This window comes from Benincasa hispida, chromosome 6 (assembly GCF_009727055.1).
Source record: "Benincasa hispida cultivar B227 chromosome 6, ASM972705v1, whole genome shotgun sequence".
Lineage (NCBI taxonomy): Eukaryota > Viridiplantae > Streptophyta > Magnoliopsida > Cucurbitales > Cucurbitaceae > Benincasa > Benincasa hispida.
Genome location: NC_052354.1, coordinates 47,938,945 through 48,011,033, shown reverse-complemented (window position 1 = coordinate 48,011,033; position 72,089 = coordinate 47,938,945). Strand labels below are relative to the sequence as shown.

Genomic DNA, 72,089 nt, shown 5'->3' with positions numbered 1-72,089 from the left:
CACGATCACTCCTTCATCAGGCCCAGAGGTTTGAGTCTCCCAGTTATTTTGATGTGAATCGATCCTTTCTGATTTTCTCAGACATAATCGTGTGCATGCTAAATATCGGGGCTGATTCCTCTAATGTCTGCCAGCGTCTAAGAAATTGCTTTTATGTACTTTCTCGGTATACTCGAAGCAGCAACATTTTCGTTTGATCTTCTCGATAGTCGTAGAGAATATACTGGGTGCGTTTCATTCCTGCCCCAGAAACGTATGACTTCAAGTGAGTTTAGAAGGAGTTTTGAGGCTTCTATTCTGAGTGTGTTCCATATGTGAATGGGTTTTGGGGGTGGGTTGTTTTCCTCTATTCTATCTTTCTTCTTTGCGTTGTTGTTTTCTGTATACTGTTATGTAGTGCTACTATGGATGTTGTTGCTGTATCGCATCGTATAGGGTATGGATAGGTCGTCATTGTTACCAATCTCATTTTAATCTTCAGACTTTTCTTCTTTATTCAAACTGGGTTCTTCATCGGACTCATTATGTTCGTTTATTTTGATATTTCTAATTCTTGCTGTATTAATATCACAATCTGATCTTCTGTCCATTCTATTTCAAGGCTGTGATCTCTGCCCTTCATACCACATTCATCTGTAGCCCTACTTCGGAAAGCCAGTGGATAACAATGGTCATCCTAGCATGATGGATGCACATCCTTTCCCTTTATAATCAAGGATGATGACAGTCTTCCTCAGTATGTCGCATGATCATATAAATTTTGTGTCGATTTTCGAGTGTGTTTGGTTTGACTCTATAGCATCATGTCTATCTACTTCCTGTCTAGTATATCATTAGATAGAGTACTCTATTCAGAACTGAGTGACCTCCCCTCACTATCTGGGTGTTGTTGGTGTTGTCTGTGCAGGTGCTTGCTCGTGCAATTCAGCGGCCGCTTTAAAAATGATATAAGGGCCGGGCATGTAAGTTGTTGCTGGCCCCTTTTATGTGATATTGTGCATAAGCTCACACTCTCTTGATCCAATTATTACATATCCTGCATCGAGTACGCAGGCAAATGTTGGGTGTGTGTATTATGAACTTTCTCTTGGGTAGTTCGTCACGCAACTCGATTTTTCTATGAATATTATGGATTTTGAACTATTTGCATCAATGGCAACTATTGAAACTTACTACGTGCTCTTTTTCTTCGTCACATTATGTCTTTCAGGAAACTTTGCTTGCTTCTCGAGGCATACTGATTCATATCTGTTCTTACGTTAAGGCAGGCTCGAGTCTGATAATCAGCACTATGTGTTGTCGTCAGCATGCTCCATGAAGCTGGTTGGACTTACTCATCATGTTCTTCTTTTATAAATCTCTGTGTAGTTGTTATTATATGGTATGCAGTGTGAGCGCGATATATCTGCTTCCATCTTGTTCTTCCATCTTTATTTCTCTTATAATTCATTGTCTCTTTTCCCATCTGCAATTGGTAGTAGTCCTACTTGGCTCCTTCTCTTCTCCTTAACACATGTGTCTTTCCGCTTCCTCCGCAAACTTCACGAGCTGACATTAACTCCTTCACCTTTGTACTCCTAGGTTTTTATGCGGCGCTCCAAGCACCTATAGAGACTTGGCAAGTGGCCCCCATTTCAATATATGAATGCGGTCGTATCTTTCTTACTTCTCAACATTGACGACAAATGGACGTTGTCTGATTCTAGAGTCATTGTTTCATTCTTCTCAATATACGGTGGTTCACGTAAAGCTCTCCATCAGCCAAATGAAGATTGTGGCGCAGCTGCCAGGACTTATTCAAGCTTGATCTTTGCACTTTGATCCGTATGTTCGTGGGAAAAATATCTGTGGCCCGTCTTTTTACACCATTAATATCGCAAATCATTTTGATTGATGATTTTTCAGACTGCAAAGTTTAGGGTAGATTTCTGCCACCCAGCGGTTGTAAGTAATGTGGAAAAAGGGATTAATTCTTCACGAAATAGACAGACGGTGGGTTCTTAATCGATTGGCGGTTGACTTGCCCCAACTATGCGTTGTGGGCTGTTGATTGAGATTCTCTGTATTAAATTCATCATCGCATCATTTGTTTTAGTAGGAGCAATGGCCCATATTTGCCGTCACTGTCTTTAATTCGTCAGTCTATTGAGATCTACGCTTTCCTTCTCCAGTCTTCATATAGGTTCTTTGACACATGCGATCAATTTAATTCTTGGCCTCGTCGTATAGTCTTGTCAAGACAGACCTCCAGTTGCTGCCCGCGTTGCAGCCGTTCTGTAATGCAGGTCAAACTTGTGGCTAGAAGAGTTCATTGTAGACTATCGGGGATAGCCATTATGCGGGCAATCTCTTACTAGCGCTTTACTAATACCTCACCCAGGCGTCACTGAGTGATTCGTACGTATATCCTGTTTCAAAATGGTAATTAGCTCTCTTCGGCTTCCGGGGAATCTTCCTGACTTTCCACGCGGCATTATAATCCTGCCCGTGATGAACCACTACCTGGTCTCCAATGACCGAACCCATATTCTGTGCCTTCACACAATGAACCATAGGACAACGTTACATCTGATAGCGGCACATACCCTCGTCGCCACATCCACAGATGACGTTTGTGAACTCGTCACGAATGTTTGGCCACAATGTAGAGGTTTCAATAAAACTCCGGAGGACTGGCCGGAGTGGACTCGCGCACGCCCTACGCAAAACTGGTCCTGGAGGCTGAATTCATGCTGCAGCATCACCGTTTCATCTTGAATCCTCGATCTGTTCAAACGGCTGGTCCTCCATGATCCTGTGTGAGAAATCATAAGGTGTAGGCGACACATAGTCCCGGAGTGGGCCTATTACGGCGTAGTTTGCCAATTAGGACTGGTCGCCAAGTGATATCATGATTCTTGCATTTGGTGCTCTAGTTTCCTGATTGTCTCCACCATGTTTGGATCTTTCTCTGTTTGGTCTTGGCAAGCTGTTCTTCTTACTTCTTAGAAAGTCCTCTCAAAATCTACTGGTCATATATTGGCTCAAGATTTTGTCCTATCGCTCGATATGATGCCGTCTTCTTCCCTACTAAGAGAAGCTAGTGCACTAGAGACGGAAAGTCTGCAAAGAAAGATCAAAAGTTACTGCTAGACAACGTATGTGTCGTAACATCCCCGCAACGGCGCCAAGAAACTTGATGCATTGTACATGATGAAATATATGGTTATATTGCGTATGGTGGTGTATGCTTGTACCATGCAAGTTTTTTTAGCAAAATCCCAAGTATAGAATTCTCTAGTGCCTGGTAAGGACCCCGAGGTCAATCATGGAGAGGACTATGGAGACAATACGACGGTGATTTTCTGAAAACTTGCAGATGACAATAAAAAATGAGTCGGTTCGGTATAGTTTTGAAGGTATAGAGATTCATCGTGGCGGCAGAATATGAGAAAAAGTTATAACACGAGAAACATGACAGGATGATATGTCGGGGGAACCGGGTTGAAGAAGGGCTTTAGCTAACACTTCCGAAGAGTTGCGGGTCACGTTATTCCGATGCATGCCGTACACAGTATACAACAGCAAGTCGATCTCTCATCGGCAAATGCTATAATTGCTCATTTTATGACACAGTAGCAGATGTATATACTATAATGTCTATACTCTGTTCAAGCCTCTACTTCTTGTCCATGGCGATGATGCGATGAACAGCATCAAACACAGGCGGAACCGACAAACTACCATAACCTATTCTAGGGTGCCATGTGATGCCATGTACAAACAAAGCTTATGTCTAAGGTCTCAGTATCTCGTTTAATATGATAGAGTCTAATCTTGCTTCTACTAGTCTAGATTCTATACGCTAGCTTCATCCAAGTCTAGTTTCTTTCCTGAGATCCCTCCTCGATCAGGCTCTAAAGGGTGATGGATGCATGCATAAGACAGATGATTGGCATACAATGAGATCTTTAGGTCATGTTAAGCTAAGTTGCGTTCTCAACCCATTCAGACCATTTAGTTACGTCCTATGCGTAATTATCAAAGAGGAACGTGAACACAGGCAGACCAAATATAAGATGCAAGGTTCCATTTAAAAAATCGAACTCAACGATACACAGATGACGAAGAATAGAAAAGTGAAAAGAGATACCAGAAGCGAAGCCCGGGAGCAGAGCACTAACGGAAGCGGCGTGTGGAGGCGAAGTAGGCAAGTTGTCTTCGGCTTCCGCAAGTTTCTAGCACATGTTTTTCTCTGACGTGCGTGACCCAAAGGAATATAACTCGTACTTTCGCGCAATAGAGTCGACCCCTCTTCCACTCTCAACGCATGGTGCGCCGATCGCACTCGTCGAGTCCGATTCCAGGACGCAAGAATGATCTTAGGCGCGGTTGCTTACCGCTATTCTACGTCGCCTCCGCCTGTGCTAAGGTGTGAAGAGAGAAAACAATAGATGAACAATGTGGGGCGTGAAAGCTATGCTTGCTGCGGTATTGGTGGAATGTCTTTGTCGATGGGTGCAGGCGCTAGAAGAAAGGGAAGCCGAACTGCTTTAGACGAAGGGGGTGCGCGGTCGAGACGGGGGTATTTATAGAGCGTTGCAGGCGGTGAAGAGTTCCTCTCAGAGATGAGAAGTCTAATTGTTGAATCACTACCCAAATCATTAAATTTAAGTGCATGAGAAGGGTTTATAATAGAATATAAACGTTATAGTTATGATGTATCATATACCTTAATACTTATTTCGCACTAGTTGTGAATTTAGAACAATTTCAAGTAATTGCGGTAGGGTCGAAGGAGGATATTTCCCAATTTTCCTTTTACGAAGCTAAGGAATGGGATCCTTCATGAAACCCTAAAAGATGCAGGAAGAGAGCTCCGAATGGGGTGGATGAGATTGAGATGTGTGAGAGATCTGTATACAAGCAGTGAGCGTCGTTAGTGACGAGACGAAAGCAGTGCGGCCTGAGCAGCACCACCCGCGGTCGTACTTACTACACCACCACGAACAGTGCGTACACAACACGACAAACAAAAAACTGAGGACCGACACCAGCCACAACATGTCCTAAAAAGCTCCTGACAGCCTTCACATTTGTTGGAGTTGAGAGCTTTTCAATCACCTCAATCTTCGCCCTGTCCACCTCCAGCCCATCCTTAGAAACTTTGTGCCCAAGCACAATACCTTCTTTCACTATGAAGTGGCATTTCTCTCAGTTTAGCACAAGGTTCATCTCCTCACATCTCTTTCGTATCTTCTCTAGATTGTTGAGACAGACTCCGTATGTTTGCCCATACACCGAGAAGTCGTCTATGAAAATTTTTACAGAATCTTCAAGATACTCATAAAAGATGGCCATCATACACCTTTGGAAAGTGCTCGGCACATTACATAGGTCGAACGACATACATCAAAATGCAAACGTTCCATAGGGGCAGGTGGATGTGGTTTTCTCTTGATCTTCAGGAGCAATCATGATTTGGTTATAGCCAGCATATCCATCCAAGAAGCGGTAGTAATCATTTCCAGCTAGGCGGTCTAGCATCTGGTCGACAAAAGGCAAAGGGAAATGATCCTTCTTTGTCACCGCATTCAGTTTGCGGTAATCCATGCAGATCCGCTAGCTAGTGACGATCCTCATCGGTATTAGTTCATTATTTGTATTTAGGACTACCGTTATCCCTCCTTTCTTTGGTACACATTGCATGGGGCTGACCCACGTGCTGTCGGCGGTTGGATAGATAATCCTTGCATCCAACCATTTGATTATTTCCTTCTCACGACCTCCTTCATCGCAGGGTTGAGTCTGCATTGATTTTTGATCGATCCTTTCTGATTGTCCTCGAGACATATCCTGTGCATGCAATATGCGGGGCTGATTCCTCTAATGTCTGCCAGCGTCTAAGAAATTGCTTTTATGTACTTTCTCAGGATACTCAGCAGCACATTTTCTTGATCTTCTCGAAGTGTAGAGGAAATTATTACTGGTAGCGTTTCATTCTGCCCCAGAAAAGTATACTTCAAGTGGTTTGGAAGGATTTTCAGCTCTACTGTCGGTGGTTGTTCCAAGGATGGTTTTGGTGTTTTTCTTTCTTCATTCGTTGTTAGCTTTTCTTCTTTGGTTGTTGTTTCTGTGATCGTATTGTAGGCTACTATGGATGTGGTCGCATCTTCATCTTCATTTTAATCTTCGGACTTTTCTTCTTTATTCAAACTGGGTTCATCATCGGACTCAGTGAGGTTTTTTTCTTCTGGATATTTCATGGCTCTGATAATATCAAATCTGATCTTCTGTCCATTCATGTTCAGTGTGATCTCTCCCTTATACACATCAATCTGAGCGCGACCAGTGGATAAAAATGGTCATCCTAGGATGATGGGTACATCCTTGTCCGCTTTATAATCAAGGATGATGAAGTCTGCCGGTAAGATAAATTTGTCAATCGTGACCAAGACATTCTTCACCTTTCCTTCTAGATACACAAGGGACCTGTCAGCTAACTAAAGAGTCACTATCGTGGGCGTCAGCTGCCTCACATTCAGCTGCTTAAAAATTGAAAGGGGCATTAAGTTGATGCTGGCCCCGAGATCGCAAAGCACTTGACCAATATACAACCCTCCGATCGAGCAAGGTATTATGAAACTTTCGGGGTCACGCATTTTCTATGGAATTATGGATTTTGAACTTTGCATCAATGGCACTATTGCAAACTTACTAGTGCTCTTTTTCTTCGTCACTATGTCCTTCAGAAACTTTGCTTGCTTCGGCATCTGTTCAATCGTTTTAGTGAAAGGGAAGTTGATATGCAATTGTTTCAGCATGTCCATGAAGCGTTGATACTGCACTTCATCATTTTTCTTCTTTTTAAATCTCTAGGGGAATGGTAGCAGTTGTACGCAATCTCTGGTTCCATCGTCTCCTATTCTTCTATTTCTTTTTTAGTCAACAGGGTCTGCGGTTCCATCGCAATTGGAGTAGTCCTACTTGGCTCCTTCTTCTCCTCTAACACTGTCTTTCCGCTTCCCAACTTCACAGCTTGACATTACTCCTTTCCTGTACTTCCTAGGTTGCGGGCGAGCGCTATTGAGCTTGGCAGTGCCCCTTGCGGTCTATTTTTTAGATTTCAAGATTGCGGATGGACGTTGCTTGATTCTAGAGCATTGTTTCATTCTTCTCAATATACTGTTTCAGTAAGCTCTCCAGCAATGAAGATTGTGGCGCCTGCGAACTATTAGCTTGATTTTGCATTTGACCGTTTGTTCGTGGGAAAAATCCTGGTGGCCCTTCTTTTTACACCATTGGTTGAAAATTTTGTTGTTGATTTTTCCACGCAAAGTTAGGGTGATTTCTCCACCCAGGGTTGTAAGTATTGGAAAAAGGATTATTCTTCACGAAATAGACAGACTGTGGGTTCTTAATCGATTGCGTTGACTTGCCCCCTATGCGTTCGTGGGCTGTTGATTGCGATTCCTTGTATTAAATTCATCATCGCAGTCATTTGGTTTTGTAGGGATGCAATGGCCCCATTATTTGCGTCACTGTCTTTAATTCTCAGTCTTTGATCGCTTTCTCTCCAGTCTTCATNAGGGATGCAATGGCCCCATTATTTGCGTCACTGTCTTTAATTCTCAGTCTTTGATCGCTTTCTCTCCAGTCTTCATGGTTCTTTGAAATGCGATCAAGTTTATTCTTGGCCTCGTCGTAAGTCTTGTCAAGAAGACCTCCAGTTGCTGCCGCGTTGGCAGCCGTCTGTAATGCAAGGTTCAAACTGTGGTAGAAGATTTTCATTTGTAGACAATCTGGTAAGCCATTATGCGGGCAATCTCTTACTAGCCTTTTAAACCTCACCCAGGCGTCACTGAGTGATTCGTCGATATCCTGTTCAAAATTGGTAATTAGCTTCCTCCTTCTGGCATTTTCCGTTGGGGGGAAGTACTTTTTCATGAACTTTTCCACTACCTATTCCCATGATGTAATCTCCCCTGGTTCGAGAGAGTAAGCCCATTTCTGTGCCTGGTCACACAATGAAAATGGGAACAACGTTAATTGAACCTCCTCAGCGGAGATGTTTGGGAACACAAATGTATTGCAGGTTTCAATAAAACTCCGGAGGTGGGCGTGTGGATCCTCGCCACGCCTACCGCCAAACTGTCTGGCAGCTTGAATCATCTGCAGCATCACCGGTTTCATCTTGAATCTCGATCTGTCTAAGGCTGGCCTCATGATTCCTGGTGAGAAATCATAAAGGTTAGGCGACACATAGTCCCGGATGGGCCTATTACGGCTGTTTGCCAATAGGATGGGGTTCGCCATGATATGATTTGCATTTGGTGCTCTGTCTTCTGGTTGTTCCACCATGTTTGGATCTTTCTCTTGTTGTCGTTGGCAGCTGTTTCTTCTTCTTCTTAGGAAAGTTCTCTCAATCTCTGGGTCATAATTGGGCTCAAGATTTTGTCCTTCGCTCATATGATGCCCGCTTCTTCCCTTACCTAAGGAGAAGCAGTGCACAGAGACGGAAAGTCTGCAAAGAAAATCAAAAAGTTACCGCTAGCACAACTTGTATTGTCGTAATCCCCGGCAACGGCGCCAAAAACTTGATGCATTGTTAATATGATGAAATAATGGTGTATATTGCGATGGTGGTGTATGCGTTGTACATGCAAGTTTTTCTAGCAAAATCCAAGTATAAATTCTACTAGGTTGCCTGGTAAGCCCAGGGTCAAACATAGGGACTATGGAGACAATATGCGACGGTGATTTCTGATAACTTTGCGATGACAAATAAAACAATGTGTCGGTTGGTATGTTGTTTAAGGTATAGATTCTATGCGGCAGAATTGAGAAAAAAGTTAATAACACGAAAGATACAATGAGTATGCGGGGGAACGGGTTGAGAAGGGCTTTAGCTAACACTTCCTAAGATTGCGTTCACGTTATGCGATCATGCTACACATATACAACAGCAAGTCATCTCTCAATGCAAATGCTATAATTGCTATTTTAGGACGCATGCAATGTATACGATAATGTCTATAGGACTTATGTCTAAGCCTCTACTCTTGTCTATGCGATGATGAATGACACACACATACACAAGGCGACCGCATACTACCATAACCTATTTCTAGGGTGCATGTGATGCATGTTAGCAAACAAAGCTTATGTCTAAGTCTCTATCTCTTACTTATGTAGATCTAATCTTGCTTTCTCAAGTCTAGATTCTAACCTAGCTCTCTCAAGTCTAGGTTCTTTCCTTAGACCCTCTCTCGAGTATCTCTAAAGGGGTGATGGATGCATGCATAAGACAAGATGATTGCATACAATGAAGATCTTAGGTCATGTTAGCTAAGTGCTTCTCAACCCATTCAGACATTTAGTTACTCATGCGTAATATAAAGAGAGTGAACAGATATAGAGATGCAAGTTCCATTTTATAAATGAAATCAAGATACAAGATGACAATAGAAAGTAAAGATAAGGAGCCTAGTAGCAATTTCTTGCTTCCCAAGGTTTTACACTGTTTTTCTCTACTCTGCCCCAAAGAATATTCTTACTTTCGCAAGAGTCGGCCCTCTCTCCATTCTCAACGCTTCCCGACACTCTCTCGATCTGACCAAGAATGATCTTCTGGCGTCTTCCCTATTCTCTCGCCTCCGCCTTCTAAGTGTAAGAAAACTATGAACATTGGCTAACTATCTTCTGTATGGTGAATTCTTTGTATGGCTCAGCTAGAAGAAAACCGAACTCCTTTAACGAAGGTGGCCTTCGGTATTTATAGAGCTTCAGGGTGAAGAGTTTTTCCTCTCAAATGATTAATTTTGAATCATACCCAAAATTAAATTTATATCATAAAGTTTAATTAAAATATAAACTTTATATTATAATGTATCATTATACATTATATTATTTCACTAAGTGAATTTAAACATTTAAAATTCTATTCAAGATATAATTATCCCAATTTCCTTTACAAGCTAGGAATGGGACCTTATGAACCTAAAGATCAAAAACTCCAATGGTATGAGATTAATTGTGAAGGAACTCTTATACAAGAGTGACTCTTATACAACAAACAGTCGCCTAGCAGCACCGCGGTCGTCTACACGAACAGTAGCGTACAAACAACCAACAACTGGGGACGACACCACCACTCGAAGCCCTCAGTATTCTCGGAGTGAGAATCCAAAGGGTGGACTTTGATGGAATTGGTAGAGGGGAGGAGGAAAAACGATCGTATAGTACAATAAGCAAGTGGGAGAAGGGAGAAGACTATCGTATAGTCGGGTGCTTGTCGTTTAGGTAAGGGTACACGATCGTGTAGTAAATACTAAATGTTCGTCTATCAAAAGGTAAGTGATCGTTTAGTTACGCTCGGCGTGCTAAGCGATCGTCTAGCAAAGGTAAGTGATCGTTTAGATAATTGCGAGTGAACGTTTAGCAACGCGGATGTGCGATCGTTTAGAAAGAAGGACGCTATCGTATAGGCTCTCAACGCTAAGCAATCGAAGGCTTTCACACCGTGAGCGAATTTTTGGATATTTTTCATGTGATGCAAAAATGAAAACAATTTTCATTTTATTCTTCAGTTACAAGAACTGAATCGAACTTTCCACATTCGCACATACTCGAAGAAAAACTCGGTCAATTATCTCATAACCGCCTAATTAATTAATTAGTTAATATAATCATATTATATTCTTAACCTGTAGTTTAATATCATATATCAACTATAGTGTTTTCTCCTCTACTTGATATAAATCATATCTATATCCAATTTCCTCCAAAATAATGTATCTCATACATTTAGTCAATCATATCATATATAATTAACCAGTTCAATTATATCATATATAATCGAACTCCCTCTTGTCAATTTGAACATTTCAAACTGACCCAAAAACTGATTCTCAACTTTTATCCAAGCTACCAAGGGGACCTTATGGACCTATGGCTCGAAGCTCCAACGGTACGTGAATAACTGACTAAACTCTTTAGCCACAAGATTTATCATTTGCAACTGTCAGGCATTCCAAAGACCAACAGCTGAACTCTTCTTACCATAGATATATTTCTGTGTCCATCGGACATAACCAATCATGAGTACGATAACTCTTCACAGATCCTCGTAAGTACAGTTGGGCCAATTTATTGTTTTACCCCTATAGGTACATACCACTCATTAAGTACCATTGATCCCTCTAATGAACAATACAACATAGTCCAACTATGTGTGAATACCTTTTGGCCCAAGAAAAGGTGTGTGGCGCCACATCGTTCAAGCCTTGGAATCAATCCTTAAGGGAGCTATCTATCTACTTACCCCTACTTCGGGGAAGGAGTGAATTTCATCTTGTGTAGCTGAGTTCTCAGTTCTCAAATCAGAAAAATCTCCAAAGTGGTAGGTTTGAGTCAGCGGCCTGGCCACTCGCACCCATGCAAATCAAAGGACTGCCCTCAATGGCACGAGTTCCCAACTCACTCAGGATTGAAGTTATGTTACCTATGGTCATCCTAGTGAAGTGAAGTCTCTGTCATGAACGGTGTTATATAACGAGACGTTAACACTTCGTGGTCAGGTCTTATACAAACTTTTTGTATAGGACGCCCCCGCTCACATGTCCCCTACACGAATGATCATGATCAGACCATCTGTGACAAATCACAACACTTGTAACTATTCCACAAAGCGGGTCGTATCCATAGTGTTACCAGGATAAGGTTTCCCTCATTTATCCATATACTACAGACCATTATGGTTATAACTTAAGATATGATCCATTTGTATATCACCACATACATGCTTAAATTACATAAAGACAACCAGGGATTTTAGGATTATTGGTTTGTGGTAAAGCAAATAAAACAACCAAATGAGCAAAATCAAGAAGTGAAGTAAATATCAAATATTAAACATCACAAGCGTTCGTACAAACTATTTACAAACTACAAGACATGAGACTTTAGGGCATTAACTCCAACAAATTGGTTAAACTCATTAACCAAATTAATCAATATTCATTAACTGTAGGTACACTCTACTAAAGACCCACAACTACACTCTTCTCACTGCAGATATATTTTAGTGTCCACGGATATAGACCAGTGACAGCAAGTTACTCCTTCACGAGTGTTCGTAACACCAGCTGGGTCAAATTACCGTTTTACCCATAGGTTACCTCTGTATCTTTAAGTACTAGTGCTCCTCTAATGAACAACCTGTTTATGGTTCAACCATCAAACATAAACCCCTCTCGAGCCAATGAGAAGGTAGGGCTCTTTGTTCAAGCCTCGGAGACACCACTTAAGGGAACACTCATCTATTTACCCTAAAGTCGGGAAGGAATGAAATCCATCTTGTATTATTATGTTCCTAGTTCCTCATTCTGTCTTGTCCCCAAAATGGTAGGCTTATTGAGTCGGCGAATTAACCACTCTCACCCATACAAATAAAAGGATAATCACTCATGAATAGGAGTTCATAATACACTCAGAATTAAGATAAGTTGCCTAGATCATCCTATTGAAATTGAAACCTAACTAGTCAATAGTGTTACATACAATGGTTATGATTTCGCGGTCTAGTCTTATGCAAACTCATTTCATAGGATACCCTTATCGCATGTCACCTACACAAACACGTTGGATTATTGTGTTTGTATCAAACACAAAGTGGGTCGTATCCATAGTGTCACAAAGATAAAATACCCAGCCTTATCCCTATACTATAGATCTTTTAGGTTGTATCTTGAACATTGATCCATGTATGTCTCCACATACAGTTCAAGACTCATAAGATAGCCTAGGATGTTTGTTTATTAGATTTAGGGTTATTAAGACAAAATGAATACAACACAATCAATAACACTTATTGAAATAATATTGATAACTCTTTATTGATGACAGACAATTATTTACATTTACTATCTACGAGTTTTTGGGCATAAAACCTGACAATACAACCCGCTTTGTAGTTATAATGGTTGAAGTACTACAAATGATTTTATCCTGATCAATCATGTGGAGACATATGAGCTGGGGTGTTTTATACAAAGAGTTTGTATAAGACCAGACCATGAAATGAATAGTCTCTCTATATAACACCGTTGATAGAAGAGACTTACATTTCACCATGATGACCATAGGTGACTTGACCTAAATTCTAAGTGAGTTGTGAGCTCCTACCTATGAAGGCAGTCCTTGATCTACATGGGTGAGAATGGCCAGTTTTTCCGACTCAATATACCTACCATTTTGTGGATTCATTTAATTGAGGAGTTGGGAACACAACTACATAAGAAGGGATCCACTCCTTCTCTATAGTTAGAGTAAGTAGAGAGATTGCTCTCTTAAGGGTTGGTTTCGAGGCTTGAACAATGTGGCACCACACCCTTTCCTAGCTCTAGAGGGGTTCGGTTATAGTTATAGAAGAATCAGTGGTACTTGAGAAGTTAGATATAACTATAAGGGCAAAACAGTAATTTTGGCTCAACTGTACTTATGAGCAATTTGTGAATGGCCAATGCACCATTGATTAGTTATATTCAATGGACACAGAAATATATCTATAGTGCGAAGAGTGCAGTTATCAGTCTTTAGTGAAGTGACCGATAGTTAATGGAAGTTGGTTAATTTAATTAAAGAATTTAATTAATTAATCAAGTCCATAAGGTCCCCTCGATAGCTCACTTAGGATAAATGAGAATCGAATTAATTTTGGATTAATTTGAATAGTTCAAATTAATTGAGGGAATTAACTATATATGAAATAATTAATATAATGTATATGATACGTTATAATTAAAGTTTTATTTGAGAGGAAATAAATATTTGAATTTGATTCAAATATTAGTTATATGAATGTGATTTATATAAAAACTGTAGGTTAAATTTAATATGAATTTGATTCATATTAAATACTATAGGTTAAATGAGAGAATAATAATCTATAGGTCATATTATATATGATATAATATAAACTATAGGTTATGTGTTATATTTGATATAACATAAGGTTTGTTATATATATATATATCTATATGTATATTAAAGTTGTTAATATATATGTTTATATTTATATTAAATTAAATTCATTGTTTGAATTTAAATCAATCTAAATTTGGGGAGGGAGTTATTGTAACTCTCTCAACCCATTCTCTCATAACCAACGTGAAAGTTGGTTTCACGTAAAAGAATCGAGCTCAGAGAGTTTTATGATCTACTACACAAAAGGTTCTTTTAATTTCTCTTAGTAATCTCCTCTCAAGAAAACACAATTCTCCCTCCCTTCCAAAATTAAAGCAAAGCCCACCACTCTCATCGATTCTCACCCTACCAAGAATACTGAGGTTACCGGAGAGGAAATGCGAAAATTAAGTTTTCAAGGGTAAGTGTTACTCTCCCTTAGTTCCTCTTATATTCTGTAAAAAGCATGTTAGATATATGAATGTTTATTGTTAAAGTTTTCGTCTTCTCTAATTTACTACTGTAAAATTAAATTAAGAGACACCGATGCCTTTCACGCTTTCGCTTCGGTTTTCCAAACCTTCAACTTATATGTTTGTGCTTGTGCTCGTGCTCCTATATGCTATATTATATACATATAATTCATAGGGTGTAGGGTTCTTTATATACCTTGATATATACACTTATATAGTGGATAATGCTCATATGTATGGACTTGTGCTATTGTATGTTTAATTTGATTATATACATATATTCATAAGGTGGGAGGTTCAGTGTGTCTATCTTTATAAGGTATTAGGTTTGATTATATATACATATTCATAAGGTGTGAATCTCTTTGTGTTCATTGGTTTATACAAGATATGTAGTGGATATGCTCATATGTTTGCACTTGTGCTGCTGTATATTTGGTTATATATATACATACATATTCATAGGGGCCATTTGTATAACTTTGCATGATGTTTTGAATAATCCCATGAAATTAGAAACTAGGATTGGGGTTAATAAATGTTTGGAAGTGAAAACTAACTAATGGAGGATAAAAATAGTAATAGCTAGCAATATAATCATAATATGATGTTTATCTGATATAGTGATCGTATTATCGAACTTCTATCGACTTCGAGGTCAAAAGTTCGATACCCAACCCACACTTTAATTACAATATATTTGTAAAAAAAAAAAAGAAAACAAAAAACAAAACAAAAACAAAAAATTTATCATTTGAAAATGTATCTCTCCTCCCTTATATGAATCTAGGAGGGATATATATTGTGGGTTGAAAAATCATTGGCTCTAAATATAGAGGTTATCCACCCCTACAAACGTGGTAGCTATAAATCTTAAATAGCTAAACATTTTAGTCATCGTTTGGTAACCATTTTATTTTTTGTTTTTGTTTTTTAAAATTAAGTCTATATCATCTACATTTCTTTACAGGATTTACATTTTTCTTATGTATTATAATTGAATTCTTAGCTAAATTAAAAAACAAAAACAATTTTTTGAAAGCTATTTTTTTTAGTTCTCAAAATTTAGCTTGATTTTTTAAACTATCGGTAGAAAGTAGATAACAAAAAAAGAAATTTGGAGGTGAAAGTAGTACCTATAGGCTTAATTTTCAAAAACAGAAGAAGAAAACAAAATGGTTACCAAGCCACATCTTAGCTATCTTCATTTTCACTTTTTTTTCTTTAGTTAATCTTCACAATTTCTCAATCGAGGACCAAGTCGAAGTAGAAAGTTAGCCCAAGCTGGAAAGAAAGCTGATTTGCTATTTGCTATCTGATTTATCAGCCCAACTAAAGAACGAGAAGCTCAGGCCCAGGCCTGATCCAAAGCCCAAGCTACAGTGAAAGTTCAGGCCCGACCCAAAACTGAAGCCCAAGCCCAAACTCGGCCTAAATTCAAGCTCAAGCCTAAACCCGAATCAGAATTCTTGTGTGACCCGTACCCGGTTTATGTTTTGACGGGGATCCGGTGGGCGGAATGCAGTGGAATTTTGAGAGTCCAGATTCTGGTCAGTATTTCCCCGGCGAATTCATTTTGGCATTCAGTCCGCCGGACAGTCGACAATCTCTCTGCTTATTCTCTACATCGGATCGGAAATCTTCCGGTAAGCCCTCAGTTTCGCTCTTACGCAGCTAAATCATCTGCATCAAAGACTAGCATGAATCAGTGACCTGGATGGTCCGAGAATTTTTGCTGAATTTCCGGTTCCTGGAGCATTTCTCTTGTTCTTACCAATCAGATTTTTTCATTTTTTAAATTTCAATTTTGGATTCATAGTGCTTCTTGTTTCGTTTCAGTATGATGCTTTTGCATTTATTGTGAATCTGATTTAGCAGTGAGCTACATAAAATGGTGATCGTTGTAGCTGCATTGGTTCTCAGTGTTTTGTTGGGAGCTCTAATTTTAATCCCACGCAACCGTAAGTTTGAAGAAGTATATTTGTTTCATTTCTTCAGTTCTCCAATGCATAGACTCATATCGATTTGAATAGATATTTTCTGGATGCAGGGAATGTACAAAAGGTCCAACTAAATGCTATCAACAAGGTACTTTGGACACAGAGGTTTTCTTTTTACGACTTCTACTGGAAAGTTGTTTGTTGGGTTTAATTTTATAAATGAATCGAGCAATTCTTTGCCTGCTGAGACGCTGGGACATGAATGCCTTTTTAGTTTCATTAGCATGGGTAAATCATCGTGGCTTGTGCAATGTTCTATGTCCAGACTCCAGCTATGGAGAATGTATTGCTTAATAATTGGAGCCTATTAAAAATAGGTTTGGAGTTTTCAACAGTATGTACCCAATATATTCAACCTTCTCTCAAAGACAAACGAGTAGGGAAAATGTTTTGGAAGGATTAGTTGATTTGTTTGTCCAGGTGTTTTAGATGATTGTGCTCTTACTTACCAATTGCTTGTAACTCAGGGTGATAATGCTTTGTGGCTTTGGCTATGGATATTGATTAGGATTATAAAAAATGGACTTGCACAATGCACTGGATGTTTTCATCACAGCTTCCATTAGTTGAGAAACAGAAACGAATCAGTAATTTAAAAGAGATTTATGTGAAACAATTTGTATCTTTATTCAACATAGAAATAGAGTTATACGTCCAGATTTAATTCTCAGATGTTTGAAGTGCCTTTTAAGTTATTAACTCTGTGGAACGCCTTTCCATTATTGATCGGATTGCTGAGCTTTAGTATAGTGATTTTGAATATCTTGGTTAAGCTTATCTGTTGGTGATGCGTACTTCTTGGATAGGCCTTAGTTTTTGTTAAATTTAAGGATCTGCGTTGATCTTGTTTTTCATTACATTCTAAATCTTGTTTCTTGCTTCTAGCCATCTAAAGTCTACAGTAAGGATGAAGTCTCGGTTCATAACAAGAGAACTGATTGTTGGGTCATTATCAAGAACAAGGTATAACCATCTCTCACTCGTTTTATATCCAAGCTCATAGCAAAAGTTGGAGTTTGCTTGTATATTCTCGTACTTATAATCCATTTTCGATTATCCTTGAGCATAGGTGTACAATGTTACCTCCTATGTTGAAGAACATCCTGGAGGGGATGCCATCCTAACACATGCTGGGGATGATTCTACAGAAGGGTTTTATGGGTAAAACATGCCTGACATCACCTCAGCTGTATTATATCATATTAATTCGATATGTCTAAACAATCTTGATTGGATACTCTAGAATTGTTTTAGCGTCAGTAGACAATAATTAAGATCAGCGTGCCCGCTTCACTAAGAAAACGACCATAGAGCAAAAGAATAATGCCTATTAAGTTTCACTCACAACTAGACAACATTCGCTAAGAAAGATAGAAATCCTTTTTTTTCAACATTTCCCTTGTTTTGAGCTACAAACTACAGGATCATGGTGTAAATGGATCACAGTTGGAATATGTTGGTTTTCTCTCAACATTTTACCTCTCCTCTGCCATACAAGCTATAATATTAGATTCCACATTGCATCAATCTTCTAAATATGTTAATTTCAACCTTAAACTTTTTGTGCAGGCCACAACACGCAAGTCGAGTCTTCGACATGATTGAAGACTTCTACATTGGAGATCTGAGGCTGTAATTTCCAAGTAACATTTGGCTTTGTGCTATTACTTGGAGGATGTATTTCACATTTCAGATCTGGATTTGCCATTACAGGGAAGATATCTAAAGGTCTGACTTATCTAGTTAGCATTCTTGGGAAATTGTAACTTCTTAGATGCCGTACACTTTATTTAAATCTTCTCCTTTTTAGATTTATCTCTTTACATTTTATATTAGTTCTTTTGGATGTACTGATTGCTAGAGGGGAGAGACTTTTCATAGTAGTCTTGTTTAATGCTATGTTTGAACTAAAATCTTGAAGTTTCTAATTTGCATTGTTATGGAGAGTGCTTATATGTACTATTTTATTGGTGAAGGGGAATCTCAAAGCCAGACATCAAATATTCTTCCCAAATTGATCAGGTTTGATTGAATGTTGTCTAGATTTTGAGACTCTTAGATGATACAATATTAAATTTATCTTTATCTACTAACTCAAGTTTTTTGGTCAATTTGTGATTTAAGAAAGCCCTATTTTGCTATAGATTTGTTTTTGTTTGTAGTTATTTGAATTTAAGATTTTTTTATTCATAAATTAATGTCTCTAAGTTTGTAAGTAATATCTGTGCTTTACTCAAGAAGGTATCCAATATACCAGTGTGTTTCCTGAAACAACAAAATTTTGGTTAAAATACCCCCATTTTGGTCCTTTTATTTATATATATATTTATTTTAAGCTTTGTCTAATCTAGTTCACTTTTAAATGTTTAAATTTAATCATTCTACTTTCCATAAATTTTAAATTAGTTCGTAGTTTGAAGGTAATTTTACTCCCATATTGTTTAGTATACGTATTCAATTTTTTTTTTAGCTAAACGTAAGTATAAAGTAATTGCGAGACCAATCTTAATTTTGTTGAATTGCAAATTTGGGTTCTACAATTTAGTCCTTTGATTCGAAAATCTTTCATAAAAGTTTTATCAAACCACGTAAATAATTTATGAGACATTTATAAAATCATTAAGACCAAAGTCACTAAATTCTAAGAAAAAAAAAAAGTCACTAAATTCTAACTTTCAAACTCGTAGGGAATAAATTCTGAATTTAGGGCCAAATCCATAATTTAGCCTTTCATGTTTATACATGGACTCAAATATGATAAAATGCATTTTAACCAAACTTTTTAATTGATTTTAAATAGAAAATCTTAAAAAATAAATTGAATTCTTGAGTTTTAAAAAGTGGAGCATCACTTGCATGGCTTTGGTCGAAGTTTTTGGACAATATTTCTCAATATTTTATCAAATATTTTTTTTATTGTAAGATTTCATTTAATAATGAGTTTGAAATCTATTTAAGAAACAAAACAATAGGTTTAAAATTTAACTCTATGTTTTTTTAAATTTGATGATTAAAATTTAAGAACTAAATGGAAATGTTTAGAATAAAGTAATTAAGTGATAATTTACATGTATTTCCTTTGAAAGTAGAGTTATGTGGATTTTTTTTTCTTTTGTGAATTCAGGAAGGTTTTTTTTTATTTATTTATTTTTTAATTCAACCTTCTGAAAAGAATTCAAACCTCTATATTTGCTTGACTACGTTCATGAATGGCAATGTACATTTTGGACAAAATGTTTTTTCATTAAAATGGTCGGTTTTATAGAATTATAGGTAAATCACTTATGTAGCTTTGTCATACTAAAAATCTATACTATCAAAAATGGGGTGTGAGGAGAAATAATTTCTCCTTTTTTCCTTTTAGTAATTGGATGTAGATTTACAAAAGCAAATTTTACATTAAAATCATTAAATAAAAAAATCTTCTATTTAATCTTCACGTTGATTTTTTTTTTAAAAAATATAGATCATCACATTAACCAATTCAAAATATTTGATTCAAATAAATTATCTATCTTTGATTTTAAGTTTTTTTTCTCCTTTTTATGTCTATATAAGCCCATTATCTTTTCAATCTTTCAATTCTCAAATCTTCCATAATTCTCAAGGTTGTATACTAACATAGGATTCTCAAAAGCAATTTTTCCTTTTTAAAACTCAAATTTTTACCAACAATCCCCTACTTAAAAATTTAAAAACATAAGAAAAATATTTTTCATCGAGCAATATCAATCTATACAATATTGTGCATAAGCAAAGGTGTCTTACGACCTGAACCTTTACGTAGTGTAGATGATTCAGAATATACTAGAGTAACTCATGGTTTTGAACTCTATCTCTAACAACATCTTAGACACAATATCATTAAGATATAGTTTGAAAAACCTGAGCTTTAAAGCCTAGCATGTGTATCTCGGTTTAGTGAACACTTTAGAGAGTTTGCCTAAAACCTCCATAGGAAGTGGCCCCCCACTTCCATATTCACATAGGTGAGTCTATCAAGAGTACTCCCATAGCTAGGTACCTCACTTGACATCAAGTATAGATCTCATTAAGAACTAAGTTCAACCTTTCTTATGCTTCAAGATATCATGCTCAGACTCTAGGTCATAGGAAGGGAACTCTGTATTTATTTTAGCTTGATTCACTATGTATCACTTGTGATCAGTTATTATCCGTTGAACCTGTTTCTTGGATTCTTCAGTTTACAGATTGGGTTTTCCTCACAGTGATTCATCTCTCTAGGCATGAGTCTCATCCTTTCTGAGGTTTTGAAAACATTCTCTCTTGCCAGGCCTTTCGTCAAAGGATCTGTCAAGTTTTCATTAGTCCGTATATGATCCACTCTAATTGCACCAGTAGTGAGGAACTCTCTAATGGTATTGTGCTTACGACGTATTTGTCATCCCTTTCCATTGTAATAACGGTTATGAACTTTTTCGATTACTGCAATACTATCGCAATGGATCAAACTGGTTTTGGCTTTTCCCATAAGGGAATCTCTGATAGCAAACTTCTACGTCAGCCTACTTCTTCACTAGCTGTTGTTAGTGCTATCATTTCTGACTCCATCATAAATTGGGCTAAAATAGTTTGTTTCTTGAACTTCTAAGAGACAACTCTGCCTGCTATATTAAAGATATAGCCATTGGTAGCCTTTGGATCATCCGAAAGGAAGTTCCAATCAGCATCGTTCAATCCTTCCAAGAGAGTGGGAAACTTTTGATAATGTAATCCTAGGTTTTGGGTTTTCTTCAAGTACCTCATAACTCTTTCTATAACATTACAATACTCTATATTAGGTCTGCATGTAAACCTACAAAGTAATCCTACAACATAAGTTATATCAGGCCTAGTGCAGTCAGCAATGTATCTAAAACTACCTATGATGCTCGCATACTCAGATTGATTAACATTGTCACCGGTGTTCTTGAACAACTTAACACTAGGGTCATAAGGAGTACATGTTGGTTTACATTCAAAGTAATTATATTTCTTTAGAATCTTTTCTACATAGTGAGATTGATCCAAAGAAATTCCCTTTTCAGACCTAGTCACTTTTATGCCTAAGATTACACTCGTTTCTTCTAAGTCTTTCATGTCAAAGTTTGCACTCAATGTAGATTTCACATTATTTATGACGTGCAAGTTTGATCCAAAGATTAACAAATCATCTACATATAGACACAGGATAGTGCAGAGATTATTTTCAAACTTATAGTAGATGCATTTATCAATTTCATTAACCTTGAAACCTTTAGATAGGATTAGGTTATCAAACTTTTTGAGCCATTACTTAGGAGCTTGTTTCAGACCATATAGAGATTTATCTAGCTTACAAACCTTATTTTCTGACCATGGACTATAAAGCCCTCAGGTTGTTTCATGTAAATCTCTTTTTCAAGTTCATCGTTTAAGAAAGCGGTCTTTACATCCATCGGATGTACTACAAGGTAATAAAGGGCAGTGAGAGAGAACAACACGCAAAATGGGGTAATTCTAGTGACAGGAAGAATGTGTCAAAGAAGTCTATGTTTTCTCTTTGTCGAAAACCCTTTGTCACTAACCTTGCTTTAAACTTGTCAATTGTTTCATCAGGTCTAAGTTTCTTCCTTAAGATCCATTTGCACCCTATTGTCTTGCAACCTAGGGGTAGGTCTACTAAGTGTCAAATCCTATTTGACTCAAGAGAGTCCATTTAATCATTTATGGCTTCTTGCCATAAGTTGGCATCTACAGAGGATAGAGCAACTTTTAGGTCTTTAGGATTTTCTTCTACATTATAGGTCTAGAAGTCATCCCAAAATCCTTGACGGTTCTAGTTATTTTGCTTCTTTTAGGTTATGGGTCGACTTCCTCTATAGAGGTAGAATTTCTAACTAGGGTTAGACTACCAGATCCCAGCCCCCAATATTTCTCAATTTAAAAGAAAATCTATCCTCAAAGAAGTTGGCATCATTTAACTCAATGATCATTTGGTTTACTAGGTCATAGAACCTATAGACTTCACTGTTTATGGCATAACCTATAAAGACACACTTATAGGCTCTACTAGCTAGCTTTCTTCTTTTAGGTTATGGAATCCGCTAGACATCCCTATGTTTTAAAGTATGACAAGTTTGGGTTCTTATTCTTGAGGACTTCGTAAGGTGAAGCTGTGTTTTTAGACTTTGGTATTCTATTAGGACATAACACACGGTAAGGATGATTTCACCACATCAATAAGACGTGGCTCCTAAACTAAGTAAAATAACGACTACTAGCTCTGCTAAAGTTCTATTTTTCCTTTTGACTTTTCCATTCATTTTAGGAAAGTGGGGTGTAGTCTTTTCGTATATTACTCCATGTGAGTTAAAGAACTCATTGAAGCTGTCTGAGTTGTACTCAATTCCCCTATCACTACGAAATTTTTTAGCCTTTTTGTTGAACTGATTCTCTACTTCAGTTACAACCAATTTGAAAGTACCAAACACATCACTTTTGTTTTTCAACAAACATACAAAAGTAAAATAAGAGCAATCATCAATAAAATTAATAAAATATCTTTTAATATTCATAGTCAAGATGCCATTAAATTCACATAAATCAGAATGAATTATATCTAGAGGCTCAGATACCCTAAATACAGATTTATGCAAAGTCTTAATTATTTTAGTATGACTACAATACTCGCATTTATCAAATTCATTTATGTATAACTTAGGTATCATTTCCAGCCTAATCATGTTACTAATTAATTTCTTATTAACTTGAGAAAGTCTAGCATGTCAAACATTCAAAGAACACAACATATACACAGAAGATTTCATTTTATTTATGTTTAAATTCAATATGAAGATTCCCTCAGTTGCATAACTCTTCCTTACGAATACATTATTCTTAATAAGGATATATAAATCTGCCTCTATGATTTAAGTAAATCCGGCCTTATTGAGTAGATAGTCTGAAATAAAGTTTTTCTTATCTCTAGAGTGTGCAAGACATCCTTCAATGTGAGGGTTTTCCCTGAGGTAAACTTCAGCTCCACCTCGCCGGTTCCAGCTGAAGGAACTCTATGAGAAGAGAACCTTGAGCGGAAGCAAGATCGACCAAAATTCATTTTTCATTGAATATAAATTTTACAGTAAACAAGAAACAAGACATGCATTTATTTATAAATTACAATATGCCAATGAAAGGGTTTTAGAAACCTCACCTTTGAAGATCTATCTTCAAGAATTCCCTCGAACATCACACAAATCTCTTGAAGACTTTCTCCAAGAAAAACCTCGAACAAGTTCAAACACGACCACAATGGTTTCCTCGGTATTCTTAGGGTGAGAACCCAGGAGTGGTGGGCTTTGGCTATTTTAGATTTAAGGGAATTTTGTGGAGAGGAAGAAAGAATTGAAATTGTTCACCAACAAAATCCAACGCACACTCAAAGAACTCTTCTGTCGTTTTTTCACTGCCAAATTCGACTACCTACGAAGAAGAAAAAACTTTTTCTTTTTCTATATGCCAAATATAACCACCACCCATTTACGTAGTGGAGAGAAAAGAAAGGGAAGGGAGTTGTAACTCCCTCCCTTATTATTATAATAATAATTAATATAAATTTAAATATGATAACTAATTTATCGTATTATATATATATTAAATTATATGTTATATCAAATATAACATATAACCTATAGTTTTAATATTGTATCACATACAATATAAACTATAGTTTTTTCTCTCTTATATGACATTTAGTATAAATCATATTTATATTAAATTTAACAACCATGAATCCAATTCATAGAAATTATCTTTGAACCTTATTCAAATATTTATGTCCTTTCACTATACCATAATGTATCAAATACATTATAATAATTATTTCACATATAATTAAAACAACTTAATTATATCATATATAATTAAATCCTTATACTAATTTGAACAATTCAAATTAATCCAAAAATCGATTCTCAACTGATCCTATTGAGCTATTGATGACGGGCAGAAATGCACGTCATTATAGGCCTTTTATTTAGAATTATGAGGGCTGTTAAGTAGAATATTCAGCGAATATGTTAGGAATTCATGAGAAAACAAGTTTGCGTCGATCGGTATTAAGAATCTTGGCTAACCCACAATTATGTGTTATTATGCGTTCAATTGTTTATCTTTGTAGCTAACACAGGAAATGGACGCATACGTGGAAGCCGGGTTATCGCAAAGACGACTGCATGTGGAGAATCTCTCCATCGCAGAAGCGAACGCATACATTCAACTCATGGATGTTTTGGCCATTAATCGCATGCGTCCCATCGCATAAAAGTTGCAGTCGTCAAGCGAATGCGGTCATCGCATAGAAGTTGCAGTCATCATAGAGAGATCGTGGCTACATAATGATAACCATAATAGAGGGATGAATGCAAAACGCATACATTGGGATTATCAAAGATGATGTTGACATTTCACCTACCACGCCGTTAACAGCAGAGATTCATAAAAGGACCATCGCGCCCCAAGTGTCAGATTCAGAGCAGGTCCATTATTGCTGTCATCGATCAAGCTTTATAAATAGAGGCCGTTGAGCAGAATTTTAAATCATCCAAGGTTTTTCGCCTGAGGCTCCCCGCCTAAGGGCGAATCCTTGTGATCCAGACCAAAGCGTGAGAAGATAGTTTAAGAGTTTTTCATCTCCTTCATCCATTCCGAGTGACGACCAGAGCCTTCGCCGGAGTTAGAGCTCGAGAGAGTCTGCTCCACCGCCCATCCATGGCACCACTGGCAGCCTTGACACACATCTGCTGGAAGCAAGACATTGCTTCCAGCTGGTCCTTCCATTTTTCTTCTTTCCTTGTATTGTATTACATTTTGGCTTAAGGAATTAATACATTTTGTGATCAATGCATTTCTATATTTCCTTCGATTCCATCTTCATCTTCCTTTACTTAGCATCCTTAACTTTTATTGCATCACTGAGTAAGATTGCTAGAGTATCGCATACTCAATCACACGGATTAGGGATATGAAGCATGTAGCAAACCACCGGGAGGTGTGTGTTGAGTGAGTATTGTGAGAAAACCTTATTTGCTTAGTGTGAAGCTGTAGTAACGCTTGTCTATAGGCAGACGCAATGCTTGTTTGTGAGTAAAATCAGCAGCAACTAATTGTTCGAGAGGGTAAGTAGTTGATCGCATTAAGCAATGTAAGCAAGTATTCACTAGGAATAGGAATAATCTTACGTCAGCCAGACTCATATGATTACCTTGTCTTATGTATGCGTCCATCACCCCTTTAGAGATACTCAAGAGAGAGTCTAAAGAAAGAACCTAAGACTTGAGAGAGCTAGGTTAGAATCGAGGCTCGAGAGAGTTAGATTAAGATTGCATAAGCAAGAATGGAGACTTAGGAATAAGTTCCGTTTTCTATTACACATCACGTGCATCTGCATCGGGTGTGTATAGCATGATCGCATAGGTTTGCGTTGGCTGAGGTTACCCTTGTGGTCGAGCTTAGGGTTGCGATGAAGACATCCTCACCATTTTATCTATTTTTTCATGCATTTTACTACGCGTCAATAGTTGCCGTATCTCTACTTGTAACGACCCGAGTTCAAAAGGGGTACATGAATGAACCGGTATCACATCCAAATGAGAGGGATCCTAAGGACATGAAAGTATGATTAAGAAATGCTTAAAAGAATTGAAAGTTACTACCTATACCAACAAGGTGCACCTTCCTTTTCGGTGGCTCAATCATAAGAACTCCAAAGTTAAGCGTGCTTAGCTTAGAGCAATCCTATGACTAAATGTATGAGATACATTATTTTGGAGAAAATTAGATATAAATATGATTTATATCAAGTGGAGGAGAAATTACTAGAGTAGATATATGATATCAAATTATAGGTTGAGAATATAATATGATTATATTCTTTTATTAATTAATTGGTTAATTATGTGATAATTGGCCGGAAAATTCTCTTCAATCGTGCGTTAATGGAAAAATTAGTATTCAGTTATTGTAACTGAAGAATAAAATAAAAATTGGTTTTATTTTGCAAAGAGTTCGAAAAAATCGCTCAAGGTGTGGAAACGTATCGATCGCTTAGTTGAGAGCCTATATGATAGCACCCTATCGCTTAAACGATCACACACCCCACATCTAAACGATCGCACGCATTCTCTAAACAATTGCTTAGCATGTCGAGTTTTCTAAATGATCGCTTAATAAAACCTACACGATCGTGTAGCTTTCTCTAAACGATAAGCATCTGTTATACGATAGCCTTCTCCCACTTGCTTATCGTTCTACACGATCATCCCGTTCCTTCTTCCTCTACCAATTCCAACAAAGACCATTCTTTTGATTCTCACTCCGAGAATACCAAGGGCTCCAAGTGGTGTTGTCTTCCCTACTCCTGCTTGTTCATTTGCTGCCCTTCGTGTAGACGATCGTGTTGCTGGTAGCCTACTGTTTACTGGGCGATAAAGAACGTAGAGGTTTACTTTCGCTGGGTTGAGTTCGAAGTGAAGAGAGTCTTCAACTAGTGCGTATACTCAATCTCTTGTTTTTTTTTTTATTTATCAAAGCATGTCGTTAATTAGTGTTAAATTGCATAACTGTTTATTAGAATGTGTGTGTGGTAATTCGGTCACAATGAAATAGGAAAGACCCAAACGTGCTCATGGATACTCTTCTTCAAGAGATCCTTCAAGAATATCCCCGTTCATATGTCTATACATGAACGATTAGGATCAAATTATTTGTAGCACTTTACAATAATTGTAACACCTACAAAGCGGGTCATATTCGTAGTGTCACCAGGATAAGGTACCCGACCTTATCCATCTACTAACGGACCATTTAGGTTATCACTTAAACATGATTCATCCATATGTCTCTACATACATGTTTGAATTATAAAGATAACCTTGGATGTTAGTTTATTGATTTATGGTTAATGCAACTAAAATATCATATATTTTATAGATAATGAATTTGAATAAAATATATTTTATTAAATACACAGTGAGTTTGTTCAATAATATTTACAAACTATAGGACTCTACGAGATTTAGGGCATCAACCCCAATACCAGCAGAATATTGTTACCCTTAGTTTCAATATAAGTTTTAAAAAGACTAAGGTCATGACAGACATGGCATGTAGCGCTAGTGTCTATCCACCACCCATTAGAACCATCGATCACATTTACTTATGTGACTATGGCAACTAACAGTTCCTCTATTAGGTTCGCCTGACCAGTAAGACGATGTTTGTTTCTACAGTTCCTAACCATGTGTCTAGGTTTATTACAGTTAAAGCAAAAGAATTGTACAGTTTCTCCAAGGGGGGTTTCTGCTTCTTCTGTTGGTTCTGGTTGCTGGAACCACGATTCTGACCTTTCCTTTTTTTTTCATTGGACTTTTGGTCAAGCTTTATCACGACAGAGATGGATCTCCCAGGTACGATGTTCACCTCCTCCCTCTAGTCTTGCTTTCGGGCTTCCTCCTCAATCCTTAGTCGGGTGATAAGACTCTCCAAGAAAAACTCCTTGGTCTTATGCCTCAAGGTGTTCTTAAAATTCTTCCACAAGGGGGATAGTTTGTCAATAATAACAGCAACTTGGAATTGTTTGTTTAGGGGCATACCTTCAGTTATTACTTCATCAGCTATCTTCTGCAGTTTATGGGACTGGGTCTCCAGATATTTGTCATCCGTCATTTGGAACTTGAGGAATGAGTGACAACATATTTTTTTGACCTGGCCTTCTTAGTTCATACTTCTTTTGTAGGGCGTCCCAAACTTTTTTTGTTGTATTCATTGTGTTGTAGTAATCATACAAATCATCAGTCGAACTATTTAAAATGAAAAATTTACATAAAAAGTCTTTTTCTTCCCAATCAACAGCTTCTTTTATCTATTATTTAGTCAGATCTTCATTCGAAACGGTTGGCTTATTCGTAGTACAAGTGTCGACAATTTTTTTGATGGTAAGGAAAATTAGCATATTCTGCTTCCATCATTTGAAGTTCGCTCCTTCGAACCGTAATGGACAGTTGAGGTCAGAAGTCATAATGTCGTTATGACTTGTAAGGGCCATCGCGGTAGCAGTAGATGAAATCGTCTTAAAATTATTGGAACCGGCTATCCTCCGACAGTAAAACTTGACAGCAACAAATAGTCACGAACGACAGTCGTCAGAAATGTGGAACCTACAAAATAGAAACTCGTTACAGGCTGAGTCACGAATCCCACTCTCTTTAAGACGTTTCACGGCTCTGCCCAAGTGTGCAAGCAGTTCAACAGTATTGCCACGACGTCCCTAGGATAAAACAACCCAGAAATATAAAGTTGTCTTGATCGGAGATGCACAGTAATCGATCGAAAAACTCACACCCTTCGATATGGTATGCTCGAAAAACATATTGAAAACAGGGGAAGGAATGGAGAGGAATTGAGTTGTGAGTGGAAAAATGAGTTGTGAGAAATGATGGAAGGCTGACGCTTTATATAGGCCTTAAAGGCCAACTGCAATGTGAAACTACCGGGGAGAAAGACACATCTAGTCATAGAACGTGCGCGCATAGAAGTCGACGCATACGGAATACCAACGAGTGAAGATCAAAAACAAATAATATAAATTAAATAATAAAATTAAAAAAATATATATTTTTTATTAAAAATAATCACACACACCCGTCATGTCCGACCGGACGGCGGTGCACGCGTGGGATGTCCACCTACTCACATTCATCTATTTCCTCACTCCCTCTAAAAATATGGATACCTCTTGGGGCCCAAACCCAAAGTCCAAGATGGGAGTATATGAATGAGAGTCCACTTCCAACCTAAGCAATATAGGATTCTCAAAAGCAATTTTTTTTAAAAAAACTCAAATTATCACCAACATGTTCATTTTAAAGGCTTATCTTTAATCTGTTACAATAAAGATATTGCAGTTAATTTAGGTAACTCCGTTGGTTCTTTTATAGCTATTGACTGTGATGATAATGAAAATTGTTGGAAGCTGAGTCTTTGAAAAAAAAAAAAAACCAAACCCCTATGCCTATTAATACCAACCTCGATAACACCATTTCAAAAAATTTGTCTAATCCTCAATCTTGCCCCACAAAACCCAAAAGCCTTCTGATCCCATCCTCTAATGTCTACTAATCCAAATCTTGATAACCCCACCCTTAAATCTCTTACCAACCCAATGGATAAAGACTGCTCCCAAAAAGATTCCCTCTTTATTTAAAAGATTATCTCAGACCCCTCCCCATTTGTTGGATATTCAGAAAATTATTGATAAGGTTCCAACTGTCATTACAAATGAAATGAACCAGTCCCTCATCTCCCCATTCAAAAAGAACGAACTTGAAATGGCACTAATGAATATGTATCCAACTAAAGCCCCTGGCCTCAATGGTTTCCCTGCCTTATTCTTTAAGTAATTTCACATCTCAATGTTGTCTTAATATTCTTAATATTAAAAGTTGGAATCATACAAATATTGCCCTCATTTCTAAAACCAAAAACCCAATTAATGTTTTTTTTTCGGCCTATAAGCCTCTCCAATGTTTTATATAAAATTGCTTCTAAAGTTCTTGCTAATAGGCTTAAACTATCCTTGCTAGTGTTATTTGTTATCTTCTCGCTCTATTTCTGACAAAATTATTATCTCTCATGAATGTAACAATACTCTCCTAAAAAGAAAACATGGTAAAAAAGGCTTGGCTGCTCTTAAACTAGACATGAGTAAAGCCTTTGACTGGGTGGAATGGGCTTATTTACAAGCTATTATGTTTAAAATGGGATTTCACTCATCATGGATTAGCTTAATAATGAATTGCATAACATCAATTTCCATTTTTCTCTTCATCAATGGTTAAACAAAAGGTATGATTCATCCCACTAAGGGTCTTCGCCAAGACAATCCTCTCTCTCCCTATCTATTTATAATATGTTTTGAATGGCTCTCTTATCTTCTTAATCATGCAGCAAACTCTAGACATATTACAAGTATTTCTATTACAAAATTAGCTCCCCTAATCTCCCACCTTTTCTTTGTTGATGATAGTCTCTTCTTAAAGCTTTTACTACTGACTGCAATTTCATTCTTTCTCTACTTAAAACTTATGAATTAGGATCAGGTTAATGCATTAACTATATCTCACATTCTCTCCAACTTTCTTTGCAGAAAATCCTTGGTGTTTCCTTGGTTGATAAATTGAGCACCTATCTTGGCCTTCCCATCAAGCTTCACAAAAAGAAAAAAAATGGGAGAACTTTAGTTTTATCCCTAAAAGAGTGTGGACATCACTTCAAAACTGGAAGGCTTTTCTTTTCTCCACTGCTGGGAAAGAAATCCTCCTCAAATCTGTCATTCAAGCCATCCCATTTTTATGCCATGAATTGTTTCAGACTCCCTAAATCCACAATAGAAGATGTCTTAAAAGCCATGGATCAGTTTTGGTGGGGATCCTCAAAATATAGAAAGATGATTGACTGACTTAATTGGTCGAACCTTTGCTGCCTTAAAAATCTTGGTGGTCTTAATTTCAAAGACATGGAGCTCTTCAATCAAGCCTTTCTAGCAAAACAAGTATGGAACCTTCTGATCAATCCTCACTCTTTACTTTCCAAGATTTTAAAAAGCCAAATACTACCTTAACTGCAGTTTTCTTCAAGCTAAAAAATAATATTAACTCATCCTTTTTCTAGAGGAGTATAATATGGGGAATAGACCTTTTAAAAAAAGGTACAAGGCTTCAAGTTGGAAATGGATCTAGTATTGACGTCTTTGAAGACCCTTGGCTGCCAAGAAAGCCTTCATTCATAATACATCAACCAATCCTTCAGCGTTTTCTTGGATAGTGGACAATTATATTGATGAAAATAGATCATGGAATACTTCCAAGCTTAATATTTTTCTGAGAGAAAATGATGTGAATATTATACAAACTATTCCTCTCAAATCCTCTCCTAAAAAAGATATTTGGATGTGACACTACTCTAAAGATGGTTCTTATAATGTTAAAAGTGGTTACCGATTTACCTACAAAATGAAATTTCCTGCATCCTCTTCCAATCATTTGAATATTACATCTTGGAAGCAATTATGGAAAATCAACATCCGCACTAAAATAAAGCTTTTCATGTAGAAGGCACTCAAAAGTTGTTTACCTACCAGATGTCAAGTCATTGAAAAAGGTATTGCAAGCTCTGCCATTGGCAACCTGAATCAGTTATGCACGCTTTCATCCTTTGTTCTCGGGCTAAGGATCTCTGTTTTTTGTTCCTCCCTAAAGCCCTTGTCATCCCTACAATAGAAGCTTCCCTTATTGACATATGGGATCTTTGGTGTTCCACGCTCAGTTGCTCTGAACTTACTTTAGCTTGTGTTTTATGTTGAGCTATCTGGAATTATAGAAATTTTGTTCTTCATGGTAATGATATTCCCCTTGTAACTCTCAAAGCTAGTTGGATCATTTAATATACTGAGGGATTCCAAAAGTTTCGTTCTTCACCGAAGCATACCACGAACCACCAGCAAATTACTAATTCTTCTTGGTCTCTGCCTCCATGTGGTTTGTTCAAACTAAATACTGAGGGTGCTTGGTGTCCTTCGACATTGTCATCTAACTATGGAGCAATTCTGAAGGAGCCATTGTTGCAGCTTTTGGACAGAATCTGGGTTTTCTTCAAAACTCATCCCAAGCTGAGTTAACAGCTCTCTCTAACGGCCTTTCTATGGTTTTTACTCTTGCCTTCCAAAATTTATTCATTGAATTGTTTTTTTTTTTTTCCCCAACAATCAAAATCCTTGTTTAGAAACGAAATTGGAGTATGGATTGATGAAATCCAAGCAATCCTTAGCAAATTTTCCTCTTATGTTTTAACCTACATCCCCCAAAATTGTAATACAATGGCATACTCAATTGCTAAGGGCCCATTTGATAACAATCCTGTTTCTTTTTTTCAGTTTCTCATTTCCTGTTTCTTGTTTCTTTTTTTTAGAACAAGAAACATGAATATATTTGATAACTATTCTTATTTCTTGTTTCTTGAAAAAAAAGAAACAAGAACAAAAAGTTATTTGATATCTATTCTTGTTTCTTGTTTCTTGTATTTTTTTCTTTTTTTTCTATGTTTTATAGTTTAAATATAATCTAATTATATAAAATAAAAAGACATATAGCATGCATTAAATATAAAAAATAATTATCAAATATTTAAACTATCAAATACACATAAGTCCGATGTAAAGTTAATATTGATAATATAATTATTTCTATCATTCATATTTTGCTAAAATTTGATTTACAATATTATTTCTCACTCAAGTCCTTTGTTTTAAATTTTAAATGATGCAAACTCAAATCTAACTCAATTATATTATTATATAAATGTCGTGGTTGTAAAAATATTAAAATGAAACTAAAAGAATATTTTAGTAAACAAAATTTATATTAAAGTAAAATTATAATTGATTTCATAGGTAAGAAAAATTAAAAATATATATATATAAATTTAGAAAAATATAAAAGTGCATATTGCAAAATTTAAAATTCAAAATTAAAAAAATATTTATATATACATATTGAAAAGGAAAATTGTTTTAAATGACAAAACTATTGAAAATATTTACAAATAATAGCAAAATATCAGTCTATCAATAGACAGTAAAATTTGTTATATTTGTAAATATTTTGATTCATTTTCCTATATTTGAAAACAACCCTACTGAAAATATGAAATTTGAAAATCAAAATAATATATAATTCTAAATATTTTAAAATTAAATTTGTTATATTTGTAAATATTTTGATTCATTTTCCTATATTTGAGAACAACCTTATTGAAAATAAAAATAATATATAAATCTAAATATTTCAAAATTCAAAATTAAATTTGTTATATTTGTATATATTTTGGTTCATTTTCCTATATTTGAAAATAACCTTAGTGAAAATTTGAAAATTGAAAATCAAAATAATATATAAATCCAAATATTTGAAAATTCAAAATTCAAAATTAAATTAACATATAGATATAAAAAAAATAATAAAGAAAATAAATATAAATAAAAGAAATATAGAAAAATATAGAAAAAAAGGAAATATAAAAGAAAGAAAGAATATATTAATATAAAGAAAAGAAATATAAAAAATATAGAGAAAAATGAAATATAAAAGAAAGAAAGAAGGAAAGAAATATAAAAAATATTGGAAAAAATGAAATATAAAAGAAATGAAGGAAAATAAAATAAAATAAAGTCTTGAGAAAGATTTAATCTCAAGACAATGAAGGTAAGAAATAAGTTGGGTATACTTCACTCCAATTAGCCAACTCCCCACTTTGATACAGTTTAGGAATATCTTTAAATAAAATGGAAATGAAACAAAAGAAACTACTTTTCATAGTTCCTAAAATTTGGCCTCATTTTAAGTAATATTTCTCAAATTTTGGGAACAAGAAACAAAAATAGTTATCAAACAAGTATGTTTCTTAAAAAAATTAGAAAGGAACGTTATCAAATGGACCTAAATTGATCCATTCTTCTTCTCTCTTTTTATGGTTCAATTCTTTTCTCTCATGACTCTCCTGGCCATCGAAGATTTTTGTAACTATGTATCTTTTACCAATCATTAATAAAATCTCTTCAGCTTCGACTATTGAAAAAAAAGCTAAAAATCTATATTAATACAAATTTAACTTCCTTTTATGCTATTCACATAATTTTAAATAAATTTTGTTTCAAATGCATCGATCAAGTCAAATTATTATTATTTTTTTTAACTTTCTTGATTTCAGAGGGAGGGTTTAAGATATTTATTTTAATTAATTATTATTTTTATTAAACTTGTCACTATGACAGTTCTTTAAATATGGAAAAATAAATTAATATATTTATAAATATAACAAAAGAAATTTTATTATATTTAAAAATATATTAAAACAAAATTTCCTTATTATTATTATTTATTTATTTTCCAAAATAAAAAGGGAAAAGAAAAATATTAAATGAAGCACTATATATATAGTTAAAACCCAAGGCCATTACACTCCCTTCGAAAACCTACGTTAGAGTTTGGCGGTGGCAATTGAACGCAGAGGGCAGAGAAAAAACCCTAGACTGATATATTGACGCCATGGGAACGCCGGAAACTTCTAGGGAACCTTGCCCCGATCGCATTCTCGACGATATCGGCGGCGCTTTCGGCATGGGAGCCGTCGGAGGCTCAGCTTTTCACTTCATCAAAGGTCTTTACAATTCTCCCAGGGGATCCAGGATTATCGGCGGTACTCAGGCCGTCCGGATGAATGCGCCGCGTGTCGGCGGAAGCTTCGCCGTTTGGGGCGGCTTATTCTCTGCTTTCGATTGCACTATGGTCTATATTCGCCAGAAGGAGGATCCATGGAACTCGATCATCGCTGGCGCTGCTACCGGCGGTTTCCTCCAGATGCGACAGGGACCTGCATCGGCAGCTCGTTCGGCTTTGTTCGGTGGCGTTTTGTTGGCTTTGATTGAAGGAGCTGGGATTATGCTCAACAAAGTTCTGAGCCAGCAACAGAATATGCCTGTTGTGATTGAGGAGCCTGCTGGTATGGGTGGTGTGCCTGGGTATCCTACAGGCCAATTACCTGGCCGTGCTCCTTCCATGTCTCTACCACAAGCTGAATTGGCAAGTATTTCCTCTTCTTCTTCTTCCTCTTCTTCAGATTCTGGTAGTGGCTCGTGGTTCGGAGGTTGGTTTGGTGGAGGCAAGAAGAAGGAATCTGAAGTGTCGAGTGGAGGAAGCGAGACAACGATTTTGGAGAGCTTCGATGCACCGCCTGTGCCAAATTTTGAGTACAAATAAAGCATTTTTATTTGGGTTTTATGGCTTGAGATAAGCTAAGATTTTGATATAAGTAGACGATGAATTCAATAGTAGAATGTATGGTGTGTGTTATAGGTTGCTTCTAATCAATGATTATCGTGCAATCAGCTGACATTGTTCCAAAGTTATCAAATTATCTTTCAGGTTATGCTGAACTGTACACTAAGCTTAGGCTTTATTATTGATATTATTTTCTGTTGTAAATAAATTACCACTTTATGGATCTGATTCATATCTTTTTTAGTCATGATCATAGATAGATTTTGGTTGTTAGGATGCTTTAGTTCAAGTTTAATTCTCTTTCATGTTCTTTAACTGGAGGAGGTGCTTGGCTTTGAAGCTTGAGGCAGACAATGTGTTGGAAAAATTGGATATGTTTCTATTTTAGCATTCATCGAGTAAGAAAGCTGTGTACTGCATATACCCAATGAAAGAAAAGGTTGTAAATATCCTGCTGCATAGTTGAAACTTTCAGGTCTACGTTCTTTCAGTTCAATGTTATAGTATTGTTCTTTATTTATTATATATTTGATGTATATAGTGTTGGATCATAGGATAAATCCATAGTCCTTACCCTTCTTTATAGTCTTCAAGAGTTGGGCGTATATGGTTCCTTCATTTATCAGCCTTTTGATTTTGCGCCTCATTTGAAAAACCATTTAAATGAATGCATATGTTTTGTTTTTGTAGAGCATTTCTTCATGATCTTTCAGATATGGTTGGAATGATTTTCTAAGTGAATACATTTCTTTTTTACTTAAGCAAGTCATTTCAAACTGGCATTTTGACTCAGCGAAGTTCACTTGGCAAGAGAAATGGTGTCGAATTTTGATAATTGATGTGTTCGTTGTGCATGAAGAGTTATACACGTGCATATAATTCTTTTTATGTTTCTAGGATGTTTTGGATGTGAAGGCTTCATTACCTTATATTTGCGACAATGGGTATTAAAATGCTTGCCTTTGCAAAATCACATTTTAGGAGTGGTCGTGGTGGTATGGATGATTTAGAAGTCGAAGATAATTATTCTTTATATCTGATTGTTTATTTTATATCTGTTAATATCTAGCATTATGAACCATCTTACTTGAACATGATTTGATCTATAGGTTGTACAATTTGGGTTCTAAAAATATCTAGCACTATGGTGTTAATACTCTGCATATCAGAGTTTTCTGCTCCACTGGAATCATAGTTGGCTTCAATATGTTGTGTTTGGTCTCTGATGTTATAGTTTGCTTGTTCATATTTTTTGCTGTTATTTCTGAAGAAATCTGCTTGGAAGATACCAAACTTTCTGATTAGCACCATGGATTCGGTAAGTACAGGTTCAAGGATTTGAAAGGTGTGCAACCTGTTCTCATTGAACATATATTCAGGTTCGTTTATCCTCCTTGCATTCTAGGAAGAAACTATGTCATTACATTCCCCATTGATTTTGATATCTATGTTGAACTTTTGCTGCATTACATTAGCCATTTGCATATTGCCTCTAGATTTGTTTTAAATGATTTTTCATGTGCTTAAAAACTCTTTTAATCATTGTTCTAATTACTCTGGCCGTTTCACATTTTCGCCTAATTTTGGTATCATTGTTCTAATTACTCTGGCTTTTTCACAATTTTGTCTAGTTTTGGTATAGTTTTTGCTGATGTAAATAGACTGTTATTTCATATGTTCATGTGGTACTTGTTAAATTCTCTCTCAAACTAATTTGAGCATAGCTCCGAGGTATAAATGACACTGATTTTTCTCTCGTGAGTTGATGTCCTTGCGATTCTTTTATTACTGGTAGGAGGATTAGAAAATAAAGAAGGGTAGGTTTAGACTCAAAATGGTGACTTTTTTTTTTTTTTTCCACAATGATATTAGAGGACGAGGATCGGAGATCATTGTTCAAGGAAAGAGTTCTTGGTGATTATTGTTTAAGTATATAATTACCAAAAGAGCTGTAATAATGGCTGATGAGCATAATGTGAGGTTGCCAACATGATCACAGCACAATCCTACATATTGTCAAAAATAATAGAAGTGTTCAACTTCTTGTTATGCCCTAAATAAAAGTTTAATGTGAACTAAAGCAAGCTTTTTACATAATAGTCAATGTCATAGGTAAAATTTTGAGAATGACAACTCAAAGTATTCCATTGCTCACGTTTGATAACTATCTTGGTTTTAGTTTTTTATTTTTAAAATTAAGCTTATGGATAATCCATCTACCTCTAAATTTTTTCATTTTTATCTATATTTATCAATGATTTAAAAAACCAAACCAAACTTTAAGAACAAAAAAAAGTAATTTTGAAAAAGTTTTTGTTTTTGAATTTGGTTAAGAATTTTACCATTGTACTCGAAAAAGATGCAAATCGTCAAATGTGGAATGTAATAGGCTTAATTGCTATAATTTTTAAAAATAAAAATAAAAAATGATATGATTATCCAATGGAGTCTGAATTATGTGGATAATGGAACCACGAAATAAACAGTATTAAGAATATATCTCTTCAGGGAAAAGTCTTCAAATAACTTTTAGAAAAAGAAAAAATAGAGATGCCATTACAGATCTCTCTCCGATCTCTATACACTCAATCCAACCAACTGACCCACACCCTATCCCTTCCCTTCCTCTCTTTCCTCCGCTGCACAATGTCCACTTCCCGCGACATCGTGAGCCCTTCAACCACCCGCGTCGGTTGGATCGGCACCGGCGTTATGGGCTGCTCCATGTGCTCTCACATCATCAAAGCCGGCTTCAAACTTACCGTCTTCAATCGCACAATCTCAAAAGCCCAGCCTCTCCTCGATTTGGGCGCCAATTTAGCCTCTTCCCCTCTCGCCGTCGCCGCCCAATCCGATATCGTTTTCTCCATCGTCGGTTACCCCTCCGACGTCCGCTCCGTCCTCCTCGACCCCACTTCCGGCGCCCTCGCCGGTCTTCGCCCCGGCGGCGTTCTCGTGGACATGACAACTTCCGAACCCTCACTCGCCTCTGAGATCGCCGCCGCTGCAACCGCCAAAGGCTGTGGGGCAATCGACGCTCCGGTATCAGGCGGCGATCGCGGCGCCAAGAATGCCTCTCTGGCGATCTTCGCCGGCGGCGATGAAAGCGAAGTCCGGCGATTGAAACCATTATTTTCCCTGCTAGGAAAAGTGAATTACATGGGTGAAACTGGGAAAGGGCAATTTGCGAAGCTGGCGAATCAAATCACCATAGCTTCAACAATGGTGGGACTGGTGGAAGGGATGATTTACGCTCATAAAGCAGGGCTTGATGTGGGTTTGTTCTTGAACGCCATATCAACAGGAGCAGCAGGATCAAAATCGCTGGATTTGTATGGAAGTAGGATTCTGAAGAGGGATTTTGAACCTGGGTTTTTTGTGAATCATTTTGTGAAGGATTTGGGAATTTGTTTGAAGGAATGTCAGAATATGGGGCTTGCTCTTCCTGGATTGGCATTGGCTCAGCAGCTTTATGTGTCGCTTAAGGCTTATGGGGAAGGGAATTTGGGGACTCAGGCTCTGATTTTGTCTCTGGAACGGCTCAATAATGTTTCACTTGAATCTGCCCCAGGTGGCGACGGTGGTCGCAGTGGTTCTTCTTGATTATGCGCCGTCTCTGCCGCCGCTTAGGTTCAAAGGCCACTGATGCTTAGATGATGTTATGAGGGTAATCTAACGAAGATTAGCGATGGCTCATACTAGTTGAAAAATCTCAATAAAACAACACCAGAACTTTTGTTCAATTCTTGCTCTATTTCCTTTTCAGTCACTTCTGAATGTTACATCATTTCGATTCTCACATCTTATTCTATAGATAAAGGGTTTCTACGAGTTTAATATTTTCATTATGGCCCCCACAGCCTCAAAGATTTCATTTCTATTCTTCCTTTTTTATTTTAAGACATTGTCACATTGTAAGGAAATTTTGTCAAATTTCTCAAAAATAAAGAATCTCTCATGTATTTTATTATAATAGAATTTGTGTTCAATAACAAATAAAGGAAACCAAGTATGCTTGTAGTGAAGAAATGGTAGATTATGAGGACGTGTTTAACAGCACATTCTAGTCAACTCATAGTTTTATACTTAATTAAAAAATAAGTCAATCTTCACATCTTAAGTTCATTACTATTATATGCCAACCTAAACATGATGTAGAGGATAAAATACTAATTATCATTCCAATGATTGATGGCTCAATCTTCTGCTGGTTGAACTCAAAAACACTTTCAAAGCTACCATGGAATAAAATTTGAAAAATGGACAATAAATAATCAGGAAGAAAAAAGGATGGAAATATTTCCTCTATCTCAATTCTCAAATTGAAGATAAATCTTTCTATGAAAGATAATATGCAAAGACACATTGGATGTTTTGGTTGCAACATCCAAAATTCAATAGCAGTACAACCACATTGCTTATGCTTTGTGCCCTGTTTATTTGCATAGCAACCACGAAAAATGATCCTTAGAGCAATTTTGTACCCTCCCTTTCTATTGGCTACGCTGTTTAAAGGTTCATCCGACCAGAAAACTTGACTCAACTTTTGTATGCTCTCAATAACCATAAATAAAAAAGGATTGGGAGAGAACTCTTGAGCTAGGGTCTAAGGCATCAGAAAGTGATAACATGCAAAGGAGAGCAGAAAATTCAACAAAAAATCTAAAGCTTCTGCCACTCCATAATATACTATCTATAATTTGATCCTCCTTTTTTCTCCTCCCTTAGGGCTCATCTACCTCAAGATATTGAGAGTGAGAGGCTGCAAGCAGTGCAGCTCCAATGCCTGAACCATCGTTGGAATGCTCAATGAAGACATGTCCAGCTACCTCATCTCCGAGTAGCTCCTTCAGTGTATTTTCCATGGTTGTTCTGAATTTAGTGTAGTGCTCATACAACCCTCCATCCAATGCTACAACAGACTTCTGTTTCTCCCCAACCCGGACTGTGTCTCTTCCCAGTTTCTTCAGGATTCCTAAGATACCAGCAGCAGAGAGGCGGGCGCCCCGTGTTGCAACTACGTCACAGAGCTCCACTATGATTTTTCTTGTTTTCAAGGAGGTATTAGATATCTGAAAGTAAAGCAAAAGGCATAGAGTGAGTAGTTCTTGTCAAAAGCAAGGAGAACTTTTTGAAGTCACAGATTTTCTGGGTGGATGTCTAACCTCCAAGACATCTTTCAGTTTGCTTCCAACAACTTTGAGGTCGGGCGACGTGTCATGATGCATGGCAGACATGTGAGGAGTCCTGCAAATTTTTTGAGCAAAAAAAAAGTTACATTTGCAAGTTGAAAGGGAATTTTGAGATTAAACTAAAATGGCACTACGGGATGATCTTTTTAAGCAGTCTATTCAAATCTGAGGTGAACTCTTAACAGGTAGAAGAGGCAAGCGTTTCTTTTTTTTCAAAAGAAAAGTTGACAACAGCCATGTATATTAACATAAGCCCAACGTGAAAACCATAATACAATCTAACCATTTTTGGGGGGAGTAATTTAAGCTTCAGATTTGAAGAGTTAGTTTCAGATCAACATCAATCTAGATGATTACAGGGAAACAAAATATGATCATGGACAATAGATTGTATCTTTTAACAAATAACACAACCAGATGGTACTGTATACCTCAATATAAATGGAATTTTCAGTTTGGGTGGAACAGTTTCGCCGAAGAGAGCCGCTTCTTCAGCCATCTTGAACAATACTCTACGTACAATTTCTCCCAAGTACATACCAGAAATCAACTTCTCGAAAATCTGCAAGTGGTAATGATGATAATTATTCAATGCATTTCCAGAAAACCATTTCTTTGAATGATGCTGAGATGAAGTTTGTATTGAGAATGATTTTACCTGCTCTCCAGGGTTTAAACTCTCAGCATCCAATGCTTGATCATATTCTGTAAGTGACAGATGCGAGGACCGGAAGTTACCCCATTCCATGTTAATTACCTGCATTAATATAGATGTCCAGGTATCAATACATTGATAAAGTCATGCTTACATCTTGGGATTGTACAATTATTATGATCAAAGAACTAATAACAAATCTCCCAATCCACTGATCACTTCTCCTGATTTAGGGAAGAGTGCAGGAGAAGCTTGCAGGAATATTAGCTTGTCAAAAAACAAATAACAAATCTCGCAATTCGCTAACCATTTCTCCTGATTTAGGAAGTAGCCCGTGCCACTTGGGAATTGCATGGGCACGCTCTACATAAGCTGCATTTGTTCCAGTGCCTAAAATCACAGCAGCAATTACATCGTTATCATGGTATCTACCTCCTGCTAATGTTCCAATCGTGTCGTTTACCTATATCTCAGAAAGAAGAAAGTCAGCACAAAAAATTCATGAACTCACACCCACCACATCCCACCCTGACTCACAAAGAAATATGAAACTGTGGAATGGTATTGTAAAACTGAACATCGTGCATTAGCATCAGAAAAAGGAACAAAGGTAAAAAAAAAAAAAAAAAAAAAAAAAAAAAAAAAAAAAAAAAAAAAAAAAGGAAAGGAAAGAAAGAAAGAAAGAAAAGAAAAGAAGGAGAACCATGGGGATTACCAATGCTGTTACACGCATGTCGAGTTTCAGTTTTTCCATGGCTTTGGTTAATTCACCAACCACATCCTCCCCAACCTGAAATAGTATCAGCCAAGAGACTACCGAATGTCAACTTTCAATAAAGATCCAATACTGAAAATCAAAGTTTCAGGTGCACGGAAAACTCCCGATGAGATATATGCAGGTTTCATATACTTTTAAACAATCATTTACTCTACTCATTGAATCTTTTAGACGATGAACAGCATGATTTATCTAAATGTGAACTTCTTGTATGGAGTATAGATTCTACATCCGTGATCCAACAACAATCCCTGAAGGAACTATCTAATCTATATTGATAGCATGGGAAGACGATTTTACTTCTCTATGAGTCGAGGCCTGTTTTCAATGCATAGAACAAGCATGGACATTTCACACTAGTCAAAAACGTAATTAACTCATTGATTATCTTAATTTTCACTTGAATTGAATAGATCTTCTTCTAATTCAAAATATTATATTGCCAGCATGACACACATCAATGCTAAATATGAAGTCTAGCAATCCAATAGTAAAATCTCTTCATCTTTCCTCATCCCAGAGAATTAGGTAGCAAAGAATTCCATAATGGGGACAAGAGTATAATTCCGCCGTATAACACAAAGCAAATTCAACATGAACACCCTAAATGAAGCTAATCAACTTTTGGAACATTACCAGAAGGTACATACAATGAACATTAGTAAGAGTATGGTTTTGATCCCACTTACTTAGGACAATGATGGAAAGATAATATTACATAGATTAAAAGGTCCAAAATATGGCTGTCTATCAACATTAAAGAATAAAGCTCAAGGAATTAGGATTAACCGTGTCTTCAATGTTGAAGCCTTTTGTCCATTTAATAAGTGTCCCCGATGATATTGATGTTTGTCTCACAGGGAAGGAGAAAGTAAAACCCAGTTCCCTTTGCCTACCCGGTGCTGGGTGAAACCCTTCACCTTCTCCAGCAACAAACTTTGCAAGTGCTTGAGCTATAAAATCAAATAGAGCCTGACAGAACCAGCACCAGATACTTCAGCATATCCTCCATCCTAAGGAAATCCAGAGAATAAATTCAAGAGGAGAATACTAACTTCTGAAGACCCAATCATCAAGTGTGGAGGTATCGAAACCTCCTCAAATTCTTGCTTGACAACTCGGTTGTCCTTCCCTCCCAACTGCACACGCAACACTCGAAAATTTGTACCGCCAAGATCCAATGCATAGAAGAGCCCTTTTTCATCTCTAAATTTATGAGGAAATTGTCATTTTAAAAGACATCATCCATGCTGGTATATGCCATATACAATTAGATTCAGACCATTCTATTAAACTTTTGTATCCCAGTAACTTTGCACCTTGCATTTGATGTGTATGTATCAAATTACTATTCTAAAATAAAAGGAGTAGATTCAGGTAACTTAAAGAGGGTAAAACCAATCGAGATTTGAAACAACTTCAAAAACAAAAATGAAGATAACAATAATGTGATGGATAGAATAAATAAATAAACAAGAGAGTAACATTTATAAAAGTCATAGTAACAAAATGAAAGAACTAATGTAAATTCAAAAGACCAATAACTAAAATGGACAGCATGAATATTAGATGAAAACCTCAAGATAGATCTAGGGAAGGACTGCATAATCGTGCATATAAAAATTAGAAACTTCAAACTCTCCAAATCACAAAATGAACATCAAATGCTTCGTCGCCTTTTGAAGGCCTTTGCATGAGCTTAGAAAACAGTAAGTTCAAAATGAAAGGAGAGACATATTCACAGATTTTTTTGGTTCGAGATCAGCAATTGAACCATTCAGCAAAGATGGGTACTTGTTCAAACAAAGAAAAGGCTTCATAGTATTGAAACGTCTCGAACAAAACACCACTGACAGACACAGACACAGCCACCGAACCGAACAAATAGATCTAATAAAATTCAGAAGGCAAATCAAAATGGAACAGAATAAAGAATAATTTGGTGTACCCGGTTGGGAGATTATCGACGTAGCTTATCAGCATCTTGAGCTTGCTACCGCCTTCGGATGCGAGGCCGGCGTGCATCTCGACGGTCATGGCGTCGGCCACCTGCCTCAGTTTCCCAATAGGGGTTCCACACTTTTCCTCAAACTCTCTCAGAATGGCCATTGCTCGTGCCCACTTCCCAGAGTTTCTCATTCGGTGCCGAACCACCAACGCCGCCGCTGCGCAAACCGCAGCCGCACACACCACCGCCGCTCCCACCGCAACCTTGCCCATCTGGCAACGAACGGAAACACCCCAAACTCTAATTCAATGAGAAGGTCAGGCGCGGGGGCAAAAGCCGCACACTTTGTCGTTTCTACTCAGGCAAATTCTTGATTCATCAAAATGCTTCGTGTCAGTTAATAGTTTGTAGGTGCCAATGAGTCTGAAAAACAAGTAGAAATGGAGAAAAATGTATTATTTATTAAAAAGAAAAAAGAAGAAAAAAAAAGAAGGTAAAATTAGGGATTTTGAAGGAAACCCAAAGAATTTGAGCGAGTTTCCAGCAAAATCGACCTTTTTCTCGGTGATTTCAACACCTAACAGAAACCCAGAAAAGTGATTAATCGAAATCATTCTACCTTTTTCGAGGGAAAAATTAGATTGTTTACGGACATGCAAGTTCTTATCCTGGACCTTCGGTTTAATTACAGCTTTGATAATTTACAAAAGGTTTTTTCAGAATATATTTTTGTATAAAGGTTTCAACTTTTCTTATATTATATTACACTTGATGCAAATTTCAATTCTTTTCTTATTTTAGTTATTATCCTTTTATTTCAGATAAGAATATGGCTTCCACTTACAGAATTGTCTCTAAAGAATAAAAATGGAAATTTTGATTTAAAGAAAGGGAAGAAAATGATGACGATATTATATAATATTACCTCGGATCAAATGCGTCTAAAATGATCGCCGGGGAGGACAAAAAAGAAAAAAATATGTAAGAAAAGCTTCTAGACACATTTGGATGCATATAATTTGGACATCGAAAAGGTTAAATTTATATTCGATATATAAAATTAATTATCCTATATTTATTTGTTATTTCATGAGTTGCACAAGAATATGTTGGGCAGATTCAAATTTATGGAACTCATTTAACTAATTTTCACCCATTATACAACCACAAACCAATCAAATATCACATAAATTTCTCCTATATATATACATATATATTTCACTTATTCTTTTGATTTTTAGAATTATTAGTTCCAAACATCAAAAACTGAAATTTATAAAACTTGGGAGAAAAATATACTGAAAATAAGCTGGTGGTTTAATCCTAACATCAGTGACTCTCCAATATTATAATTAGGGGAGGGGGGAGAAAGGAAAACGACCCATCCTGTTGATCGTAACATTTATTCGTATTTTAAAATTAAAATGCTCATTCCAAATATAAAAGGTAAAAAGGGGGAAAAACACACACACACACATCAAGTTGCAAATATGGAATACAATGATAATTATCCATAATTTATTAATTAGGGTATTTATTTAGAAATTATTTGATTGGATATGATTTGGATAGTTATGAGAAAAGATCATGCAACAGTAGAAATATGAGTTGCATCAAAAAGCGACCTCCACATTGGACTTTGAAAATGAGGATTTTCCCCCCCAAAAAATGTGTATTTGCTCAGATTAGCTTATTGAGTCCGTCGGTTTTTTCTTTGATGGGTATTCGTTGATTTGACTTGAGCTTTTAGACTATCTAATTGTATGGCTAAAAGCTTTTTCGAAGCTTTTCTATTGAAATAATCGAATTTCCGTATCAAACTTACATATCCATGACATTTTATTTTCATTAAAAAAAATTATTTTTCTTTATGAGATTAAATTTGATTATTGCCATTAAACCAAACATAGTTCAATTGACATATAAATGTATTTGTAATTTGAAAGTCTGTCATTCGAATATTCTTAGTAAATAAAAAAAATAATAATAATAGTAATAAATTTGGATTATTGCCCCTACAATTGGAACCTTGATGAAAGGGGTAATTATTACCTCGGTTTTATGACAGCAAAATTTCACAAAATTAAATTTCAACTTGCAAAAATAGTATCGCAGGCACAATTTAGGCAATGTCTTGAAGAAAGACATGATAAAATAAATGTCTACAGAAATGTAAAGTATTTTCATCTATAAAGAGATTCTAAGAACGGTTGAAGTAAAATTTCCCCTCAAAAAATGAAAAGAAAAATTACACCTCAGATATTTCTGTCCACTTCCATCCAAATCTATCGAATACGATTTGATTAAAACATATTATGACATATTTAATATCTTAATAATTAGGAAGTTAAAGAAGATATTGAGATGAAAATTTTTTGTCTGATCAAAAGATGAAGACAACCTGATAAGACGAAGAGCCCAAGAAGCGCTTACACCAACACAAAACCATAGAGTTGCTAACCTAAGTTAGTTGTCATCACTATATGTAACCAAGTAATCTATAAATACATCTCTTCTCTAAATAAAGAAGGCAAAAAAATTCCAACAAAATTTTGTTAAAATTCAGATGGCTCCATAAAGTAATGTTCTTTGAATCTTGTAAAATTAGTGTTAATCTATAAGAAGGAATTATATCTAAGGAGAAAATATATTTTGAGACAAACATGAATCATTGAGTTCAGATTTTCTCTCATTTTCACAAACTATCAATTACAATGTTATTTTCTATATAGATGTGATATCCACGCATGCATAACAACAATTTTATAGATTTTATGTTTGATTTTCAAGCAAATGTTTTGTTTAGAGAAGAACATTTTTTTGTGCACTTAAGTTTTCTAATTTATGTTTTGACACTTCTATAACACAAATATAGAAGATAAATGTATTTTCTTTCTTTATGCCCTGTTCATAAGTGTGATTCTTTAATAATTTTAAGTGCTTCTAGTCTCCTCAAGTATGCAAGTGGTATTCAATGAATAGATTTTGACATAAATTTTTTTTTGAGAATTGCAAACATTATAACCATGTGGTTGCATATTTAGTGTTGACTTAAATACAACATGGTGATGTTTGTGAGTTGTTCCAATGTTTCACTACAACTTTGAATCTCTACAATTGATGAGCCATTAAAGGTGCGATTCACTCTTGAAAATGGATTAATACAATTAGTACATTCTTATCATTAATGAATACTTAAAAGTGAAGACACAACATACTTACGAGAAAAGCATATGGCCACATGTCAGACAACTTCATATGAATAGCTTAAGTTGTAAGCAAGTTAAGTCATTATACGAACAATCAAGGTCAAAACCGTTGAAAAGTTATTATTGAGAATATTAAGATGCTTGAAGTACACAAAAATTATGGATTACACTATTTTAGATATTTCGTTGTGCTTTGAAGATTATTATTCTGTGAATTGGATATTTAGCACTAAAGACTTAAAATCTATGAGTGACCACAATTTTACTATTGGAAGGTTGAGCTGTGACTTAAAAATCTTCCAACAAATGTATATAACACAGTCCTCAATGGAATTTGAATTTATAGCTTTAGACAAAGCCAAAGAAGCAAAATGAATTTGATTTTTTTTTTCAACAAATTACAAATCGGTGTAAGCGAGTACTTGCACTATGCATACATAGTGATAGCTAAGCAACTATTAGAAGGGCTACAAAATTTTATATACAATGGTAAATCTCGAGTTCTCGACAGACAAGACAAAAGCATAATACAATCACACAATTAGTTTCTAATGGAATAATCACTATTGATTTTGTAAGGTTAAAAGATAATATTGAAAATCTGATTACAAAAGGCCTAACTAGAGAGTTGGTTGTTGGATTGTTCTTTCGATTTAATGATTTCAATTAAAAAAAAAAAAAAAAAACCTAGAGTATTAGTTAAAAGTTAATCGAGGAGAATGAAATTAAAGCATATCTAAAGGTTGATTAGAGAGACAACCCAACTTAATTGACTAAAGATCAAAAGATTTAGGTTCAGAGAAAAACTGATTTCTGGATGACTTGACGAACATTGTGTTTGAAACTTTTTTCTTACCTATTCTAAAGATGAGATATTGCAAGTGTGATTTTTAGGGTAAGCGTTATGCTTTTAACAATTTTTATAGTTGATTCATGAAAAGAACTTATACGATATTATTTATAAGAAACACCTATGTGAGTGTTAAGAAGTCACTTCTTTGAGAGTTTTAAATGTGAATTCTTAAACACTTATGAAAGCAGACGATATAAGGCCAAAATGAACATAATCATGAGACCAAACTTTGTTAAATGAGAAACTTCTAACTTCTATGACAATTCAAGACATCAAGTCCACTGATTAATCAAATATTTTACGACTTATCCTAATACATGTTTTTCGTTCAAGGCAAAGTTCCTATCACCTATGTGGGAGATTATTAGACTATATGGTATGTGACACTTCTATGAGTAGCATCTTTTCACATCATCTTTTCGCATTGGCGGATTGTATTCCTTCATCCAATAGTCAAGTCTTTTCACTTTTCTTTTTCAATCAATTTGTATAAGAGTCATAACTATCCGAATGACCACAAATTAGTTTATAATATGTATTTTTTCCATTTTTTTAAAACTCCCATCAACGTTTGGTTGATATTTAGATTACTCTACAAAGTACTGTTCATTGAACCATAAGGTGCTTCAACCATAAAAAGGCAGTACAATCTATCTTAGAAGACTTGCTCATTAAACTCAGACTCTAAATAGAGTAGAATTAGAGTAGAATTATTTCAATGAGACAAGATGAGTCCAATTCTCTTAATTAGAAATTATCAATGGTAATGCTAGTTTCTATATTGATGTGATATTCACATGCATTGTACCTAACAATTGAGGTAATGTTTCCTTAATGTATAGGAAGCCAACTCTACAGGACTATCCAGGACTAGGGGACTTTGCCACGCAGGTCCTTAATTAGGTGCTTGTCACTCAGTATCTAGATCCAAATAAAATCAGATTCCTGATACCACACGTTCTCAGAACAGTAGTTTTCCTTTTTCGAGTAACAGATTGTTAAGTAAGACATGGCCACGTTTCTATGCCTGGGCATCCCTCCAATCTTTTCCATCTCGAATGGTTCTGAGATACCAAAAAAGCATAATAGTTCGTTCTACCCCTTTTTCCTGTCAATGCTAGATTGGTACTCACGAGAACCGAACACATGGAGAAGGAGATGGGTAGGACGAATATGCCTAATCATAGTGATCAGAATGATTTGATTTGACATTTATGCCCGAGAGTTCTCAGTGCACCACTGTATAGAACATTTGAAAAACACTTTTTAAACCTTCAACTTTTAGCAAAGTGGCGATTTATTCATTAAATTTTAATTTGTAACAATAGATTTCTCAATCATTTGGTAGTTTATGAACACATTTAGTCTATAATCGGTTTATTATCTCAAATTTTCTGCAGTAATCATATCTCAATCATTCAAAAAAGTTCAACACTCACAAAAGCATATTAGCTATAAAATTCTGGTAGAACCAGTATCAGATTCGCAACTACTATTCAACAAATTCTGCGGGAGAAGGAATAACAGGTAAAAGAAAATTTCCAAATGGGGAATCAATGATCTTAAAATTACCAGTGCAACCGTCTTGTTTGGCCTCTGCCACAGCAGAACTCTTATCCTGTAGGATCCGAAATTCACTTCCACTAGCAACTGGAAACTGTGCAAATTCAAAGTCATCATAAGCAATCTAATGCTTGATAAATAACCATGTTAATTTACTATGAAGGCAAAACCAAATAAATAAAAATTCTCACAGTCGAGCCTTTAGTTGATGCTGAAACTCCTTGTCTCTCTATAGCAGCTGAAGATAAAGATCTGCAATAGAGAGGTTTTACAAATGAACTCAACTCAGAATAATTAAAACAGCAAATACAAAATTCCACTGTTCTTTTAATCTTTTATTTCATTGTTAAATAGATCAATTACGAAGGTGCAATCCAATCCAGAAGTTGAGATAATCATCCAAAAGGAATATAATCAAAATTGTACACTATTAAATTCTCTCAATCGACAATTCAATCTTCCAAATCCAACACAAACTCATTTCTCAAATTAACAGCAACAAAACTAAGACACCTAAACAATTGAAACGTCTAAAAGTTCAATTCAGTCTCCGCAGTAGCCTATAAAACCATCAGCAGTAACTAACATCAATCTACGTCGTAATCTCAACATTCAAAATTGTAAAACCCTCATATCCTTGGTGCTTCATCATTAACAACTCACGGCAAGGAAAAATAAACTGAAGCGAACAACGAAGAGATTATCCCTTTACACAACGGCAGTGGCCGTGAAGGAGATGCAAGAATTACCGGCGGGACAGCGTCTGATCGATTTTTCGACGCTTGATCTGAGACGAAGGCGCCATAATTTCCCGGTCGTTTCGCGGCTTCGAGACTTTCCGTTCCATTTCGAAAGAAAGCCCAGTGGATCCGGGCTGCGCCGAAGTTTGACAAACAAATACAAGAAGATTAGTTTGAGCCAGGCCCATTTCATGAACCCATTAGTAATGAAAAATTGCCAAATCAAAGCCCAATAAAAGGGAGGAAAGCCCAGTGGTTAGTTCTCCCTAGCCGCTCAATGTGAGGTGGCATCTCGAAGCTCAATCAAGGGAGAAGATGCCCAACAATCCATAAGCGGCCCAATGAAAAAGCCCACTTTCTTGGTCTCTCTCTACGTAAAACGATTAAATCTTGAACTTCTACATCTATGCGTAATAGGTCTCAAAAAACTTAAAAAGTTTCTAAACCTTCATTTCTATATTTAACAAATAACTTAAAATATATCAAAATTAGATCATTCACTAATAATTTGGACCTTTCCCGATGCTGCAAACCATCGAGATTAGTTGAAAACAGTGTCGGCCAAACTTTTCCCGACAATCAATTCCAGATCGTAGGCAAAACCTTGTCGACGTAACCTTCCTCAATGGTATAACAGCTGTGTCGTAGGGAAAAAAATTATCTCGACGGATGGAGAATGGAGATTTTATGTCAACCCTAAATAACACCATTAGGATAATTCGCAAACCCCGACGGCCGTAATTTATAAAGACTGTAAAAAATTTCGCCCGACAGTGACTTTATTGGGTGAATTTTTTTTTTCTGACGGTCTTTATAAATTACGACTGTCTGGATAAGTGACTTTCGCGGACGGTGTGTTTTCATCGTCAGGATTTAGTGGCTTTTTCCAACCCCATGGACCGTTGGGGGTCTGTTTATTAGCATAAAAAAAAGATAAAAAAAATGTATTAAATTATGATTTTTCCGAACACCTTGTATGATCGGGATTATATATTTAACCATCGGAATTAAATTTTTTTATTCTTTATTAATTTTTTTTTTTCCAAATGTCGTTTGAATCTTACAAATATCATTCAAACTAATATAAAAATTGCTAAAATCAAGTAAATGTTTACAATAGTAAATAATATATAGAAAACATGTTTGAATTTCAAGAGTTACTAATACTATTCATCTTAAATTAAAACAATACATCCATAATTCCTTAATCCAAAATAACATTACATGATAGCATTAGATCCTATCGGGAGATGCATCTACAACCTTATTCCACAATTCCTAAATTGAAAATAACATTAACATCTACAACCTAAATACGTTTGTCGGGAGATGCATCTTCAATATAAACCCCGAGGTTGCAACAAAATACAAATTTAAATAAGTTTAATTCTCAATATACCATATAACAATCTCAAAATGAATATAGAATTTAAAACTCAACTAAGAACATTAATGAATTGAAACAAAGAAACTCAAACTTGCATATTTCAATCTCAAACTCAATATAGAACTTAAAACAAATATAAGAACATTAACAAATAAAACTTACTTTAACTTTAAACCTAACATAGAACTTAAAACCCAATCTAAGCCCAACGAACTCATAACTACATATTTCAATCTCAAACCTAATATAGAACTTAAAACCCAATTTAAACCCAACCAACTCATAAGAATTGAAACAAACCAAGACATATCTACATTTACTTAAACTTATATATACATTTATTTAAACAAACCAACTTACCTCCCCCCTCTACTTATTTTCACTTAAATTAAGTTTATTGAATCCCAATTCCCCCCCCCCCCCCCCAAAAAAAAAAAAAAAACAAATATACAAACTAACATAATTTAACACAAGCTGAATTTCAAACTCAACTTCGGAATACTAACTATACTTTACATAACTATACATTTATGTTGTTACCATGACTGTAAGATAACAACATACACAATCTTCTAATTAGTTTACTACGGAAGTTGAAGAGTTCATACCTAGTTCGATTGATCTCTCATGAGTTGTAAGAGCATAACTTTCCTATCATCCATCTCAAATTGTCTTTTTGTTTCCAGTTTGTCTAATCTAGCCAGAGTCTTTGATTCTTCTATCTCTTATTTTTATTCCTCTATAACTTTTGATGAGGATGCACTGGATGATGATTTACTTTTTTTGTTCATTTTTTTTATCCTTTGGTGTCTTATCAAGGCCCACTCCTGTGCCCAACACCTGCTCGCATATTTTTCTTCCGATATTGGTTCAAACCCTTCTTGGGTGGAGACTTCTCTTAGCTCAACCATTTGACTTTACATCAATAATTAGGACTAATTATTGTATGAAAATTGTATATAAATAAAGTTACATTGCGAAATAAAAACTTACATATGCATAATTAGCAGCCTGATTAACAAACAAATGATCACTCTTATAGTGTGTTTGCTTAAATAAATCCACTAGATCCATTGTTTGACCGCCGGGTCCTCTTTTGTAAAACAATTCACATAGAAGATATCAATAATATTTTCTTAGAAATCAAATATAGAAATACTTTTAATATTATCCTGGATTCTCCTATGCGTATGAAAGTCTTAGAACCAGCTGTATGAGGGTACCTTTGGGCTGACTAATTCCTTTGATTAGTCTCTGCCACTTTCTAAGAAAATGAGTAATTGAAATGTAAGTAAAAAAAAAAAAAAACCATAAAAGTTCGTACTTTCCATTTGGTGGATTCAAACTTGTTGCATAAAAAGTGTCAATCTTCTATGTCGTCTTTAAGTCAATCATGTGGGTGTGCTCGTGCCTCTTTAGAACTTGCATATTTTTATTTTTTGTAGTGTTTGTATAGTTCCCCCCTATACTATTTGAACGGAACTTTTCATCAGTTCATCGATGAAATTATTGACCAATTGACTAGACAAGTCTAACACAAAATGGTTCTGAATTAAGAAAGAAAAGAAAAACTAATTAGTATCTCTACAGATACAGACACATATATATGATTTGTAAAATATCAAATAAACATCTTATCAATAATCGACTTTTAACTAGCTCGCTAGTTTCTGTTGGTACCTATCTCCATGATCCATAATGAACAGAAAAAGATTTTCAAACGTTGGTACCAATGGCATTGCTAAACCTTGTTGCATTGTTGCAAATTGGTTTCTCCTATACAAGGTCGACCTCGATAGGAATTCTCCCAAATTGTTGCACATATTTATCCAAATCAACGTTTCGAGAGTATCCGCGTCCAACCCTGTTAGTCATACAACTAGACTCTGAAGAAATTCTACGTCGTTAGTTTAATTAAATATTAGTTTATATACAAATTACCAATTATGGAGATCTCCTCCATCTTTACTTTTTAAAGGCACCATGATCCTGCTATTTTGTGTACTCCGAAAATTATTACGCTCAATACTATGATAACGTACTCCATTAACAATGCATCCAATGTATGAGCGCACTTTTGAACTTGACCCCATCGCTAGCGAATACATATCATCAGACATATCTTCATTTTCACGCAATGAAAGAACTTGTTAATTCAGTACAACACAATAGATCTTAAAACTAATGTCACCTGAATTAATTCAATTGAATTTTTACTTGTCTTTTAAAGTCATACTTACATGAGATTTGAACCAATCAAGAAAACCTCATTGGTGCCTTCTGTATAAATCATCCTGACTTTGAGCTTCATATCGAATTAGTCTCAAATATTGCCTATAAGTAAGAGACGTGTCTCAATTTTATATTTCACATTTTGTATCAAAATCATAATTACAATAAAATGTTTAAAACATACTTTCGATAGATTTTATTTCCATGCAATTGTTCAAGATGTACCAATGTGCATTGCATTTCTCTTCTCTCGATAATGTCCTTACTCTTGATGCTCCTAATAATGCACATTTTTTTTAACATTAAAAATTCACCACATATCTCATCATCTGGAAGTCTATCATCATTTCTTTCATCTCTATTGAACCTCATCTCAATTTCAATTATGTACAAAGAACAAAATACCAACGATTCAATCATTATATATGCTTCTACTATAGAACCCTTAGGACGTGCTTTGTTTCTTACATATTGTTTGAATATCCACAAGCTTCTTTCGATAGGATACATCCAACTATAACTAACTGGAACTGCAACTTTTGTTTCATAGGAAAAATGGACTACTAGGTGCACCGTTACATAAAAAAATGCCAGTAGAAATATTTTTTTCTAAATTACAAAGTACGATTATAATGTCTCTTTGTAATCGACCAAAATTCCCTATAGATATTGTTTTTGCATATAGATCATAGAAAAATTTGCATAGCTCAACGACAACAGTGGACACATCTTTTTTTAAGTATGCTCGAACACCAATTGGAAGAAGCCTCTGAAGCAGAACATGCAAGTCATGAGTTTTTAGCCCCCATAGCTTTCTATCTTCCTCACTCACACATCTTGATATATTTGATACAAACTCATTAGGAAATTTGACTGATTTCATCCACTACAAAATGCAACCTTGTCATTAGTAGCCAATATATATGCAACATGTGGCTTTACAACTTTATCTCTTACCTTTTGCAGGTATAGTTCTTTTCGTATATTTAGTTGTATCCTTACTCTTTTCCTCAATATTTAACAATGTGCCTACCAAATTGTCACAAATATTCTTTTCGATATACATAACATCCAACTTATGTCTCAATAAAAGTTTCAACCAATATGGAAGTTGGAAAAATATACTTTTTTAATTCCAATTTAAACTTCGTTTATGTTTTTTATCATGTTTCTCTAGATGTTTAGTAAGCACGAGAAAGTTTAACAAGTTCACTTCTCGTAAGATATTTTCCCTATCCATGAAAAGTGGAGGTGATCTATGTTCCACTTTTCCATCATATTGTTTGCTCTTGCGCCAACTGTGATTATCTAGAAGATAACGTCGATGTCCCATAAAATATTATTTTCCTCTTAGCCTCAATGATGATGTATCCTCTTTACAAATAGGGCATGCTTGGTAACCTTTGGTACTTCATACAGATAGGTCACCATATGCAGGGAAGTTATTAATAGTCCACAATAAGTACGTACGTAGTTGAAAGTATTCACTGCTAACACAATCATAAGTATGCAAACCATCATTCCATAACTCCTTTAACTCTTCAATCAATGGTTGTACGTAAATATCAATTTCTTTTTCAGAATATTTTGGACGAATATAAGAAGGGAGACAATGAAATTTGTCCCTTTTATGCATTTCCAAGGTTGCAAATTGTAAGGAATGAGCACCACTGGCCACATACTATATTAAGTACTCATATTTTTTAATGGATTGAAGCCATCTGAAGCTAGTCCTAAACGAACATTTCATGGGTCTGAAGCAAACTAAGGAAACTCAGAAGACACGTTTATCTTTATGCCACCTCATTTCATGTGCAATATAATTAGATGCAAATAATTGATTCAATCTTGGTATGAAAGGAAAATGTTGTAAAATTTTATATGGGATCTTTTTACTTTTTTCAGATTCAACTTTGTACCAAGATTCACCACATACTGGATACTGCTGAAATTGACAAATTCTTTCCAATATAGGATGCAATCATATTTGCAAGCATGAATACACTCATAACCTAGTCCTAAGTCACGTAATTTTCTTTTAGCTTCATAAAATGAACTAGGTATAGATGCTCCAACGGAAAATGCTTCTTTTAACAATTCAATTAACAAATCAAACCACTTGTTAGTCCAACTGCTAAGAACTTTAATATGCATCAACTTCACCAAGAACAACAATGAAGAGAAATTTGTAAAACCAGGATACAACCGGTTGCGTTTTTCATTTATTAAGTCTTCAAATAAGCTTGAATTGTTATCTCTTTCGTGGGCATTGGTGTGCATCTCATCCTTGTTTTCTTCTTCATTTACATCAGCGTTCTGACATTGTAGATCATTTATAGTATTCAAAAATTCATTTTCTTCATCTATAACATTCATCTCTATCGTACTTAATCCATCATCATGTGTCGAATGAGATGTGTGACTCTCGTATCCCCTAGACAAGTCGATTGGGTCTCCATGATATACCCATTGATGATACGATGGAGAAATTCCATTAATGAATAAATGTTGTTCAACTCCATCTATTGGCTCCCACCTTACATTCATACATTTTCTGCATGGACATCTTGTTTTTATCGAGTTATTAACATGAAGTTTTGCAACTTCAAGGAATCGATATACTCCTTCTGCATACTCAGTTGATAACTTGTTCCTAATCTTAATCCACTCTTTATTCATAAGTTGTTCCTAATCTTAATAAGTTGAACTTGTATGATTTAGACAATAAGCTTAATTTCAATAATATAATTAAAAAAAAAAAGGTATATGAAACCTAAAAGCTTCTTATTTTATGTCGTTCAATCCTACTAAATGAAAATTTAGTTTTGGTATAGTAAACCCTTTAATGGAGGGTAGGTTGTGTGCCAACAACTAGATTATAGTTTCTAGACTAATTCATGTCCAAATGTGTTTGACACATTTTGACATATTGAGCTTGAAGCCATAAACGTTAGGATTTTGTAGTAAATCTAGAAATCAAAATCTCAAAACAAATATATGAGCTATCTAAGAAGCATAGATATGGTAACAATTCATTGATTTGCAAATCTCAGAGAATTTGGAAACTTTGCTAATCCATTAAATATGTATGTTTAATTATGTTATATAAGTTTGCAAAGGTCAGAGAATTTGGAAATTTTGAATTGTTATATAAGTTTTAATTATGTTATTGAGTTTTAAATTATGATTCGATTAAATATGTATCTTTACTTATTTGATGACTACAAAAAAGAAATTAAGTGGTACACACAACATTTACTTCGTTGAGTTACAAATTTATATCATCTTAAAGTTGTTTTTTAAGTTAAAACAAGGATATTCTAATTCGTATTATTTGTAGAAAATCCCCTTATTTATGATAGAACATATTACAATTAAAATTTTAACTAAAAAATAATACATTAATGAAAAGTTGGTTCAATAAATTGTGCAAGACTTGAAGATAAAAGTAGACTTAAATTATTGACATCTACGACAATAGTGACGTCAATAATAAATATAGAAATTGTGATCAATAAGATAAGAATCATAAAAAAAAAGTTAATTCAAATCCAAGAGAGAAAAATTTACCTTACAACTTTATTTATATAAATAGAATCTCTCCATTAAAATTCATAGATAAGGTAAATGCACCATGTTATCACATTTTCGTCTTGCCTAAATGTTTGAAAACTAACGACCACAAAATCAGTATCACACACAAGCAACTTTGCTAACCCAAAAATGAACTCATTTATGATAGCTCTCAAAACAATCCCTGTTAATTCTAAAATGGGATTAATTCTAATAAAAACACAATGGCACACAACTAGTCCTATAAACAAAAAAATACCATCAATAATTGGAAAAAAAGAAGAAAAAAAAAGGGGAAAAATATATTACCCAGATTGGAGGGCGAGCGGAAGGTGAAGAAATCGACGCTATGGGTTTCAGAGATCGAAAGAATGAAGGAGATCAAAAAGAAAAGAAAAAATTGTGGCGAGGATTTTTAACGAAGTTCTCCCGATGATCGTATGATAAACCGTTGGAATAAATGCCAATATCTCGACGATAAATCAAACACTATCGGCGAAATTATGAACTCCCGGTGATCACAGGCGTTCTGTCGGACTAACAGAACATTTTTCCGACGGTATTTTGACACCACCGTCGGCATAACTTCACAACTTCCCATAAGTTTTTTATTGTAATAACGATCACTCGACGGTCCCTCCAATACCGTCGGCCAAAATACCAACGCCCCATGGTCGCTCAAATACCATCGGGCAAACCCAATATTCTCCCGACGGTTACTTGCATATTGTTGGTCAAAATTTACCAATTTCACAGAGATTATTTTATTTATATTTCTTATTTTTTAAAAATCAAACTACTCCTGACGGTCACTCGAGCACGGTGTTGCTCTGACCGTCAAGAGAACATAAACATCACCCAACGCTCCTGAGGCTGTCGGGATAGCTGAATAAGCTCGATGATTGGTTTATAGACCGTCGGGATAGATTGGTTATCCCGACGCTAGTAAACGATTCGTCGGGATTGAGTTTCTCCCGACGTCACCATTTCACCGTTGGGGGAAGTGAGATACGCCGAAGCCTTTTTGTGTGTATAGAAAATTTTTGTTGGGAATAATGAAAATTTTAGTAGTGATTGAACTTTCAAATTTGTATCTACTAGGTCACAAACATATTCAAGATTTCGTAAAATTAACAAATTGATTAGACAAAACTAAATTGAGTATCAAATAAGACATTAAACATTAAATTGGTGAATTTAACAAAAACAAAATGCAAAGTAAGTGAATGACCTTTACAGAAAATTGATTGTTGAAAGAAGTTATTGTATAAAATCTTGAAAGTTTTACCTAGTAAACCAAAGGCTCCTTGGACTTGTAATTTAAGAGATTAAAGTAGACATCATTGGAAGGTCCCAAGTGTCAAGGTGAGAGGTGGTAGAGAATAATGGGAGAGGCATTAAATGAGAGGTCTACCCTTTTTGTTTTTCCTCTAAAATATGTTTGTGTTCCATTCCATCTATTACTTCCCAATATATATAAAATGGTTTGGCCATGTGTTTCAGAGCCATCAGTTGGTACTCAAGGAGACATACCATGCCCGTTTCGTGACAATTTTACTATATAATAATTGCTCTCTACTCCCATCTATTCATGCTCTACATTTTTAATATATACCACACTCAATTTTCCTTATTATATTCATTTAGTATTCTTATCAATTTTCACTCCTTTTTTATATATTTAAGTGTCCAAGTCACTTCACATATTTTACATGCACTTCAACTATTCTTACAAAACAACCGTCTGATCTTACTACATTTGGTCATTGTAGCCATTTCATGACCTAAACACGTTCCTTCTAAATCTTTTGTTATATCACCGACCTTTATTCATGTTGAGAAAAACCTTCCATGTACTACTACCACATGAATGAACAGAAAAATAACAAAGAAATAAAACTAGAAACAAAAAAAAAAATCAATGTGGAAAAGCTGCAAATCGAAATAAAAAAAAAACCCACAAATCTGAAAAAATTCCACTAGGTGAAGAGATTATTACAATCACATATAAAATCTCTCCTTGACCCTCATTACAAGAGCACTTTCTCAAAACATTATACCACTCACACAATTGAGCTAGTACATGAAGCTTAAAATGGTTCCAATTGGGATGATTTGAAACTAAAGACAAACTCCTTTTATAGTGCTTGAAGCTCATAATTTTTTTGAATCTTTCAGATATAAGACAATACTGTTCTTCTAATGTTCGGTCAAAATCTAACAATTCATCAGCACCCAATAGTCAACTTTTGATAGTTCACACAATTGATATCATCAGTATAGTATAATAAGTTTTATGAAGAGAGAGTTGTAGAGTTTTTGTGCATTATATTCTAAAGTCTAGGGTTGGAGATAGTCTCTATGTAGGTTTTGTGATATATATTTGTAAGCTGAAATTCATTATTAATTTATTAGTCATGAGGAATATTCAAGAACTACAACTTGAGTTAGTACATACTATGGGAAATGTTGCATGTTAGGTGGACAAAACCCACTTTCTCTCCCAACAAATTTATGTGCATGTGTTTTTTTTTTAGGGAAAGAGAGGGAGAGAGAGGTCTCAAAGTTTTTCTTCTCTCTCAAAATAGTACAAAGCTTGCTAGGGCATGACATGATGGGAGAGGTTAGTTGTTGAATGAGAAGAGAGAGAGGAATATAAGGGGAGAAAGTGAAATAAAAAGTGAAAGAGTTTAAGATAAGGGAACATAGAGAGAAAGAGGAATAGTGATAGTGTTCACTCACAAGGACACCATGTGGGTTACATCATGGTCTAAAATCATCTTGTCTTCTCCATTTTCCTTCCCTCTCTTTCTCTGTATTTATGTATTATATACCTTATTATTTCCTTTCTTTGTATTGCATATCTCTAAGAAATGACACCCCATATTCTTATTATATATATATGGGGAGTTATATCAATATAAATCCTAAACTAGTAATTGTATCAATTTAAACTCTGAACTTTCATAAGTGTATCCAAATAAAACATAATAGAAGGTTTAAATTGATATAGTTATAAAAGTTCACTGTTTAAATTGATACACTTATAAAAGTTTGAGGTTTTAATTGATATAGTTCTAAATTTGGGGTATAGATTGAAACAACCCAAAAGTTTAGGGTATAAATTGATACACTTATTAGTTTATGGTTCAAATTGATACAATCTCCAAACTTCAAGGGTACAAATTGATATTTGCTCTATATATATATATATGTGTGTTCAAGAGTTTTTCAAAAGGAGAGTCCTAGCTTTGATCTAGCTTGAAATAAGTTAAATATGTGTTCACATTTGGGCTAGTTGAGAGTGCTTATAAAAATGGTTAGAAACTAACGTTTTATACACAACTATCCCAATTAAAACCAAATATCTGTCAACATGTCAATATATTCGTCGATATATTCATAAATTGAAGGGTTCGATATGATAGTAAATATCCATGGATATATATAACATCTTTTAAAAATGTTTTACAAACATAAAAAATTAAATGTCATCTATTTAGTCGGATAAAAATATGAATATTAATAATAATATCCATAACTTAGTTTGAGAGTAAAAACAACTCAACTATTAATATAAATAAATTTTATAAATTCCGTGACTTACAAAAATATCGATAGTTTATCAATATATCTGTAAAATTAAAATCTTGATATTGATATCGACATTAAAATAAATACCTTATGTTTGGAAATTAGAGGTTCTATAAGCACGTTCTTGTTGAATTCGAACTACTGTTGCAATATTTTTTCCTTTGTGTTTAACTTGTACGTTACATTATCACTCATTAATATTAACCAAAAAAATAATATGCCTAAGTTTTCCAAAAACAAATCTTCCCAAGGGTATGTTTGGAATAAGTTTTTAAATGTTTAATTTAGAAAATAAGTCATTTTAAAAGAATGTTTGGTAGTCGCTCAAAATAGTTTTTCAAGTATTTGGTAGCCACTCAAAATAGTTTTTCAAGTATATTTAAAATTCATTTTTATCAAAAGTGTTTAAATAAAAATTAGTTTTTTTTAAAAAAAAATTACTTTTTTATTAAGTCAATCGAAACAGATGCTAAATCTATTAAATTGTCCTCCCATAATGTCGTCTTTCTCTAAAGTTCCTTCCTTTTTTTAAAACCATAAAAGTTTCATCATTTTCTTAACAACAAGCCTGTGTTTTGTTTTTTTTTCAATTCATAGAATGTGAACGATCATGTACTTTACTCTTTAGTTATTATTTAATTCATAACACTTATTCTTGTTACGGAAAAAGGTTCTAGAGTAAAATCCGAAGAATAATAATGAAGAAAGGGTGGGAATAACAAATCACTAAATATATTAGGATAAAAAATACGAGTAAGGATAGAAGAATTTCTCTATATAAAAAGAGAATTACAGAGTTTCTTTACTTTAGAGGAGTATCGAGCTCTCTTATAAGAAAAAACTGATTTCTCTATTTTATCTCACACTTTGCTCAAGTGATGTGAGATTTTGGGTTAATTTCTCAACTCCTACTTATTTATAGCCTAAAGAAATCTAGCCACAAAGAAAAATCAATGACTCTAAATTTACCTCGGACAATGTAGAAGATCTAATGGTAAAAAATTAATCTTAGACAAAGTATGAGATCCAATGACCACAAATGGACTCCAAGAAAACTTCTATGGTAAATTTTGAAGATACCCAATAAACAATAAATGACTGGCAAGAGAAACAACAAATTTTAAAGTTTCATTTGAAAAAATGGCAAATATGTTTCAAAATTATAAAAATAGCAAAACAAATTTATATAATAGAAAATACTAATTAGTAAATTACAAAACTACCATAAAACAATAAAATTAAGTACAAACAAAAATGCAACGATACACTGATTCAAAAACAACACAAATACACTCTACCTGAAGTAAAATTAAAAATCACCCAATATGATCCTTAATGCTTCCCGTGGGAGATGACGACCAGTCGGTCATTAATTAGAAAATTATGGACGTATACAACAATAGACTTCCTCCAAGGTGAGAAAAGGAAAGTTGATTTTACCAGTGAAGTTGTTGTTGGCAAGTGAATATGTAAAAGAATTGCAACTTTAGGACGATGTGACCATTGAAAGTATGATTGCATTCAACACCAAACCAGTTCTAGGGAGTTTCATCATCTTCATTCCATGTGACCATTTTGCTCATTTGATCTTGAAAGCCGTGGAAACAAAAACAGGGAACATTTGTGCGAGCGAAAAAATGTCGGCAACCTGGTGAGAGTGGTCATTAAAAGCTAGCCAAGACGATGGAATTCAAGAAAGAGTTACTGAACGAAAAATTAATCGCATCGGAGCGTTTCCGCGGGCGAAAGGGATCAAATAGGAAATGATACTCTGAATCATAGAACTATAATCTATTGAAGATATAAGATTGCAAAGGAGAAAATGAGATTTGGGACGGCTAAGTGAAGAAGATGAAGGAGATGAGATTTAAGGTTTTTTGTTATTTTCTTTTAATAAATAATGATGATGATGATGATGATAATAAGAAGAAGAATAATAATAATAATAATATTAATAATATTGATATTAATAATAAACTGAACAAAATATATATACACACCCATATGTTTCAAATATTTAAAGTTTAATTCTCATTTATATGTTTTTTTTAGGTTCAACAAGCCATTTTTACATGTTTGTATATGAAAAAAATGAAAACATCGAAAATATAAAAAAAAAAGGGTAAGTTTTTGTTTATTCGGATTAAAAAAATTCGATAAGTAGTTAAATAAAATATAAATTCAAATATAATTTATGGAGAAAAATCAGGAAAGGAGTTCGTTTATTTACAATATTCTATTCTATAAGCTTCAACAATTACACTGTATCAAAACCTAGGGAAGAAGCCTAACTCATCGTAAAGAATTGCAAAAGTGAATACTTGTCAAAAAGACAAATTAATGATATAATAATATAATAAGATGATAATGAATAAAATGTCATCAACAAAAAATGATCAAATATAAATGAAATATACAGTTTGATAGATGATAATATTTAAAAAAACATTATGTAAAATCCTAATTAGAATAAAAAAAATTTAATCTGAATTTAAAATAATATAAAATCTAAAGATGTATTATAAATAAAAATCTAAATGGTTATAAACAAATTAAATATTTATTAATTCTGAATATTTTCGAAAAATGGTTAAATCAAATAAAAACAAATAGTTAATTTGAATCAATTAAGGGAGAAAAATGAGGAAGATATTGGTTTAGTTTAAATCAAGTCGTGAGGTAGTTGTCAAAATCTAATTTTAATATTAAAAATAAATTTAAATTCCAAAAGAGGCAAAACGGTCATTTTTCAGTTTTGAAATTGAATCTATTAGATTATAATATGATTAATTTGATTATTAATCAAACTCTCCAATTATATTGTATTTATATACCGGTTATTAATCAAGCTCTCCACTTACACTGCTTGATTATCAATAAAACTCTACACTTACATTGTATTTAATATTTTGGACATACAAACTAACTAAGGCAAGTCAAGTACTATCAAAATAACAACTAACATAGTGACTAAATATGAAATAATATGTACAATTGAATCTAATAACATATACAAAACAATTTAAAACTTAAAAAATATGAACAAAATATCTGATTAATTTAATAAAAATATGTATAAAATAATGAAAAACAATTCAAACATTTGAATAGATTTAAAATTTGATTAGATAAATCAAATTTGATAATACATGAATATTTAAATTATAAATTTGGTAGAAAAATCTGCATATTTAATTCAACTAAGATTAATATAAAAAATGGTTAAACAGAAACTAAAATAATAATAAAAGTCAGTTTGAAACCTTAACTATGTGAGCAAAACTACGGTTAAATTAAGGAAGACGGTTATTTTTAATTTTTCAAATGAATCAATAAAAGGAAAAGTGGAGAATTAAGACATCAGCAATTACCAACCCATCATTATTTATGATTCTACACTTACCATGTATGTGTAGTTTCATAAAAAAAAAAATCTACGAACTAGACAAGGGTAAAACAGGATTTGAAAATTCGTGGCCATGTGCCTTCATGTGAGTTGCTAATTGCTATAAATCTTATTATTTACCGATTTTGCCATTTTTCAAAATCAAACTCTAAAATCTGTCATATAATTCAATTTTTCAAAAATAAACCATAGAATTAAATAATATATTTATCTTTTTATTTTGAAAAAACATCTTTATCAAATTCCAAAGAGATTTGATTCCAAAGGCAAATCCCATTGATCAAGATGTTCAGTCACTTCACCATCTCTAAGATATGTGAATTAAATTGATTTGGACTAATCATGGGCCATTTTTTTCATTTACGGTCTTATGTCATCAAAAGTCAAATAATAGAGATTCAAAACTCAAAACTACGACAATGTGACAATGTAACCATTTTTCTTAGTCATCTTATGCATGTGCTGAAATAAAATGACGCAGAGATCTTATTTATTTTTAAAATATTGTATAAAGAAAAGAATAATGGTTTTAAATAACAAAAATATTTTTAAATATAATAAAATGTTATTATCTATCAATGATAGACAATAATAGACAATAACATTTTATTATATTTATTCATTTTTTTATATTTAAAAACAATCCGGATGAAAATTATTTTTCTAAAAAATATATTATTAATAATTAATAGATTAATTTCTTTTTTAAGGGATGAACAACATGTTTATTAATTTAGTTTTGTCCCTTAACAAATAGAGAATAGGTATTATCTAGAAGTATGTATTAAGTTCAAATATACACTCATCCAATATACATTCATTGATTTTAAGTCGAAAGGTTGGTGGATGGATAATTTTGTAGCTATGAACTTTCTTTACAATTTTTCAACATATATATTAATTAAGGTCGAGATTTCTTGATTTGATATCTTTCTTTCTCTCTTTCTCTCTCTCTCTTTTTTTTTTTTTTAAAAAAAAAACTTTAATTTAAATTAAGATTTCATGTTGAGAATATACATCTAGTTCAAACTAAGAGTCCTATTTACTATCTCTATTAGTCTCTCGTATAATTATATTAATCTTAATAATAATAAAAAAAAAACACATGTAAGAATACATATATGATATATATGACTAACATATTTACGAATAAGAACTCTACCGTTCAATATTCTTTTTACTAGTTGGATCTATCAACTGAGACCTTTATATAAAAGTAAGTATATTCAATTGGCATACGAATGCATTAATAATTATGGGTTCTATAATTCTGACCCTCTTATCTCCAATTTTATTAAAAAAATTCAGATCGGCACTAATAGGTTTCTTTGATTTCTATTGTATATGACAATTTTTTTTTTTACTTCAATTGTATATGTTATCTATACACACACATTTATAGTATTCTTTATTTTGGTATAACGATTTACAAATGGGGCTTTTTCTTGCCCTATTTTTTTTTCTTTTAGGTGAATATATTAAAAGGGTGTGGGGGAAATAGATGTGATTTTTTATCGAGTGGGTAATTTTAATGCCAACCATATAATAGCCTCCTAACTTTGGGCCTTTTCAAAACAGACAACACACTCTATCTCTTGCAATTTGTCTGCCTTTCACACTTTTTTTTTTTTGCCATGATAATATAACAACAACAATAATAATAATAATAATTTATTATTATTATTATTATTATTATTATTATTATTTTCTTGATAACAATTGACTAGACATGTACGGGTAAAACCCTATTTTAGTACAAGCTAAGAGCAGAGTGGTACCAATACAAGATAAACTTTGCATACTATATGTGATCTCACAATGTGATAAGAATCAATGTCGGACCAGTTTGACAAATGTGACATAAGTTTCATCATCAATAAGAAGGAAATATAATTGAGAATATCAAGTAATTGGTTAGTTTTGAAATATCTCATCTCTTCCTCTTCTAACTTTCTTTTGCTTCATCGTTCCTTTTATCCAAATGACAGAGTTGGAGTCAATAGAGAGAAAATAGAGAATTTTCTATGAAAAATAAGAAAAGGGTTGCCTTCAAAATTAGGCAATAGATCAAGATGATATTTAACGTATGAGAATATGTGAGATATTTTTTTCGAATCATATATAACGGAGAGGAGGGATCGAACTCCAGACCTCGAGGTTGATCAATAACATGTAAGTGGAAGATTTTGAACTAATTTAGCTATGTTCAAATTAGCTATTCAATATTAATTGACGTAAGACATGCCTTTGAACAAAAGGATAAGAGAATTCAAATCTCCACCTACGTGTTGTTGAACAAAATTTTCTAAAAAAATTGTTATAAAATAGAAATTCAATTGATAATTTAGCAACTCTAATTCAATTTTGTGTCTGATAAGTTCTTCAAAATTTAGGACTCAAAAGAGATTTTTTTTTAGAATATTTAAGTACCTATTTGACAAAGCTAAAAGTTCACAGTAATTGATTTGAGTAATACTTTTATGATTAAATAATTAAGCGTATAACAATTTTTTAAAAGAATTACAAATATAGCAAAATTTATTAATAATAGAATCCTATCAATTATAAACTATATCGCCGAAAGACTCCTGGAACGATATAATTTATTACTAATAGATTCTCAGTGCTGAATTTATATTTTTTGTTAATATCTGAGAATTTCTTTTACATTATCTTTATGCCCCTTTTTGAACCTAATTGTTATATTTGTAGCTGTTCCAAAAGTTGAGAAGCTCTACTCAGAATTTATCGGTCGAAACTAATTAAGTGGAAAGGAGGGGCATAATGGGAATGGGGAAAACAGTGATACAGTTAAGAAACAGATCTTTGATGTTTTTTTGTGCACGTACTGACCAACCATAGGTCCGTGATGGTGATGGGTGCTACTATGCGTACGTTAGATTAAAACATCCAACTAGTCTTTTGTCTGAGGAAAGAAAACTTATGAAAGAAATAGACCAAACATGTCTGAATTTTGGAGACATTTCCCTCAACTCCAATTTCCTCTTTGCATTAATGCCATTTTCCCAAACAATTTTTAACCCTCTTTTTCTCTCTCTCTCTCTCCTTATGATAAGGTTTTATTGTAATAAAAGTCTATTCTAATTCCAAAATACTATGAATGGGAGAAATCAACGGAATTGACAATGACGTCGCCTTCATAGGTGGAAACATAAAATATTCAAAATAAATAATAGACCCAACTAGAAAGAAGAATATTAACCAATTTAGCTAAAAATTTCACATCATATTGCTTCCATACTCTAAATTAATAATAAATATTTTAGTGAAGTTGGTGGATTTAAGACTTCCAAAATAATCGTTTTTGTTCCTTTATATTAAGCATAACTATGGTAAATACAAATAATAACAAAAGCGTATTTATTTATAGAACATTGACAATTTGTAAATGCTCTTACTAACCTGTATTATGATTATAGAGATTAATGAGATAAATTTTGACAGGTTAATAATACGTTAAATTTTGATAAATTAAATTGTTTTACAATTTGCTGTAATTTAGGAAAAATTAATTATGTGTGGGCGGAGAAATTAAGGGTAATTCATCACCCGCAGTACACGTCAGCACGTGGGACCTACAAGCTTGAAAGTCCCAGTCAGTGGTCCCGATCACATACAACATAAGCCCAGCACAACAAACTTGGGCCGACAATAGGCCCAACCAAAGCCCACAAAACCCAACCCCTAATCTGAATGCAAGCCCAACCGCCACCGGCATACCAACGCCGTAAAACGCGCCGAGGTTTATATTCGCCGCCACAGACGGCCGGGCACTCCCTCTCAAAACGCCGCATCCAACGGTCTGCGGGCAATTTCCGAGTTCACACAGCCCCAAAATCGGTAGCGCCACCGACGTCAGCCGGAGAATCTCGCCGTCGTCGGTAAACATCCTGGCCCATTTATTCCTCATCCCTGTGGCAAACGACGTCGCTCCCAACCCCATAATCGCCGCCACAAACACCGCAACCACAGCGGAAAGCTTCGCTTTCTGCGGCCGGCCACCGCCGAGTTCATTCCCAACGCGAGTTGAAACAGCAAAACCAAGAGACGACGGAAAAATATAAATCAACGACGTCGTTTGAATCAACACCCCCATCGAAGCAACGGTTGCTTTGGGGTCCACAAGAAGTCCACACAACACGATCATAATCTCGTACCACCACCATTCCAAACAAACCGATATACAGCTCGGCGCGGCTAGCTCCAAAAGCGGCTTCCAGCCACTCAAGCATTCCCGGCTCGGCGCCGTCCACGTCGGAGCGTGAACATCCGAAACAACGACGTACACCACTAAAAAAACCAACACCAAAAAATTCGTAGCCGCCGCTGAGGCCGCCACGCCAGCTACCCCAAACTCAAAATAACTAACCAACAGGATATTGATCGGCACGTGACAGAGTGCCCCGCCAAGCGATGCTAAAGTTAATGGGACGGTAATGCCCTGAGCGCGAAGGTAAATTCTGATTGGGTTAATGAAAGAATTGGTGACAAGGTCGGGGAGAGAGAAAAACAAATAAGTCTGCGCCATTGCTGTGATGCTTGGATCTTGACGGAGTAAGAGGAGAATTTTGGACATTTTTACCCACAGTAAAGAAATGGGTAATGAAGATACAAGAAGAAAAATTACCGCACGGTGAAGGGTTAAAGAAAGGAGCTTCGGACGGTGGGCTCCGAAGGCTTGAGAACAGAGTGGCTCCATGCCTAAAGCCAAACCGGAGAGAACAGAGTAACCGGTGATATTAGCGAAGGCGATTGCGAGTGAACCGGCAGCGAGTTCCATGTCACCGAGCCGGCCGAGAAAAAGCATGGAAATGATTGAACGGGAATAGATTATGAGAGCCGTTAGAGCAATTGGGAAAGCCAATGAGAACAGAGATTTGGCTTCGGTGATAATTTCTGAAAATGAAAATAACTGCTGCGGTGGCGGTGGCGGTGGTGGCTGTTTTTTGGGGAAAACATCGAAAAAGTGAAGTAATTGGGACGGTGGCGGCGGTGGTGGCGGCGGGGGGAAATTGGTTGCAGGGGCAGAGGAAGGATTTGAGATTGAAACACACATGATGATTGAATGAAGGGGAATGAAGTGAAGTACTTGTTTTGTGTGGGAATCAGGTACATGAATTGGAGAGAGATACTGGGAGGCCAATCTTTTTTAATGCCTGCTGGGTCTTTCTTTTTTGGTATTTTTTTTTTCTCAGTCGAGGAAATGGGGAGCTATGGGATAAGGTATTAATAGAACGGAAGAGAGAGAAATGTAGGTTTTCTAATTGGAAAAAGAAAAATGCTTTCGCATATCATTTATAAATACATTCTATCAAATTGTTCAATCATAACTTACAATCATAATATGAGTGATGAGAAGGAATGCACAAAAATAGATGCATCCAAGTATTATCCTAATAAAAATACTTATATGCATTTTGTCAATATCTATTTTTGTGCATCTCACAACAAATTTCAATCATAATCTATTCCATGGCAAATTTTTCTTTCTATTTTTGAAATATTTTAATTCGTTTTTTTTCTTTTTATGTGTGTGATGATATAGTTACCTAAGTATTACTCCTTCAAGTAGTAACATACTCACTACATTTCAAGTTATACCCATCTCATAGGTAGGAATTAACTAGGTTGATTTTGGCTAAATAATTTTCTTTTTGTAACATATTAAATAATGAAAAATATTGGATTTTAATACACACAATTGTCTAATTGTAATTTGTTTAGTGATGAATTTTCTTCTAACTTTGTTCAAGTATTGCTGTTCAACAATCAGCACATTCCTTTTTGAAAGCATTTTAAAAGAATGTACTTGTGCTGTGCTGTGAGTGAGTCGGCAATGGCGGACTTGATGGTTGTTACTCTCTTTCTTCATTTTCCTTTTTTAACGTTGTTATATATATATACATACATACATACATATATATATATATATATATATATATATATATATANTATTAAAGAAAATGTACTCTTTCAGATTTGTCAGCTGTGTTCTGCTAGTTGGTTCAATTTCCCATGGACGGAAAGGAGAGAAGGCTGTGGAAAATTTTAAATTTCGTCTTCGGTTTATTTGGATTTTTTTCAAAATAATTAAAATTAATTTTTCTTATAAAGTTTACAGAAGTTTACTTTGAATATAGATGCCTTCTAAAATTATTAAATTACAGAAATTAAGTTTTCTCATCAACTGTGTGGTTGGTGAGTTTGATTGCAACAATTTTCTTATTTTTAAAGTATAACGGTTAAAAATCTCAAAATTTTGGAGCAATTGGTATAAACTATTAAAATTTAAAGTTTAATAACAATTGAATTTGTGAAAATGAGTATAGTTCAATTGACATTAAATATACATAAAGGTTAGAGGTTTGATCATTTCATCCACGTATTGTAAAAAAAAATATATAATAATAATAATAATGATTTGATTTTTTAAAGTGATGGTTAATTACTAAGTTACATTAATGATAAATGTATTGGTTAAATAGTTCAAAATTTGTGCTCTCTAATTTTGATTGAAGTTCGAATTTCTCACCTTAGTCTAGTTTTTGCTTTTTTTTCCCTTCTAATTCTAATAATATGAAATGAGTTTAAGGGCAAGAAGACAAATTTTTAATCCTTAAAAGTATTCACTTTGTGCAAGTTTAGGTGGTGTTCCATCCATTTTCACTATTTATAAATGATTGATCCTTGACCCAAAAAAAACCCACTTTTTCTTTCATAAAACGAAAATAAACCTAAAAAAAAAAAAAAAAGGAGAAGACTTTATATTGTATGGTAAAAATAAAAATCAATCAGCACAATTGGAATGTTTCTGAAAGTTGGTCTTGTTTCTCTAAGGACTGTCCTCTCTGCCTTTCTTCCCCTGCTCATGTTTTTTTCTAAAAAAAAATATATAAAATTTTTACTTCACATTTACCCAATATTTTTCTTTTGGAAAATTTTCATAATAAAAAATGTCAAATTATTTATAGAAATAAAAGAAATTACTAATAAACATTGATAGATTTCTATCAGCGTCTACCAATGATAGAAACTAATAGAAGTATGATTGATAGAGTTGATAGAAGTTATCAGTATCTATTAGTGGTAGAAACTGATAGAAGTCTACAAGGATTAAATTTTATTATTTTATGTAAATAATTTTTCTTATTTTCTGTTTTTGAAAATCTTCGTTTTTTTAAAAAAAAAAAAAAATTCATTCTAAACCAGTCAGTTGACCATGATATTTTGGGAGAAAAATGCAAAAAATATTGTCTACTTTTTATGAACTTTAGGCTGAAGCCATGATGAGGGATGGGCTCTGGGCCAAGAAAATGACAAAGTCATGTATGTTTGATAACCTGGCCTTTCTTAAAATATAACCTTACCTTACACTATGTTAATTTCAATATATTTACAACCATTTAATTTCGAATACATTTGAAAAAAATATTCCCAATAGTTTTAATCCATTCAACTATATATTCTATAAACTATTTAGAATTTGCTAAAGTAAGAATAGTTTATAATATGAATCGAAATATTATCGTATTACCTCCCGAACAAGAAGCTACAGTTAGCTATGAATCCTTACATACAAATAGAGATTAACTCAATTGAGAAAATTCAAGCAATAAAAACTGATAAGAAGCACCTACATAATTTATTTT

The 72,089-nt window shown here is 34.6% G+C and overlaps 5 protein-coding genes and 1 non-coding gene across 12 annotated transcripts; 4 read left to right on the top strand and 2 right to left on the bottom strand.

The window, feature by feature from the left end:
• Nucleotides 1-7,786: 7,786 nt before the first annotated feature.
• Nucleotides 7,787-7,893, top strand: LOC120080680. Its single transcript, XR_005482629.1, has one exon. It is a non-coding gene; the product is annotated as a small nucleolar RNA R71 (small nucleolar RNA).
• Nucleotides 7,894-15,903: 8,010 nt separating this feature from the next.
• Nucleotides 15,904-18,459, top strand: LOC120080017 (cytochrome B5-like protein). Of its 3 annotated transcripts, none has more exons than XM_039034539.1 (6): nt 15,904-16,063; nt 16,257-16,378; nt 16,468-16,505; nt 17,303-17,380; nt 17,487-17,578; nt 17,987-18,459. In XM_039034539.1, the coding sequence occupies exons 2-6, from the start codon at nt 16,309-16,311 to the stop codon at nt 18,051-18,053; spliced, it is 345 nt and encodes a 114-aa protein (XP_038890467.1). In that variant the 5' UTR covers nt 15,904-16,063; nt 16,257-16,308; the 3' UTR covers nt 18,054-18,459. The 3 variants fall into 3 exon arrangements, with proteins under 3 accessions (XP_038890467.1, XP_038890469.1, XP_038890468.1); XM_039034541.1 differs by having other exon boundaries at nt 15,908-16,063; nt 16,293-16,378; XM_039034540.1 differs by having other exon boundaries at nt 15,910-16,063; nt 16,296-16,378.
• Nucleotides 18,460-34,461: 16,002 nt separating this feature from the next.
• Nucleotides 34,462-35,521, top strand: LOC120080562 (mitochondrial import inner membrane translocase subunit TIM17-2-like). Its single transcript, XM_039035258.1, has one exon. It carries the CDS (start codon nt 34,558-34,560, stop codon nt 35,266-35,268), a length of 711 nt encoding a protein of 236 aa, XP_038891186.1. The 5' UTR covers nt 34,462-34,557; the 3' UTR covers nt 35,269-35,521.
• Nucleotides 35,522-37,810: 2,289 nt separating this feature from the next.
• Nucleotides 37,811-39,137, top strand: LOC120079454 (probable 3-hydroxyisobutyrate dehydrogenase-like 1, mitochondrial). The gene has a single exon (XM_039033644.1). The coding sequence runs from the start codon at nt 37,840-37,842 to the stop codon at nt 38,890-38,892; it is 1,053 nt and encodes a 350-aa protein (XP_038889572.1). The 5' UTR covers nt 37,811-37,839; the 3' UTR covers nt 38,893-39,137.
• A 443-nt stretch (nt 39,138-39,580) lies between these two features.
• Nucleotides 39,581-50,384, bottom strand: LOC120079453 (hexokinase-1-like). Of its 5 annotated transcripts, XM_039033640.1 has the most exons (12): nt 50,237-50,384; nt 49,679-49,739; nt 49,497-49,581; nt 43,863-44,285; nt 42,970-43,120; nt 42,704-42,886; nt 41,852-41,926; nt 41,444-41,599; nt 41,140-41,238; nt 40,913-41,043; nt 40,455-40,536; nt 39,581-40,361 (listed from the first exon to the last, which is right to left on the bottom strand). In XM_039033640.1, the coding sequence occupies exons 4-12, from the start codon at nt 44,132-44,134 to the stop codon at nt 40,014-40,016; spliced, it is 1,497 nt and encodes a 498-aa protein (XP_038889568.1). In that variant the 5' UTR covers nt 44,135-44,285; nt 49,497-49,581; nt 49,679-49,739; nt 50,237-50,384; the 3' UTR covers nt 39,581-40,013. The 5 variants fall into 5 exon arrangements, with proteins under 5 accessions (XP_038889568.1, XP_038889567.1, XP_038889570.1 ...); XM_039033639.1 differs by lacking the exons at nt 49,497-49,581; nt 49,679-49,739; nt 50,237-50,384 and adding an exon at nt 44,788-45,169; XM_039033642.1 differs by lacking the exons at nt 49,497-49,581; nt 49,679-49,739; nt 50,237-50,384 and adding an exon at nt 44,382-44,729.
• A 17,453-nt stretch (nt 50,385-67,837) lies between these two features.
• Nucleotides 67,838-69,622, bottom strand: LOC120080213 (protein DETOXIFICATION 51-like). Its single transcript, XM_039034794.1, has one exon. It carries the CDS (start codon nt 69,494-69,496, stop codon nt 67,949-67,951), a length of 1,548 nt encoding a protein of 515 aa, XP_038890722.1. The 5' UTR covers nt 69,497-69,622; the 3' UTR covers nt 67,838-67,948.
• Between the last annotated feature and the right edge of the window lie 2,467 nt (nt 69,623-72,089).

Coding starts and splice junctions, on each gene's coding strand:
- LOC120080017 (XM_039034539.1), top strand. CDS start 16,309: ATGGTGATCGTTGTAGCTGCATTGGTTCTCAGTGTTTTGTTGGGAGCT. Junction 16,379..16,467: donor AATTTTAATCCCACGCAACC/GTAAGTTTGAAG, acceptor TTCTGGATGCAG/GGAATGTACAAAAGGTCCAA. Junction 17,579..17,986: donor TCTACAGAAGGGTTTTATGG/GTAAAACATGCC, acceptor CTTTTTGTGCAG/GCCACAACACGCAAGTCGAG.
- LOC120080562 (XM_039035258.1), top strand. CDS start 34,558: ATGGGAACGCCGGAAACTTCTAGGGAACCTTGCCCCGATCGCATTCTC.
- LOC120079454 (XM_039033644.1), top strand. CDS start 37,840: ATGCCATTACAGATCTCTCTCCGATCTCTATACACTCAATCCAACCAA.
- LOC120079453 (XM_039033640.1), bottom strand. CDS start 44,134: ATGGGCAAGGTTGCGGTGGGAGCGGCGGTGGTGTGTGCGGCTGCGGTT. Junction 41,044..41,139: donor GTTTAAACCCTGGAGAGCAG/GTAAAATCATTC, acceptor TACCACTTGCAG/ATTTTCGAGAAGTTGATTTC. Junction 40,362..40,454: donor AACTGAAAGATGTCTTGGAG/GTTAGACATCCA, acceptor CTTTACTTTCAG/ATATCTAATACCTCCTTGAA.
- LOC120080213 (XM_039034794.1), bottom strand. CDS start 69,496: ATGTGTGTTTCAATCTCAAATCCTTCCTCTGCCCCTGCAACCAATTTC.